Raw genomic sequence first — 60,948 nt, 5'->3', positions numbered from 1 at the left:
CCCTAATTCAGTTCCTGGTTATAGCACATACCCAGGGTCCAGTGATCAAAGGAGAAACTGGGTCCTTTTGAGGAAGGACACTGCAACATTGTCACAAATGTATACCATAAGTCTTTCTCTAAGACTTTCCCCAAAGGACCTGTGGCTTTTAAAAGAATGAGCATGCACTGAGGGCAGGGACATATCCAAACTTTGAAGGATTATTAGACACTGATCTGAATTTATGCTAATCCTTTGGGACCCCTGGATAGATTGAGGGTTTCAGGTAACCAGATAATAAGCTTATATCCAAGTCAATCACACAGAGGGCTCAGAGAGTTCTGTAAACCCATGCTGAGTTAATTTTCCCTGTCCTAAATGCATATTTAGACTAGATAGGCTTGGCAACTGGCAGATTTCCTGCACCAGCTTCCTCACTCATGCAGAAAGAACTGTTACGGTAGGCAGAGCCAAGTGGCCCCTGGAACTGCCCTTATCCCTAACAAAATGGTAAAGTGAAACTAAAAGTGTAAGTCACTCGGTCATTTCCAACTCTTTGCGACCCCATAGACTGTACTGTCCATTGAATTCTCCATGCCAAATGCAGTATCACAGCCCTCTGGGAATTGCAGGGATTGGTGCCACCATCAAAGAGTTGATAGATGCAAAAGTGATGAGTCTCATCTCACCTCCGTTTAATTCCTGCTTTTGACAGTGGCAAAACTAGACAGAAATTCAGATTATCCAAGCATCTACTCAGGAGATTTTGAAACATTATTTATATGTACCACATCTTCTTTATCTGTTCCTTTGTCAATGGACATTTGGGTTGCTTCCATGTCCTGGAGAAGGAAATGGCAACCCATTCCAGTGTTCTTGCCTAGAGAATCCCATGGACAGGGGAGCCTGGTCAGCTGCTGTCCATGGGGTCGCACAGAGTTGGACATGACTGAAGCGACTTAGCAGCAGCAGCAGGTTTTGGCTATTGTAAACAGTGTTGCAATGGACATTGGGGTTCAGGTATCCTTTGGATCATGTTTTTCTCTAGATGTATGACCAGGAGTGAGATTGCAGGGTTATATAGTAGCTCTATTTTTAGCTTTTTAAGGAACTTCCATACTGTTCTCTCATGGTTGTACCAAGTTACATTCCTGCCAACAGTGTAAGAAGGTTCCCTTCTCCTCCACACCCTCTCCAGCATTTGTTGTTTGTGAGTTTTTTGATGATACTCATTCCGGTTGGTGTGAGGTGATATCTCACTGTAGTTTTATTTACATCAAACTATTATGGCAGAAAGTGAAGAGGAACTAAAAAGCCTCTTGATGAAAGTGAAAGAGGAGAGTGAAAAGGTTGGCTTGAAGCTCAACATTCAGAACACTAAGATCATGGCATCTGGTCCCATCACTTCATGGGAAATAGATGGGGAAACAGTGGAAACAATGTCAGACTTTATTTTTGGGGGCTCCAAAATCACTGCAGATGCTAATTGCAGCCAGGAAATTAAAAGACGCTTACTCCTTGGAAGGAAAGTTATGACCAACCTAGATAGCATATTAAAAAGCAGAGACATTACTTTGCCAACCAAGGTCCATCTAGTCAAGGCTATGGTTTTTCCCGTGGTCATGTATGGATGTGAAAGTTGGGCTGTGAAGAAAGCTGATCGCCAAAGAATTGATGCTTTTGAACTGTGGTGTTGGAGAAGACTCTTGAGAGTCCCTTGGACTGCAAGGAGATCCAACCAGTCCATTCTAAAGGAGATCAATCCTGGGTGTTCATTGGAAGGACTGATGCTAAACCTGAAACTCCAATACTTTGGCCACCTCATGCGATGAGTTGACTCACTGGAAAAGAGTCTGATGCTAGGAGGGATTGGGGGTGGGAGGAGATGGGGACTACAGAGAATGAGATGGCTGGATGGCATCACCGACTCGATGGACATGAGTTTGAGTGAACTCCAGGAGTTGGTGATGGACAGGGAGGCCTGGCATGCTGTGATTCATGGGGTCGCAAAGAGTCGGACACGACTGAGCGACTGAACTGAACTGATTGTTAATAGATAAACATAAATCATGATTCCTTTTTTCACAGATACATTCTTAGTACCTAAAACAGTGTTGAATGTGTGATAAGTGCTTAATAAATATTTGTCAAGTCAAAAAAAGACAAAACAAAACTAGGCAGCAACTCCACTTTCACCTTTTGATCCAGATATGGCATCTCTGCTGAGACACATCAACCTAGTCCTGCCCATGTAGTATTGTAGTATGCAGGTGTTCCTGCCCTTGTAGTATGCAGCTGTTGATCTGGCAAATCATTTCCCCCTCAAATCAATTAGCAAAGAAAATCAAAGCAACACATTTTCATATGTCAGGAACAGTAACTAACTTTTACAGTTTTATTTCAGGTCCATGTCAATTCTCAAATACTGTCAGAGTGTATCCCACATGGACCTTGACCATCTGGACATCCCATAGAACATTCATCTGATCCAGACACTAATAGCATCTGTTGACTGACTCAGTGAACAGTTCAGTTCAGTTCAGTCGCTCAGTCGTGTCCGACTCTCCGCGACCCCATGAATCACAGAACGCCAGGCCTCCCTTTCCATCACCAACTCCCGGAGCTCACTCAAACTCATGTCCACAGAGTCGGTGATGCCATCCAGCCATCTCATTCTCGCTTGTCCCCTTCTTTCCCAGCATCAGAGTCTTTTCCAGTGAGTCAACTCGTCGCATGAGGTGGCCAAAGTATTGCAGTTTCAGCTTCAGCATCAGTCCCTCCAATGAACACCCAGGATCGATCTCCCTTAGAATGGACTGGTTGGATCTCCTTGCGGTACAAGGAACTCTCAAGAGTCTTCTCCAGCACCACAGTTCAAAAGTATCAATTCTTTGGCGATCAGCTTTCTTCACAGTCCAACTCTCACATCCGTACATGACCACGGGAAAAACCATAGCCTTGACTAGACGGACCTTGGTTGGCAAAGTAATGTCTCTGCTTTTTAATATATTATCAAGGTTGGACAGGAAGTAGCAAATATTCTCAGTAAGATACATGAATGCCAGAGACACACAACTTCTTTGAAGGGAGTATTGCACTACTCCTGTACAGCAGTGGTTCTCAACCAGAGACAATTTTGTCCCCTACTGAACATTGAGCAGGCAATATCTGGAGACATTTTTGGTTGTCACAGCTGTAGGGAAAGGAGTTAGTGGCTATTGGCATTTTGTGGGCAGAGACCCAAGATGCTGCTAAATATCCTGAAATGTACAGGGCACCTCCTCACAATCAAGAACTATCAAGTTCAAAATGTCAAGATGAAAAAGTCAAGAATCACTATGTTAAAGCTAAAGACAGGTTTCTGTACCTTGTGCCTCCGAACACTAAGAAAGAGGCACAATCATGGTGGGCCCATTTGGATTTTGGAGGCAACATACACCACATCTGGATGTATTTCTCTGAGCCATTTACTGAGAAACTTGTGTTCCCAGAAAATAAAAAGGCTCTGCAGCATGTCCAGGCTCTGCCAATCAAGTCTAATAATCCAGAAGTGTCTGTGACAAGTGAGGATGCTGTATGGACCCTTGCACAAATCCCGATAAGGGATTCAAAGCACAGGACCTCAAGTTTTTACATTATACCATACTCTCTTATGCTAAAAGAGCACTAGATTCTGACAGACTGCATCGTGATGACATAAAGACTGATGTTCTCTGATCTGCCAATCTTGAAGTGCCATGACATGAGACGTGCATGTGTGCTAAGTCACTTCAGTCATATCCAACTCTTTGTGACACATGGACCATAACCCGCCAGGTTCCTCTGTCCATTAGATTCTCCAGGCAAGAACACTGGAGTGGGTTGCTGTGCCTCCACCAGGAGATCTTCCCAACCCAGGGGTCGAACCCAAGTCTCCTAAATCTCCTGCAATAGCAGATGGGTTCTTTAACACTAACACCACCTGGGGAGCCCAATATTAGACATACCTACCAACAAACCATCATCAATTAAAAATAGCATAGAAAGATTACCCTTGATTGGGTCAGGAGGACATAAGTAAGTGGCCCAGGCAGATGGCATGGACTCTAGGGCCTCATGAGGAGTTCCCTATGACCATCACTTAGAGGAAAACAAAGCAGAATAAAATAAAACTTGGGCCTAGTTTAAAGATGGGCCTGCACAATATGTTGGCATCAGCTGGAAGTGGATTGTTATTATATTACCCAGGAGCAGCTTTGAAAGAAAGTGTGAAAATCAGCTCTCCCTGTGGGGAGAGTTTTGGGCAGTATATGTGGATGCCCACTTAGCCTGTAAGGATCATGGTCTGAGGTACGGATCTACTCTGGCTCACAGGTAGTAACTAACATTTGCCTATTGCTCAGAGACTTGGAAAGAATAATAGTGGAATATTGGTAACAAGGAAATCTATGGAAGAGGAATATGAATACCATGAGTAACCATGTGTGCATGCTCAGTTGTGTCTGACTCTTAGCAGTCCCATGGACTGTAACCCACCAGGCTCCTCTACCCAAGGCATTTTTTAGGCAAGGATACTGGAGCAGGTCGCCATTTCCTTCTCCAGGGGTTCTTCCTGGCCCGAGGATCAAACCATTGTCTCTTGTGTCTCCTGTGTCTCCTACATTGGCAGGCATGTTCTTCACCAACTGAGTTACTAATGGATCTCTCAAAATTGGCCAACAGTATTTTTGGGCTTTTCTAGTGGCTCAGAGGGAGAAGGCAATGGCAAGCCACTCCAGTACTCTTGCTTGGAGAATCCCATGGATGGAGGAGCCTGGTGGGCTGCAGACCATGGGGTCGCTAGGGGTCGGACACGACTGAGCGACTTCACTTTCACTTTTCACTTTCACACATTGGAGAAGGAAATGGCAACCCACTCCAGTGTTCTTGCCTGGAGAATCCCAGGGATGGGGGAGCCTGGTGGGCTTCCATCTATGGGGTCACACAGAGTCTAACACGACTGAAGTGACTTAGCAGCAGCAGCAGCAGTAGCAGTGGCTCAGAGGGCTTCCCTGGTGGCTCAGTCAGTAAGGAATCTGCTTGCAATGCAGGAGACCCAGGTTCAATCCCGGGGTTGAGAAGATCCCCTGAAGAAGGAAATGGCAACCCACTCCAGTATTCCTGCCCATAGAATCCCATGGACAGAGGAATCTGGTGGACTACAGTCCATGGGATTGCAAAGACTCAGGCTGAAGTGACTTAGCATCCATGCATGAAGATTTTTGCTTCTCATTTGAGAGCTTACCCAAAGGCATCCACTGAAGAGAAAGTTCTTCTACCGTATGATTCAGCAAGCCCACTCTTGGTCAAATATCCAGAAAAGATGAAAACTCTAATTAGAAAAGATGAACATACATCCCAATGTTCAAAGCAGCACTATTTATAGAAGCCAAGACACGGAGGCAAACTAAATGTCCATCAACAGATGAACAGATAAAGAAGATGTGTGTGTATACAATGAAATATTACTCAGTCATAAAAAGAATGAAATATTGACATTTGCAGAAACATAGATGAACCTAGAGATTATCATACTCAATGAAGTAAGTCAGGAAGAGAAAGTCAAATATCATATGACATCACTTAAATGTGGGATCTAAAAAATAATACAAATGAATTTATTTACAAAACAGAAATAGACCCACAGACATAGAAAACAAAGTTATGGTTACCAAAGGGGAAACGGAAGTTGTTGTTCAGCCACTCAGTCATGTCTGACTCTTTGTGACCCCCTGAATGGCAGTATGCCAGGCTTCCCTGTCCTTCACCATCTCCTGGAGTTTGCTCAAACTCATGTCCATTGAGTTGGTGATGCCATCCAACCATCTCATCCTCTGTCGTCCCCTTCTCCTCCTTCTCTCAATCTTTCCCAGTATCAGGGTGTTTTCCAATGAGTCAGCTCTTTGCATCAGGTGGCCAAAGTATTGAAGCTTCAGCTTCAGCACTGGTCCTTCCAATGTATATTCAGGACTGGTTTCCTATAGGATTGACTGGTTGGATCTCCTGTAGTCCAAGGGACTCTAAAGAGTCTTCTTCAACACCACAGTTTGAAAGCATCGATTTTTCGGTGCTCAGCCTCACCCATCAGCAGAAAATGGAAACAGAATAAGGAAGGATAAATTAGGAGCTTGGGATTAGCAGATACTAACTACCATTTATACAATTGATGAAAGAAAGAAGAAAAACAAGGATTTACTGTCATGTAATAATATATAATGGAAAAGAACCTGAAAAATAAGGAAAATATACATAACTGAATCACTTTGCTGTACACCTGAAACTAACACATGATTGTACATCAACTATACTTCTGTCGGTTAATTAATGTTTAAAAATAGAGAAAGCTCTTAATAATCAGGGAGAAGACCCATTATGTGAGTGTTTGTTGGGTCCATTATTCAGCCTCCCAGTCTTTGTTCACCAGGCTTGTGTACTAGTAACCACGGCAATAGGGACAAGGGCTCCACACTGTGGCCTTTCCTCCCCAAGGCAGAGAGCTCAGACTGCAAGAGCAGAAGTCAATATTGAAACCTTGTTATGGCACTATTCCTCAGGGCGCTGAGGACATGCTGATTATATTAGACCGTTTCCATCAAAATGGGCCAGAGATTTAGTCTCACTTAAATAGACACTTCTTTCTTCTTTCCTTATCCAAATTGGTTCTACCAGCAACAAGATCTGTGGAGTTATGGAATGTGATGATTCCATGACTCATTATCATGATATCTGTATAAGATTGCTTCTGAAAAAGGATCTCCTTTGAAAGCAAGAGAAATTGGATCAGACTCTTCTTTTTCACTAATATTACCACGTACCCCATCATCTGAGAACTTCTAATCCAACAGATTGATGGAATGACCTACTGAAGTCATAATTACAGCACTGTGTTTGTGCTAAGTAGCTTTATCATGTCCAACCTTGTCACCCTATGGACTGTAGTGCACCAGGCTCCTCTGTCCATGGGATTTTCCATGCAAGAATACTGGAGTGGGTTGCCATGCCCTCCTCCAGGGGATCTTCCTGACCCAGAGATTGAACCTGTGTCTCTTACATCTACCTGCATTGGCAGGCAGGTTCTTTAACACTAGCACCACTTCAGTTCAGTTCAGTCGCCCAGTCGTGTCCGACTCTTTGCGACCCCATGAATCACAGCATGCCAGGCCTCCCTGTCCATCACCAACTCCCGGAGTTCACTCAAACTCATATCCATCGAGTGGGTGATGCCATCCAGCCATCTCATTCTCTGTCGTCCCCGTCTCCTCCCACCCCCAATCCCTCCTAGCATCAGAGTCTTTTCCAGTGAGTCAACTCATCGCATGAGGTGGCCAAAGTATTGGAGTTTCAGCTTTAGCATCAATCCTTCCAATGAACACCCAGGATTGATCTCCTTTAGAATGGACTGGTTGGATCTCCTTGCAGTCCAAGGGACTCTCAAGAGTCTTCTCCAACACCACATTTCAAAAGCATCAATTTTTCGGCGATCAGCTTTCTTCACAGCCCAACTCTCACATCCATACATGACCACGGGAAAAACCATAGCCTTGACTAGACGGACCTTGGTTGGCAAAGTAACGTCTCTGCTTTTTAATATGCTATCTAGGTTGGTCATAACTTTCCTTCCAAGGAGTAAGCGTCTTTTAATTTCCTGGCTGCAATCAGCATCTGCAATGATTTTGGAGCCCCAAAAAATAAAGTCTGACACTGTTTCCACTGTTTCCCCATCTATTTCCCATGAAGTGATGGGGCCAGATGCCATGATCTTCGTTTTATGAATGTTGAGCTTTAAGCCAACTTTTTCACTCTCCTCTTTCACTTTCATCAAGAGGCTTTTTAGTTCCTCTTCACTTTCTGCCATAAGGGTGGTGTCATCTGCATATCTGAGGTTATTGATATTTCTCCCGGCAATCTTGATTCCAGCTTGTGCTTCTTCCAGCCCAGCGTTCCTCATGATGTACTCTGCATATAAGTTAAATAAGCAGGGTGACAATATACAACCTTGACATACTCCTTTTCCTATTTGGAACCAGTCTGTTGTTCCATGTCCAGTTCTAACTGTTGCTTCCTGACCAGCATACAGATTTCTCAAGAGGCAGGTCAGGTGGTCTGGGATTCCCATCTCTTTCAGAATTTTCCACAGTTTATTGTGATCCACACAGTCAAAGGCTTTGGCATAGTCAGTGAAGCAGAAATAGATGTTTTTCTGGAACTCTGTTGCTTTCTCCATGATCCAGCGGATGTTGGCAATTTGATCTCTGGTGCCTCTGCCTTTTCTAAAACCTGCTTGAACATCTCAAAGTTCACAGTTCACATATTGCTGAAGCCTGACTTGGAGAATTCTGAGCATGACTTTACTAGCATGTGAGATGAGTGCGATTGTGCTGTAGTTTGAGCATTCTTTGGCATTCCCTTTCTTTGGGATTGGAATGAAGACTGACCTTTTCCAGTCCTGTGGCCATTGCTGAGTGCAGTATTGAGTGCAGCACTTTCACAGCATCATCTTTCAGGATTTGAAATAGCTCAATTGGAATTCCATCACCTCCACTAGCTTTGTTCGTAGTGATGCTCTCTAAGGCCCACTTGACTTCACATTCCAAGATGTCTGGTTCCAGGTGAGTGATCACTCCATCGTGATTATCTTCGTCGTGAAGATCTTTTTTGTACAGTTCTTCTGTGTATTCTTGCCACCTCTTCTTAATATCTTCTGCTTCTGTTAGGTCCACACCATTTCTGTCCTTTATCGAGCCCATCTTTGCATGAAATGTTCCCTTGATATCTCTAATTTTCTTGGAAAGATCTCTTGTTTTTCCTCTTCTGTTGTTTTCCTCTATTTCTTTGCATTGATCGCTGAGGAAGGCTTTCTTATCTCTCCTTGCTATTCTTTGGAACTCTGCATTCAGATGCTTATATCTTTCCTTTTCTCCTTTGCTTTTTGCTTCTCTTCTTTTCACAGCTATTTGTAAGGCTTCCTCAGACAGCCATTTTGCTTTTTTGCATTTCTTTTCCATGGGGATAGTCTTGGTCCCTGTCTCCTGTACAATGTCACGAACCTCCGTGCAGAGTTCATCAGGCACTGTATCTATCAGATCTAGTCCCTTAAATCTATTTCTTACTTCCACTGTATAATCATAAGGGATTTTATTTAGGTCATATCTGAATGGTCTAATGGTTTGCCCTACTTTCTTCAATTTAAGTCTGAATTTGGCAATGAGGAGTTCATGATCTAAGCCACAGTCAGCTCCTGGTCTTGTTTTTGCTAACTGTATAGAGCTTCTCCATCTTTGGCTGCAAAGAATATAATCAATCTGATTTAGGTGTTGACCATCTGGTGATGTCCATGTGTAGAGTCTTCTCTTGTGTTGTTGGAAGAGGGTGTTTGCTATGACCAGTGCGTTCTCTTGGCAAAACTCTATTAGCCTTTGCCCTGCTTCATTCCGTGCTCCAAGGCCAAATTTGCCTGTTACTCCAGGTGTTTCTTGACTTCCTACTTTTGCATTCCAGTCCCCTATAATGAAAAGGACATCTTTTTTGGGTGTTAGTTCTAAAAGGTCTTGTAGGTCTTCACAGAACCATTCAACTTCGGCTTCTTCAGCATTACTGGTTGGGGCATAGGCTTGGATTACTGTAATATTGAATGGTTTGCCTTGGAAACAAACAGAAATCATTCTGTCATTTTTAATATTGCATCCAAGTACTGCATTTCAGACTCTTCTGTTGACCATGATGGCTACTCCATTTCTTCTAAGGGATTCCTGCCCACAGTAGTAGATATAATGGTCGTCTGAGTTAAATTCACCCATTCCAGTCCATTTTAGTTCACTGATTCCTAGAATGTCGACGTTCACTCTTGTCATCTCCTGTTTGACCACTTCCAATTTGCCTTGATTCATGGACCTAACATTCCAGGTTCCTATGCAATATTGCTCTTTACAGCATCGGACCTTGCTTCTATCACCAGTCACATCCACAACTGGGTATTTGTTTCACTTTGGCTCCATCCCTTCATTCTTTCTGGAGTTATTTCTCCACTGATCTCCAGTAGCATACTGGGCACCTACCGACCTGGGGAATTCCTCATTCAGTATCCTATCATTTTGCCTGAACCCCATGAACAGCACCACTTGGAAAGCGCCAATTACAGCATTACTCACGGGACAAATCTGTGAGATCCAGTGCTACCAGGATACAGTTTATGCTGTGAGCCAGTGACCAACAGATGGTGCTGTTTCTCTTACAGTCACAATACCCAGGTTCTGGAAACTATTCTACCTAATAAGCCGCTGACAAAATTTAGTTTCCCTTCTCTCCAGTCATAAATTCCTCTTTTTTTATAGGTCTTGATTCCTGTCTTATTTTGTGTTCATCTCCTAAGACAGGACCTTGTGTCCAGGCAATTTATCTGGAAGATCACTCCAATGAGCACAAGTGATGAAGGGAGGAAAATGAGTCAGAGAAAGAAGAAAAGACAATAAGGTGTGTGAGGATGAGAAAGTAATCACTCATGGAAAACTGAAGCTCATTATCACCAAGAAACCTCTGAAAAACAGTGTGGAATAAGCTTCAGATTTGTCCTTTTGGAGGACAGGAAGGCAGGACATATACCTGCCAACTCCAGTTAAAGGACTCTGTCACATTTCTGGGCTCTCCTTTGGCAGAGTGTGAGAGAACCCGGCGGGAGAGACTAGAGAAGTTGGGAAAGCTTTCATTGTGCAGGTAGCCTCTGCTGCATTTGCAGGTGACTCAGATGGGCCAAAGGGGTATGAAGAGAAGCATCTACCTCATCTGCTATATCCCCAAGGGAGGCATGCTTTCATGACAGGACACAATGATGGTCCAATTGAACGAAAAATTGAAACTGCCACCTGACTATTTTGGGGTCCTCGTGCCACTAATCTAATAGCCAGAGGAGAGGCTACACTCCTGGATGGAGTGGTCTGTCCCAATTAACAATGAAGACAGAGAGGATTCTATCTGGTACCTAGGAGGAATCACTGGGGCATCCCTTGTTTTTCCATCTCTAGTAGAAAAGATTAAAGGAAGAACCCCAAAACGTCAAGACCACTAAAGATTTGAATCCTTCAGGAATGAAGGTTGGGGTCACTACCTAGCTAAAGGGCCACAACCAGCTAAAGCATAGACAAAGAACAATAGAAGCACAGAATAAATAGTGAAAGAAGGAAGTAATAAATGTCACCTCTAACCCTGTGACCAGTTATAGCGATGATTAACAGTTATGCATATTTTGTTAAGTAAAGTCTGATACTGTAAAGAACAATATTGCATAGGAACCTGGAATGTTAGGTCCATGAATCAGGGAAATTGGATGCGGTCAAGGAGGAGATGGCAAGTGAACATCGACTTCTTAAGAATCAGTGAACTAAAATGGACTGGGATGGGTGAATTTAATTCAGATGACCATTATATCTACTACTGTGGGGAAGAATTTCTTAGAAGAAATGGAGTAGCTCTCAAAGACAACAAAAAAGTTCGAAATGCAGTCCTACAGCATGATCTCAGTTCATTTCCGAGGCAAACCATTCAACATCACAGTAATCCAACGCTATGCCACAACCACTGATGTCAAAGAATGTGAACTTAAAGGGTTCTATGAAGACCCACAGCGTCTTTTAGAACTAACGCCAAAAAAAAGATGTCTTTGTCATCATAGGGGATTGGAATGCAAAAGTGAGAAGTCAAGAGATACCTGGAGTAACAGGCAAGTTTGGCCTTGGAGTACCAAATGAAGCAGGGCAAAGAGTTTTGTCAAGAGAACATGCTGGTCATAGCAAATACCCTCTTCCAATCACACAAGAGATGACTCTACACATGGACATCACTAGATGGTCAATACCAAAATCAGATTGATTATATTCTTTGCAGCCAAAGATGGAGAAGCTCTATATAGTCAGCAAAAACAAGACTTGGAGCTGACTGTGGCTCAGATCATGAGTTCCATATTGCAAAACTCAGCCTTAAATTGAAGAAAGTAGGGAAAACCACTAGGCCATTCAGATATGACCTAAGTCACATCCCTTATGAGTACACAGTGGAGGTGACAAATAGATTCAAAGGATTAGAACTGGTAGACAGAGTGCCTGAAGAACTATGGATGGAGGTTCATAACATTGTATAGGAGGCAGTAACCAAAGCCATTCCAAAGAAAAAGAAATGCATGAAGGCAAAGTGGCTGACTGAGGATGCTTTACAAATAGCCAAGGAAAGAAGAGAAGCAAAAGGTAAAGGAGAAAGGGAAAGATATACCCAACTGAATGCAGAGTTTCAGAGGAGCAAGGAGAGATCAGAAGGCATTCTTCAATGAACAATGCAAAGAAATAGAGGAAAACAATAGAATGGGAAAGTTTAGAGATCTCTTTGAGAAAATTGGAGATATCAAGGGAACATTTCATGCAAGGATGGGCATGACGAAGGACAGAAAAGGTAAGAACCTAACAGAAGCAGAAGATATTAAGAAGAGGTGGCAAGAAGACACAGAACAGTGTCTTACAAAAAAGATCTTAATGATCTGGATAACCACCAGATCATTGATGGTTATCAATGTGGTCACTCACCCTAGAGCTGGACATCCTGGAGTGTAAAGTTAAGTGGGTCTTAGGAAGCATTACTACAAACAAAGCTAGTGGAGGTGACGGAATTCTAGCTGAGCTATTTAAAATTCTAAAAGATGATGCTATGAAAATGCTGCAATCAATATGCCAGCAAATTTGGAAAACTCAACAGTGGCATAGGATTGGAAAAGGTCAGTTTTCATTCCAGTTCTAAAGATGAGCAATGCCAAAGAATGTTCAAACTACTGTACAATTGCACTCATTTCACTTGCTAGCAAGATTATGTTGAAAATCCTTCAAGTTAGGCTTCAGCAGTACATGAGCTGAGAAATTTCAAATGTACAAGATGGGTTTAGAAAAGGCAGAGGAACCAGAGATTGAATTGCCAACGTCTGTTGAAACATGGAAAAAGCGAGGGAGTTCTAGAAAAACATCTACTTCTGCTCCATTGACTACACTAAACCTTTGACTATGTGGATCACAACAAACTGTGGAAAATTCTTAAAGAGACAGGAGTACTAGACCACTTTACCTGTCTCCTGAGAAACCAGTTTTTGGGTCAAGAAGCAACAATTAGAACTGAACATAAAACGACTACTGGTTCAAAATTGGGAAAGGAGTACAGGGCTGAATATTGTCTCCCTGCTTATTTAACGTCTATGCAGAGTACATCATGTGAAATACCAGGCTGGATGAATTGCAAGCTGGATTCAAGATTGCTCGGGGAAATATCAATAACCTCTAGGAAATATCAGATGATACCACAGATATGTAAATGACACCACTCTAATGGCAGAAAGAGAAGAGGAACTATAAGAGTCTCTTGATGAGGTTAAAAGAGGAGAGTGAAAAAGCTGGCTTAAACCTCAATATTCAGAAAACTAAGATCATAGCATCTGGTCCTATCACTTCATGGCAAGTATAAGGGACAAAAGTGGAAGCAGTGACAGATTTTCCTTTCTGGGGCTTCAAAATCATTGCAGACTGTGACTGCAGCCATGACATTAAAAGATGCTTGCTCCTTGGAAGCAAAGTTATGACAAACCTATATAACATATTAAAAAGCAGAAACATCACTTTACTGACAAAGGTCCATTAGTCAAAGCTATGGTTTTTCCAGTAGTCATTCATGTATGGATGTGGGAGTTGGACCATAAAGAAGGCCGAGTGCAGAATAAGTGATGCTTTTGAATTGTGGTGCTAGAGAAGACTCTTGAGAGTCCCTTCGACAGCAAAGAGATGAAATCAGTCAATCCTATAGGAAATCAACCCTGAATATTCATTGGAAGGACTGATGCTGAAGCTGAAGCTCCTATACTTTGGCCATCTGATGTGAAGAGCTGATTCACTGGAAAAGACCCTGATGCTGGGAAAGACTGAAGGCAAAAGAAGAGGATGGCAGAGAATGAGATGGTTAGATAGCATCACCGACTCAATAGACATGAATTTGAGCAAATACCAGGATATAATAGAGGACAGGGAAGCCTGGAGTGCTGCAGTTCATGGGGTTGCAAAGAGTCAGGCACAACTCAATAATTGAACAACAACGAAATGCGATTTGTCTAGTGAGTCACCTAAATCCTCATCTCTGGGGATCCTGGGCTCCTGATTATCAGGCCATTATCAGGTCACGGTTGCTGAATTTTTCCACTTACATTTAAAACTGACCATGGAATATCAAGGGTTTCCTTACTGGATCACCCAAGTGCCAAACATTCCTGCTTGCTCCATACATAGTAACAGGCCCACCTCCTCATGATTATCAAAGTCATTTTCCCCCAAAAGGTAGTAGCTCCTTTTCACTGGCACAAAGACCCCCAGGTGGCAAGGTGGAAGTCATAGTATTAAGTTAAATAGGATTCTTTGTTCCCTGGTGGAAGTGTACTCTTTCTGGAATCTAAGATCTACAGAACAACATTGTGGGTCCAGGAAGAACAAATTCTTCAAATGAGTTTTTGGGAGTGATGGTGAGTTTGCCCTCCTGCTTCCACTCTTTGATCCTCAGACTCATGTATTGTACATTGTATGAATACAGTACCATACAATGACCAGATGATTTTCAAAGTTAAAATAGAATGTAACTCTCTGCTCAAGTAAAATTCTCTGCTACAGATATGGCTCTATTCTAGAACCCAAGTGTTCTTCACTATGACTCTCTTACCAGAATTGCTAGGATAAATTTGGGGTTAATTCTAAATAAATATGCATTTATGAAATCAATAAACAGAAATTTATGATTTCTAAAGGTCCTATAGTATTCTTCTTACCTTTTTATGAGATTAAGATATAATACTTAAATGAGAACATCTGTATCATCTTATCAAAAATGAAAAATTAAAGGAAATCAATCACCTTCAGATATTCTACAAATTTAAAGAGCACTATGTGCCTAAGAAAGATGAAATATTGAGCTTTTGACATTATGAAATGTTATCTTTACCTTTATTAAAGCCTTTCATCATCAAGACTACCTTATCTGATATTAGTATAACAACAGCGGGGTTCTTTTAATTACTGGTTGCAGATATATATTCTTCTATTCATTTATTTTCAGCATCATTGTGTTTTTATACTTAAGGTGTATTTATTGAAAGCAGCAAATATTTTAAGTTTTACATTCAGTCTTAAATTTCTTGCTTTTCTAATTGGCGTATTTCTTCCATTCATATTTGATACAGTGACTGAGAGAATTGGGCTTAAACCAACTATCTTACAGTTTCTTTTCAACCTGTCCAGTACATTCTGTTCCTTTTCCTTTCTTTTCTTGCCCTTTTAAAATTAAAATATTTCTTTTTATTTTTTCCTCTATTAGCTTGCTTGCTAGTTATGCATTCCCTTACTGATTCTTAGTGTTATAAACAGATTATAATATGCATCCTTGACTTATGGAAACTTCTCTAATATAAATTAGGACTTTCACCACCTCTTGAACAATGCAAGGATTTTAGAAACCTTTAGTCACAGTTACTGCCTACCACGTACCTTACTGCTGCTGTTGTCATATATTACAATTCTTTCCATATGTTAAGTTCTATATTGGACATGAGTTACGATATTGCTTTATTATTATTTCATAAATCAATATTCCTGAAATGGAATGTGGATACTTGCTGAGGATTTTTAAGGGGTCTCTAGACCTTGTAGGTCATTCTGGGCTATGCTCCTTGGCTTTCTTGAGCTATTTTATTGATAGTAGCAGATTCCTTTTTGATCCTGTTTTTGCATAAGAGGTATCTGCCTTTAAAAGTGTATATAATGCATACAGAAAAACCTCTGTAAAGTTCAGCACCAATGTTTATAGTAGTCATTTATAAGAATGGGATTTCTGGGCCTTCATGGTGATCCAATGGTTAAGAACCTGCCTTGTAATGCAGGGGACACAGTTTGATCTCTGGTGTGGGAAGACCCCACATGCTGCAAAACAGCTAAGCCTGCGTGCTACAGCTACTGAGCCCAAGCTCTAGAGTCTGAGAGACGCAACTAATGAACCCATGTGCCGCAAATACTGAAGCCCGTGTACCCTAGAGCCTGTGCTCCATGAAGACAAAAGCCACCGCAATGAGAAGCCCGAACAGCTCAACTAGAGAGTAGCCCCTGCTCAGTGTAACCAGAGAAAACCCGTGTATAACAACAAAGACCCAGCACAACTAAAAACAAAAAATATATTTTTAAAAAAGAATGGGATTTCTGATCATTTTTTCTCTTTGTTTGTATATACTGATTTTCCTAAAATAAGTACGCATGCCATACTTGTGTAACTCCTTTGTTTCTGTACGACACTGTAGGACAAATCTTTTTTTTTTTTTTTAATAGCAATCAACATCAGAAGTGTCCAGATAATGAACCAAGAAAAAAAAAAGAGCCAAAAATTTCTCACAAGCACCCGAACAGCATCTTGTATGGAGTTGCAATCGTAGGAACATTTTTCTCTTTGTCAGCAGATCTGACAACACATAAGTCTTGAATGCCTGATTTGCTTACAAAGCAATCCTGTGTTTTGTTCCCATAAACACTCCAAAACTTACAGGTTCGGGAAGTGGCGTCTTTCAAAGAAGTCCACTCTGCTTTCAAAGAAGTCACTCTGTTTGGGGTTTCCTCTTACAAAACCGTCTTCAAAGCTAGTTTCGTAATACCAAAAGAAAATCAATTTCATGATAATTTGTAAGAAAATCTTAGTACACAATCTTCCTCCTCTTTTTACTCCTTCTTTCACTGCCTTCTTGAACCAACTTTCATCCCTTCCTGCTTTGCATTCTTGATGTTTACTGCTGATGTGTTTGACTAACACCTCAAGGACTAATTGATGAGAACTTGAGGGAACAAGTGTGGGAAAGGATTCTGAGGCTTAATAAAGCATGGGATGTGGGGAGAAGGGGGCTGAGAGAGGACTGGACAGTTTGTGTGTGAGGCCCAAAGGTAAGGTGACATAATTTGTCAACTCATTTTGGGATATTTTTGAGTGTGAAAGTGGACACGATTAATAATTATGCCAGGTCAACCAGGAGGTATGGTCACCCTATGTGTGCAGGGAGTAAGTCAGGGAAGGCACTCTACTATCTGTCCACTTAGGCTGCCTTTAGGGCCAGAGATGGGTGTAACTGCTGTCGGGCCATAAATGTGAATTGCCGGATGTAGAGGATGGCTTCAATTTGAGGATGGAGCTATCATTACATTTGATCATTGGGACAGATCCTTGTTTAACTGAGAGAAATCGCATTCAATAAGAATCAGTTCAATTGCATTTGTTGCAATTATGTCTAATTTTATGACTACTTAAACCCTGATCCTGGGAAATATTGAAGGCAAAAGGAGAAGGGGATGGCAGAGGATGAGATGGTTAGATGGCATCGCCGACTCAATGGACATGAGTTTGAGCAAACTCCAGGAGATAGTGGAGGACAGAGGGGCCTGGTGCGCTACAGTCCAAGAGGTCGCAAAGATTCAGGTGTAACTTAGCAACTGAACAACAACACACACTTTAGATACTCCTTAGAAATGAAAGCATGTTCTAGGTATACTTAACATAACACCCACCCACCTACATATTTTCTGTCATCTTCTAAGATTCCAACCCTGGAATTTCCACGTCTTCTCTTCTCAAAAGACTAAGAAAAGATTAAACAACCAACAAAATACCTCTAATTGTGTGACCATTCAGTATAAGTTGCTCCTTCATTCACTGCCCTGTAGTCTATTCCTTTGTCTTGTGTTTTCCAACTTTGGAAAAGCTACAAACTCCTTCCATTTGTTAGCCTATCCATGTAAGTTGTTTATTGTGCCAAATCGCACTTATTTTCATGGAAATGCGCCTGTAACGCAGTGTCTGTACCATGTATATTAAGTATTGCTTTGGAGAAGTCAATGGCAAGCCACTCCAGTACTCTTGCCTAGGAAATCCCATGGATGGAGGAGCCTGGTAGGCTGCAGTCCGTGGGGTCGCTAAGGGTTGGACACGACTGAGCGACTTCACTTTTCTTTCACTTTGTATTTTAAGCCACTATTCATTGAAACACACATTTTAACAAATTCAAAATCTACACATTCTTTCTCTTAATAGTTTCAAAGTTAATTCTGCCATTTATAGTACATACTTCTAAAAGAATGCCAGTAGAGCAGAATTCATTTATTCCACAAAAAAATTTATTGAATTTTTCTTATTACTAAGGGCACTGGTGAAATACAGGTGAAATTACATAGTTCCTGACCTCAAATTCTTGTAGTAATACCAACAAATAGCTACAGTTGTTGTTTTTGTTTAGTCATGTCTGACAGTAGACTGTGCTAAATGCTATAGCAGAGGAACATACAAAGCACAATAATGAAATAAAGAGACCCGAGAGAATAGCAATTTTGCTTGGTAGGAAGTTAGAAAAGGCCTCCTTTAGGAAGCACTCCTAGACCCAGGATCTAGAAGGTGGAATAGAAATTTTCTAGGGAGAAGGAAAGGAAAATTAAACAAACTTGAGCCCCTTCAGTGAGACAGACACCTTACATAAAGTATTTAATAAGCTACTCTCATAAGACTTACCGGAGAAGGCAATGGCACCCCACTCCAGTACTCTTGCCTGGAAAATCCCATGGACGGAGGAGCCAGGTGAGCTGCAGTCTGTGGGGTCACTGAGAGTTGGACACGACTGAGTGACTTCACTTTCACTTTTCCCTTTCACGCATTGGAGAAGGAAATGGCAACCCACTCCAGTGTTCTTGCCTGGAGAATCCCAGGGATGGGGGAGCCTGGTAGGCTGCCGTCCACAGGGTCCCGCAGAGTTGGACACGACTAAAGCAACTTAGCAGCAGGAGCAGCATAAGACTTACCAGACAGGTTTTTATTACTACATTTTTTTTTACAGAATTTTAAAAAGATTAAGTCATTTGTTCAAGATAACAAAGTGGGTGAGCTATGGAGGCGGATTCAAGCACTGTGCTTCTGATTCCAAAATTGTCTGTCCTCTTTCCTTGGCACCATACTGCTTCCCAACAGAGCAGAGGGTATATGACTAGTAGTTTTACATCCTGTATGATGCCATCTACATAAAGTTCAAGAACAGGCAAAACTTACCTATGATGACAGAGGTCAGAATGGTAACTATGTTTGGCAGAGGTGATGTTTGGGGAATAGGAGGGAGACTTACGGGGTGCTCAGCAGGTTTTGCAGGTTTGCATATGTATAGATTCATTGAGCTGTACATGTAAGATTTGTGCACTTTGTTGTATGTAAATTATACTTCAAAAATACAAATAAAAACATATGTGCAGGACTTTCCTGGTAGTCCAGTGGTTAAGGATCCACCTTGTACAGCAGAGGACTCGGGTTTGTTCCCTGATCAGGGAACTAAAATCCCACATGCAGCAGGGCAACTAAGCCCACGAGCCAAGACTTCTGAGCCCACACACTGCAATGAAAATATTTTGCCTGACACAATAAAGCTCCCGTGTGCCATGACTAAGACCCAACACAGCTAAATAAGTAAATTAAAAAACAAACATATTTGCTATGTACTATGGCTTTTATAGGGCAAGAAAGTTGACCTCTGGATTCTCATAATGCCTTTTTTATTGACAGTCTGCTTATTTTAGATATTTATTTTTCACTGAATAAAATGGATTAATTACAAGTAATGAAAATGGGTCAGTCTTGCCTCTCTTAAACGTAGGTCTTTAATCTGCTTCCTAACAATCCTAACTACCAAGATCATAAAATTATTTGTTTTAAGAGATGAAGAGCTGCTTTGAGACTTCTACAAGGGCTGCCACCTGGATTTTTTTGAGACTCTGATGAAAGCAAAACTATAGCCCTCCTCTTCAGAAATCTACTGTGCACAACATTTTGTGATTATCATATCACTTAGGATCCACCTAACAGGCAAAGATCTCATATTAAGATTCTCTGAGCTAACCTAATCATTTTCCTACAGATGAAAAAATAAGGGCCAAAGAAGGAAAGGGATCTGTTTAGGGGCTGAAGGAGGATAAAACCCAGACCTTCTGATGCTGTTCACATTTATGCAGTTCAGTCTATCTCCTCTTTAGATATCATTAGATTTCTTTTGCCTCAAAGCCTCCATCTGGGGAGACCTTGGGTTGAGAACTTCCATAACATCTTGTATCCTGCATTTTGTAATTCGAATCACATCAGGAGCTGGCCAAATTTTACCTTGTACTTATTGGAGAACAATATGTGCAAAGCCAAGTTGAGGACATTGGTCTTTTTTTTTTTTTTCATGTACTGCCTCAAAGCCCAGAACTAAAGCTAAAATTAAAATGTAATAAAAGTTTTTTTTTTCTTTTTTCAAAATTGTTTTAGAGAAATCAATCCTGAGGTGTTCCCTCTATTCACATTCTGAAACTTAAAACTTTATTCTATGTTGAACTTCATAACAATGGAAAGATCCCACTGAACTCTTCATTCTGTACACTTTCCAGAAGTTTCTGATTAAAGACAATTCAATTCCAACCTGACTCAAGAAACGTGTCTGATTTGTGCCCATTCAGTTTGGAACAGAATTCTTGGCACCCAATCCACATAGAGACTGTGAGAAGTGAAAGAGGACCCAGAAAGCCTTTTCTTCTATGTGAAAAGGCCTGATCCTAAGTGGAACAATTGATTAAAGAAAGCTCAAGCTGCAGCCTACGAATTTCTTTTTAGTTTAGTGTACTTAGGATAAGGGGCAGAAACCACAGAGCCTTGTAGGTAGGCATAGAATAAAAACCACCTCCACATGCATTCTGTCTGCAAAGAATTTCCTAGGTACTTACTAAACTGTTCTTTCTGCACAACCATCTTTTGCTTTTCTCCCCACATAATGTAAGCTTACATTTATCGAACACTTTACCATACATGCCAGCTACTGTTCTAAATGCATATTATTTAATTTAATCTTCATAATAAACTTCTATAGTAGTCTTATTATTTTGCCCATATTATAAATGAGTCAAGAGAATTTTAGAGGCCAAGTAACAAAAAATTTATTACGGTGTCATTATTTGAGAGCTTCCCAGGTGGCGCTAGTGGTAAATAACCCACCTGCCAATGCAGGAGACTGAAGAGATGCGGTTTACATCCCTGCGACAGGAAGATCCCCTGAAGGAGGACATGGCAACCCACTCCAGTATTCTTGCCTGGAGAATCCCATAGACAGAGGAGTCTGACCGGCTACCTATAGGGTTGCAAAGAGTTGGACACCACTGAAGTGACTTAGCAGGCAAGCAGGTCATTATTTACTATTGTTCAGCTTTTCTCGTGACACGATTATAAATCCTCAGTTTAGGCAGATTTTGACTGTCCTAAGAATTCTAGAATTCTATTGTAAATTTAGAATATGTTAAATTTGAAATTTCTAATTTACTAAAAAAAAGTTTAATTTTTAGTTGAGTATTATAATGCAAATCAAGACAAGAGTTAGCTAAAATATCTTTTTACTCTAATTGCCTCATGAATTTGTTTAAACTGGATATTCTGAGCACTCCTCAAAATAATTTTCTTGTTTTTTATATGTGCTTCTCCACTGGTCAAGTACAGAAAAATTATTCTTTCCTTTATTATGCATTTCTATAAATAAATCATAATATTAACCTTCCAACAAATATTTGAATAATAAACCACTTTCACACAGAAATGATGTTAAGTAGGCTTTCTTTCCCTGTTGAAAGTCTCAAAAATAAATTATAGCTAATATTTTAAGAAAAAGTTATAACTTTGGTTCCTAAAATCGTGAACGTGAACCATAAGCCTTAAAACAGACACCCATGTGCATGTACTTTGACTGTATAAAGTTCAGTTCAATTCAGTCCCTCAGTCGTGTCTGACTCTTTGCAACCCCATGGACTGCAGCATGCCAGACCTCCCTGTCCATCACCAACTCATGGAGTTTATTCAAACTCATGTCCTTTGAGTCAGTGACGCCATCCAACCATCTCATCCTCTGTCATCCCCTTCTCCTCCCACCTTCAATCTTTCCCAGAATCAGGGTCTTTTTAAATGAGTCAGTTCTTTGCATCAGGAGGCCAAAGTATTGGAGTTTCAGCTTCAGCATCGGTCCTTCCAATGAATATTCAGGACTGATTTCCTTTAGGATGAACCTGTTGGATCTCCCTGCAATCCACATGACTCTCAAGAGTCTTCTCCAACACCACAGTTCAAAATCATCAATTCTTAGGTGCTCAGCTTTCTTAATAGTCCAACTCTCACATCCATACATGACTACTGGAAAAACCATAGCTTTGACTAGATGGACCTTTGTTGGCAAAGTAATGTCTCTGTTTTTTAATATGCTGTCTGGTTGGTCATAACTTTTCTTCCAAGAAGCAAGCATCTTTTAATTTTGTGGCTGCAGTCACCATCTGCAGTGACTTTGGAGCCCAAAAAAATAAAGTGTGTCACTGTTTCCACTGTTTCCCCATCTATTTCCCATGAAGTGATGGGACCAGATGCCATGATCTTCGTTTTCTGAATGTTGAGTTTTAAGCCAACTTTTTCACTCTCCTCTTTCACTTTCAACAAGAGGCTCTTTAGTTCTTCACTTTCTGCCATAAGGGTGGTGTCATCTGCATATCTGAGGTTATTGATATTTCTCCCTGCAATCTTGATTCCCGCTTGTGCTTCATCCAGCCCAGGGTTTCTCATGATGTACTCTGCATATAAGTTAAATAAGCAGGGTGACAATATACAGCCTTGACAAACTCCTTTCTCTATTTGGAACCGGTCTGTTGTTCCACGTCCAGTTATAATTATATAAAAGGTGTCAATATTTCTTAAATGCCTGGATGGTAAGTCTCATCGTGTGCCAGCTCTCCAGGCAGGTGGCAGGCAATGTTTGGGACTCCATTGTGAGAAGGAGCATCAGGTCTCCTGCAGAGCAATATTAAGTAGGTCAAGTATATACTAGTCTTAAAGAATAATTTATGTCTTAAACATAATTTACTGAATTATACATTTCACTTAGGGACTGTGGTAAAGAATACGCATGCCAAAGCAGGAGACGCGGGTTCCAACCCTGGGTGGGGATGACCCCATGGAAAACGGCACGGCAACCCACTCCAGTATTCTTGCCTGGAAAAATCCCATGGACAGAGGAGCCTGGCAGGCTACACAGTCCATGGGGTCGCAAAGAGTAGGAAGCGACTTAGTGACTAAACATCAAACTTGGCGAAGGTCACAGAATTTGTAAATCGCGAAATTGAGCATCAGATACAAAACATCTGACTTCAGTACCTAGGTTCATTCGTTCTGCTCTGGTCAAATAAGTAAGTAGAGATACATTAAGGACTTGGAAATACAAAGATTTCCCTACGTTCTGTATTATTTTCATCCAAATCTCCAGCCTTTCTCATTGATGGAAGCAGGGTCGGTTACATGGAGTAGACAGGGAGCTTCCAGCAGGAATGAGGCTGACTGACAGAGACGGCGAGGGTGGAGTGAGGGCGTGTCTTCTGGAGGGTGTCGTGGCGCAAGGAAAGGCTCCTCCGGGGGCTCCCCTCCCGGCCGCGACCGCCAGCCTCCGGGAACCTCTGGGCCCGCGGCAGATCGCCACATCGCCGCGGCCCGCCCCCAGCGCCGTGCGACCCAATCAGCGGCGCGGCATGGCGCCCCGCCCCCCACCCGGGGCTATATAGGCCTCGGCCTGGCCAGTTTCACCAGCGCAGTTGTGGCTCGGGCTTCGGCGTTACGGCGCGCTGGTAACCGAGGCCAAGGACCTCTCCGCATTCCGTTCCCACCTCCGTACGTACGCCGCGCCGCCTCTCTGCAGCGCCCATCAGAGCGCCGCCGCTGGCGTGGGCCCCGCCCGCTTCCCTCCTCGCCTCTCTGTGTCCGCGGCTGGCCGGCGCGATGCAGCTGGGCCCGAGGCCCGCCACGCTAGGGCTGCTGCTGCTGTGCGCCGCGGCAGCCGGCGCCGGGGACGCCGAGGAGCTGCACTACCGGCAGGGCGAGCACCGCGCCGACTACGACCGCGAGGCGCTGCTGGGCGGCCAGGTGAGGCGGCCTGACCGGGGGCTGGGAGGGCCGGGCCTCGCAGCGCGGCTGCCGCGGGCTTTGTCCCCGCGGGACAAAGGGGGCGGCCGGGCGAGGCCTGGTCGGGGCAGCCTGACAATGGGGGCCGGGCGGGGCGACGCTCACTCTCCGGTGGACCCCGGGGTCTGTAAGCTCGTGAAAATAGTGCGGCCCAAGAGCCGGATCCCTTCTACTCTCCCTACAAGGGGCAGGATCACTGAGGGGATCACTGTGGGCAGGGCCCTTGGAGAGCAGATATGGGTCACCCCAAAAGCCCTCGGCAAGGGAGGTCTCTAAGAGCTCTGTTTTTCTCCACCATTTTGCCCTCCTGATAGTAATGCTTGATCCCCCCTCTATATCGCTTACCTCCCAAAGGAAGAAGTCGATGAATATGTTAAACTCTCCCCCGAAGAGCAGCACAAAAGACTGAAGTCAATCATAAAGAAAATTGACTTGGACTCAGATGGCTTTCTCACCGAAAGTAAGGACGTCCTACACAACTAACAATGGAGACATCCCTTTGTAGGAGACAAGTACAAACATTTAAGCAGGGTGTCTGTTGAGTGTAGATGGCTAGTGTTGCAGTCAATTAGAGATGCTATGTGAGAGGGGAAAAAAGACATGGTGAGTAGGTTTTATACCTCGAAATCTTTAGACATAGGATACAAGTAAAGCTCAGTGCTTTCTCCAGTAATACATAAGCACCATTGACCCTACATGGTGTGTTCAGGTCATATTAGAGCAATTGCCCGACTCCTCACATGAGTTTTTATCCATGTCAACAATGTGATTCATTTTGGAGAAACATACTAAAACCTTATAAAACCTTAAGGCATTAAGTTTATTGCTCTTTTGAATAAAGCTTCATTAGAATCTTAAGAACTTGCTTCTTTTTATAAGCAAGTAGAAAAGAACCTGTTGCGTGTGAATTGTGTTTATGACAGATTATTATAACTCAATAGGAACCATAGAATCATTATATCCACCTCTTTTTGTAGGGGTGAAGAAACTGAAACCCTGAGGCTTAAGTACCTTGCTCAAATGAGTGGCAAAACCAGGATTCGAATCCATATCTCCTGCCCTTAATTCAGTCTTTAATATCCTTCACTTAAAAAAAAAAATCTGAGTGCTCTTAGATAGGTTCTAGAGTCAGGAATGAAATGCACAGATTATTAAAAGAATATTCTACATAAATAGCTGAACACCTGCCGCTCCCCATTGCTTAATTCATTTGAAGAACTCTATCAACTTTTCCAAATTGATTCTCAACAAAAATTCAGGAGCGGTTTTGCTATAACTCTCATTTAAATGCTGCTCAACATCTGAAGAATGAAGTTGCTTGAGCGAATTACAAGATGATTGGTAAATTCAAGACGTGTTGTCAATGAAGTGCCCTCAGGTGTGGTCACCAGTATTAAGGTTTTATTTCTTCTACGTGAACAACAGAGCCTCTGGACTAATTGAGCGATAAGAATAGGTCCATCTTTGGATACATTACAGAGTGCACAAAATGATTTGGAAAACTTGGTGGCATTTATCTGAAAGGGTCTATATATGTTCAAATATTAAATAGTAACCTTTTAAAAAATTAAAATTAAAATCTTCATTTACTAGATGAGAAAACAAAACCTTGAGAGGGTAAACTTACCTCTGTTAGCAGAGCTGAAGTGTGAAGCCCTGTTTCTGGCCTCTGTTCCATTCTGTATCCTCTTATGCCTGGATGATCATTCCTCTTGAGGACTCTTTCTGGAAGTTTTGCTTATTTGCACATTAAAGGCTAGGACTGGACTCGGGTTCTTGAGAGATAGCAAAGTTCAGTGGAAGGAGTTTGGGCTTTGAAGCCAAACATGGGGTTTGAATCTGGATTCTGCTGCTTATCAGTTATGAATCCTCAATTTCTAATGTCAATTTCCTGAACTGTAAAGCAATGATTATAATTGCCTTGTTTTGAGGATTAGAGACAGCATCTGTAGAGGACTTGGTATAAAGTAATTGTTCCATGGTTGCCATTATTATTTTATCCCAATTTAAAGTTTCAGGAGAGACAAAAAGTATCTTTACTTTTCTCTAGTCACCTGACTTACCCCAAACTAACAGAGGAGTACCATTCTTTAAACTAAATGGTGTATTATCTTTAAACCAAATGGGTACTCTTGCTATTCTTACAAATATGCATGTTTTTCTCCCCTCATCCCCTTTTATCTATGATGCATATACTAAATATCTCTATAGATATTTAAAAGTATTTTAAGATAGATTTTTAAAAGTTGATTTGAAAGTGGACATTTGAGATTTAGACACTTTTCCTCTATGTTTTCAGATACCCAGTTAAAACAAAGCTATTACAAGACAGGCATAAATCATAATTGCTACCCATAAGTTTGTTAAAATTTCCTCCAGATGATTTGACATAGTTAATGGAAATATATTGTAACAATGTTTCTCAAACTTCAGTCACTTGAGTGCATTTTTCAGAATTTAGATCATACTTATCTATTATTTCCTTAATATAGTCTTGATTCAACTCAATGTAAAATGTATTTTAAACTTTATATTACTTTTGTAAATGAAGACCACTTTTTTCTAATACGTATTAAAATAAGTGGGTAGCTATTCAAATATTTGTGCTTCCTGAGAGATCTGTGATAATTAGCAAAGTAAAAGTTGCTCAGTCGTGTCCAACTCTTTGTGATCCCATGGACTATACAGTCCATGGAACTCTCCAGGCCAGAATACTGGAGTGGATAACCTTTTCCCTCTCCAGGGGATCTTCCCAACCCAGGGATCAAACCCAGGTCTCCTGCATTGCAGGCGGATTCTTTACCAGCTGAGCCACAAGAGAAGCCCAAGAATACTGGAGTGGGTAGCCTATCCCTTCTCTAGTAGATCTTCCCAACCCTGGAATCAAACCAGGGTCTCCTACATTGCAGACAGATTCTTTACCAACTGAGCTATCAGGAAAGCCCAGTTAGCAAAAGTTATCTGCAACTTTTTGTATAATACGTTTTAAAAGTCAAGTGCTTTCTCGGCCAATTGGTAGTTTATTTAATAAATACTTGTTGAGCCTGGTGCTTTCTAGTCATTTGGAGTACCTCAGGGAACAAAATATACCAATACTCTCTGTACTCAAAAGGGCTTACGTCCTGGGTAGATAACACGTAACATTCTTAGATTCCAAACAGCCCTCCTCGCCTCCTACTCATATTTCTATGAACGCAGCTAAACCAGTCCTCACTCAAATATTTATAAACACTATAAAGTTTTTTTTTTTCTTTTAAAGAATGTTTAGAAATCCTCACTTAAGTATCAGAATTACTGTCACATTCATTGTGTTCTGGGAAATTCTCATAGGTGAACTCAGTTCATGGATTCAAATGTCTTTTAAACATTATGCTATGCAAGAAGCGAAACAACAGTTTATTGAGTATGATAAAAACAGTGATGGTAGTGTGTCATGGGATGAATACAACATTCAGATGTATGATCGGGTGATCGACTTTGATGAGAACACTGCTCTCGATGATGCAGAAGAGGAGTCTTTTAGGCAGGTGAGTATGTATGCACAAGCTTTTTCTTTTGATCGTATCAGTTCAGTTTCCGGCATGAGTGAGCACAAGAAGCCTGAGGTCATCGACTGGATTGCCTTGTTCTCTGGGCAATCACCTGTTCCACCTCAGTGGTCATTTTGATGTTTCCTTTCTAGCCAGATTTAGGACTCTTATTCTGGACTACCTCTATTATCCCTGCATCTTTTTCTTAGCTGCATCATTTGTTCTCATTTCCTGGGTTGCTTTTTTAGTGTATTTTGAATGTGTTTCACAATATTTTATTTTATTGTGTTATTAAACGGTTGGTTTTGTATCATATTTGTTAGGAAGATTATAGAGTCCTATTCCCATTTTTAAGTACCTAGGTTTATATAAAATAACTAAACATTTTTTAAATTGTGGTAAGATACACATAAAATTTACCATTTTACTATTTTTAAGTGTGCAGTTCCATATTTTTTTATTATATTCACACTGTTAGGCAACCAATCTCCAGAATTTATTTCATCTTGCAAAACTGAAACTCTAAACCCATTAAAGTGTTAGTCACTTAGTCGTGTCTGACTCTTTGCAACCCCATGGACTGTAGGCTGCTAACCTCCTCTGTCCATGGAATTCTCCAGGCAAGAATACTGGAGTGGGTTGCCATTCCCTTCTCCAGGGGAATCTTTTCCCCCAGGGATCAAATCCAGGTCCCCCGCATTGCAGGCAGATTCTCTACCATCTGAGCCACCAGAGAAGCCTCAGATAACTCCCTGTTTCCATTTCCCCCAGCCCCTGGCAATCACCACTTATACTTTGTGTCTCTGAATTCAACTACAGTAATTCCCCGACATATAAACGAGTTCCGTTCCAAAAGTGCATTCCTAAGTTGAACAAAGTTAGCCTGTACCCAACAAACACAATCAGCTATACAGTATTATAATAGGTTTATAATACTTTTTGCACAAATAATACACACAAAATACAAAAAAATAAAACAACTTTAATCTTACAGTATAGTACCTTGAAAAGTACAGTAATACCAGCTATATTACTGCTGCTTTTATGCTTGCCTCTGGATACCTTGGGCTTGAAATAAGGTGACTGTACTACTGTATTGTATATAGTGCCTGCATGCATGCTAAGTTGCTTCAGTCATGTCTGACTTTGCAGTGCCAGGCTCCTCTGTCCATGGGATTCTCCAGGCAAGAATACTGGAATAGGTTGCTATTTCCTTTTCTGGGGCATCTTCTGACCCAGAGATCGAACCTGCGTCTCTTACATCTTCTGCATTGGCAGGCTGGTTCTTTACTTCTAAATGCCACCTTCAAAGCCCATACTCTGTACTGTACTGTACAGTAAGGTACACAAAAGCATAAGCACTTGGAGAGGATGCATGCATGTGACAGTGGATGCCAGATATGTGAATTAAGTGATTGGACATGAAAACGCACATCCACATCTTTGAAAGTTTGCAACTTGAAAGTTCATATGAATGAGACTTACTGTATTCTTGGTACCTCATATAAGTGGAATCATACAGTATATTTTTTGTGATTAGTTTATTTCACTTAGCAGTCTCAAGATTTGCCCAGGTCATAGTATGTGTCAAAATTTCCTTTTAAAGACAATAATATTCCATTATATGTATAGATCACATTTTGTTATCCATCCATCAATCAATGGTGAGTTGAGTTGCTTCATCTTTTTGGCTATTGTGAGTAATGTTGCTTTGAACACGGATGTACAAATATCTCTTTGAGATCCTGCCTTTAATTCTTTTGGGTGTACATCCAGAAGTGGAATTGCTAGTTCATATATAGTAATTCTATTTTTAAATTTCTGAGGAACTGCAACACTGTCTTCCATAGTGGCTGCACCATTTAAAATAACTTATTTTTAAAGATTCAGTATCACTGTGAGTTGTGTTGTGTCTCATGGTTTAATTTGTTGAAATATACTTCTTAAGCAGAATTGAGGAAGACATATTTAGGAATTAATAGGAATTTTTAAAGACTTTACTTAGTAATTAGGAACTCTTTAAGACAAATTACAATAAGCCTTAGAAATTGATATTGTGAATACTTTGTATTTCAGAGGTAATTTTAAAGACTTTTTTTAAAAAGAGGTTTTCGTGCATAGAAAAAATAAACTCAAACAACTTTTTGCAAAGGTTGTGTCCCAAAATATTAGTCAAGGGTACTTTGAAAACTTTCTGAGCTTCCTCTGTTGGTATCTACAGTTTAGTTTTTACTGTGGCCATATTGTAGTATTGTATACGCTATTTATTTTAGAACCATATTGGCCACTTGAACTCTGTAGGTCATCACTAACTCAAAATTGGTTGTTTACTAAGGATTGTCGACTAAAAAAATGCACAACTCGAGAGTTGCGTGTTAAGTTTTATTTGAGTCAATGTGAGGACTGCACCCTGGGAGACAACACCTCAGATAGCTCTGAGAAACTGTTCCAAAGATGTAGGGGCGAAGAAAAGGACAGTATATATGTGATTTTGGTAAAGGGGGAGTAACTACAGTCAAGCACATTTATTTTTTAGAAAGTTTCTGCTGGTCTTATGAAGCTTCTGCTAGTCATGAGAAACAGTTGTCAACCATGAAGGATTTTAGTGCTTTTCTAGAGAAGAGGAGATATAAGAATTAGGCTCATAAAATTATCTCCTGAGAATATCTAACTTATCTGAAGACCTGTCCTGCCAGTTTTCCCAGAACTCAGAGTGCCTGGTTTTTGCTGTCCATCATGAACTGCTTCAGAGGGTGTTGGAGGGCCAGCAGCTGCAGCAGCACATGATTTAATTCTTATAAAGGTAGATGGAAAGCACCCATGGCAAGTGCCAATTTGTGGTTGACATGATTATGCATATACTATGCCTATACCACCAGTGTGGAGGTTAAGGACTCCAGCTTTGGGGCCAGTCAACTTGGCTTTACATTCAGCAAGGGCTTCCCCAGTGGCTCATCAGCTAAAGAATCCACTTGCAATTCAGAAGCTGGAGGAGATGCGAGTTCAATCCCTGGGTTGGGAAAATCCCCTGGAGGAGAAAATGGAAACCCACTCCAGTATTCTTGCCAGGAAAATCCCATGGACTGGCAGGCTACAGTCCAAAGGGTCACAAAGCATCAAATAGGACTGAGCATGCATGCAATACCACATGACAGTGGTGTACCTTTAGGTTAAATTAAACTTCCTATGCCTCAGTTTCCTCATATCTAAAAATGGGGATGATAATAGTATGGAGAAATACTAATAAATAGTAGCAGTTGAACTGGTAAATCCTTCTATGTTAATTTGAAAGAAAATTGTTGATGAAAACATGTGAGTCACACGTTTATTACTTGCATACAATCAGCTTTTGGAAGTTGTTTAAACATTTGTTAACTGTATCAGCTTTAGAATAGATAAGATTTAATATATAGGGGGGAAGTATCCTCTTTTTCTTCTTATTTGGGTCTTCATCTTACAGCAGACTGAAAAGAGTGTAAATCAGTCTTTTTACTACTTAGTGCTAAAAAGGAAACAAATGATGTTAATGAGATCTAGAATTTGTCTGTCTGCTAGTTATTCTTCTTTACTGTAGGAATTAACTCATCTTAAAAGCATCATCCACATTCCAAGATTTTTTCTAAAACCAAACCATGGTATGACATGACTTCTTTGCCAGGGAATAATACAAACGTTAAATAGACTATATCGGGGTCCTGCCCCGATATGACCCAGGGTATCCTCGGGATGAACGGCGTCGGCGTTAGAGAGAGAGAGAGAGAGACAGGGGCTGATGATTCCTTGGTTTACGCTGGAAACCAATAAAACCCCAGCACGGGGCTTGCTCTGTTTACGTAGGCCGCAGGCGCCCTCTCGAATCGCTGGAGGCACCCCACCAGGGCACCCCCTCGAGTGGGTCTTAGAAGCCCAGGCAGATAAGTAAACTCAGAGGGCCCAGCGCTCCAAGGATCTCAACCAGAAAAAGGAGAATAGAGAAAAGAATGGAAAAAGAGAAAGAACGACACGGGGAGACCAAGCTTCAGTGAGCAAGGCCCAAAACTTTATTTTCCAGTGCTGCTTTTATACCCTAAGTTATGCGCATAAGAAACAGAGAAAGGGAGGTATAGATTCACACCAAAATCACGTGGGGTCAGCAGTCTTGACCCTTATCAGGATCAGGGCTTATTTTTGTGTGTCTTGTGATAAAAGTTTTAGGTGGTTTACATCCTCTTCTGGCCAGGGGGCCTGCTAACAGTTTATGGCCCTCTCTCCTAACAATAGGTTAGTTAGCAAGTAAAAGGCTTATATTCTTTTAAGATGACTTTCCTAGAGTCAGGTGCTAGACACATAACAAAGTTACATTCCTATAAGGCACCGGTGTAGTGAGCTGCAAGAAAGGAATTTATTAACTTAAGATCTGATGTGGTTAAATCAAAGGTTACTACTTATATTCTCTATATGTGATTAATATATTTCCAAGGATACAATAGATAGAGGGAACTTTGCAGCAAGCATTGATTCAACAATGAAATCTTTTTTAGTACTACTCTAATGATTTTAACTTCTTCAACAGATTCCTGTATATTAGAATATTAGGCTTTCTGTCCTTGCATGGCTGGGAGGCTATAAACAGTCACATTCATAGTTGTCAGAGCCCGGACAAACTTGTCATGCAAGTTAGAAAGCTATCAGAGGGGCTTGGATTGGAACACTCCTATTAAGCCGAGGAGAACTTTTAAACTACAGCTCTGAATTAATGTTTTCAGAGAAAGGTGGTTGGGGGGAAGCCCCTGTAAGTATTAGAGGACTTGGTAAGAGGCGTAAGATAGTAAAGCAGTCAGACTCCAGTTTTCTTTGGGGTAGATGCTCAGGTAAGTCCAGGGGGTTCCTCGAGCCCTGATTAGCCTTTGCCCGTCAGGCCTCTTCCCCAATTGACCTTTGCCATGGGTAGGATTTCCCTCGCTGGCTCCCGGCAAGACTATTTTAAAATCTTACCAAAAGTAGATTCTGTGTTTGCTTGTTTGTTTTTCACGCAAAAGATTTAATTATTATCCCATCAAAAAGTAGGAAAATTGTGTAGTTTTTTAAAATCTATATTCTTTGGAGAGTGGAGGGTGGAATGTAATAATACATGATGGTATTGAGAAGAAAATCTTCACTTCGAGGAAACACGTGACTTGTTACATAAACTGTTTATGAGCAGTGTTTTGTTTTTAAAGATGTCTCATTTTAATGCTGTGTTTCCCACCCAGGTAGTCAGGACATGTTGATTATAAGACTGTACTTTTAAAGAATGAATTAGATGGACCTTATAGCCTAAAGGAATTAGTGGGTCCCTGAAATGAACACTTCTCAATGGGATTCCTATTGGTCCTATTGCTTATTCTTCAACAACGTAGGAATATGGCTCTACATGAAATTCTATTTATAATACTTTGTTAGAATTACATATATATATATTTACCTATATAACCCACTAAAAGTGGATGTGGGATGTAAATACAAACCCACACACAACTGCATGGTTCTGCAAAATAATAAAAGGATGAAGAATGCATTGATCTTGATCAAAGTTACAGCCTAAACATTGTACCATAAAATAATCATAAAAAGTAATTGGATATCCAAATGTTTCTGTATGGAAGCCTATTAAAAAACAAAAATCAATTTGATAGATGAATTATATGTTACTTTTAATGTTTTCATATAGAGAATAGAGATAAGCTGGAATAATGACTTGCAGGCTGTGAGACGCCGGAAAAAAGTATTTCTTTATGACTTGATGAACAAGTCTAGTCAGCACTTTTAAACAGGATAATTAAAGTTTGAGGACCTACCTGGCAAAAGCTCAATTCCTATAACTTCTAAAGCCAGCTGCTGAATGTGCATGTGTAAGCAGGATTTATTTGTGTAAGATATAATCATGCATGTGGCTAATCAGAATTTTAAGACCTAGACTTTTGTTATCACACGTTATATATTTCCTCATGTAAAATCTTTAGTCTACCAAAAGATGGCAGTTTTGTTCTTCACAAGTCTGTTACAATGTAAAAAGAAATGACTATGGCAGTTTCTATCTTTTTGCTACTGTGCATAGTACTTTTATGCACTAGAACACAAGAGTTTTATACAGAAAAAAAAAGTGTCGAGGTTTTATGAAACTGACAGTCCTTTGTGGTCATCTTTTAGAAATTTGCCCTTTGGAAAAAGTCTTTAGGTGTATTAGCTTCTTTAATATGAGTCTCTAATAAAGTGTGTTCTTTAAATGACCATGAATAAAACTTTTAAAAATCACATTATTTTTTAAAAACCTGAGAAATGTAAATTAGAAAAGTACTTTTTTTTTTTTTTTTTTTTAAAGAAATCTCAGTTGTTGAAAGAGATCCTTTCTTTCCACAGGCAAATTTGGCCAAATTCAGCTCCCTCTGCTGAAACATGGACCTTTTTGCTCCAGATTGAAGGGTTCTTTCATAAGGAAATCTAAGCACTTTAGTATTTTGAATAGTGATTTATTGAAAAAACTTGATTGACTCAGCTAAGTACCTCAAATTCGTGTTTTTCTACTTTTCCCCATGTTAAACCTGAACATAACATGTACAGTGTTTAGTCTAGTTATTTAAAATTATGAAACATTAAGTTAAAAGCAGCTATTTGGAAACATTTTTTTTTCTCTGTCGTGATTGGGTGAATATAACTGGCTAGTGGAATCTGGGTGTTTAAAAGACAAATTCCTTGGGGAAAGAAGTGAGCCTCTCCACTGTAAATCAGTCATCATAAAAGAACTAGTGTTTCAGTAAATGAGTGCTGCCTAACCTCTAGTGTTCTAAAAAATTGAAAAGAACATTTCGACAGTAAAACACATAAATTAAAATCTTCTAAAATATTTGAAATTGTACTTTTTAAAAAATGTGCGGTTTAATACACATCAGTTTATAAAAAGGAAAATTATTCCTAGAAATTTCTCAAAATGTATGCAGGATTAGCAATATGCCACTATTGGCTTCCAATACTCTTAATTACAGAATTACCTTTGAGAAAATTGATTAAAATCAGCATTTTCCTAATAGTCGCTACTGCTTGATTTCCTACCAGAATGTACGTGAGGGGAAAGGAAAGGAAGATGGGCATGACAAAGTAGAAAATGGTATGATTATTTAACTCAACCCCAAGATAGGGGCTTTTCAGCTTTTGATGTATTTATCTGGACATACAGAATTAGCACTATAAAGAGCCTACAAAGAGTAGACTTCCAAATATTTACCAAAAGTATTCTCATAAGAGGACTATTTTTTGAAACCTGTTACAGTGTTTTTGAAAAGTCATTTTGAAGACCAGAAACAGAAATAGGCATACCGAGAACTAATACATAGTCTAAATTCCTTGCTTTTGGGGCATTCAAAAAATTACTGCGATTGTTCAAGATAGTGTGTAGTATTGTAGAAAGAACAGGAAGGATCCAAGTTCAATATATTTTAGATGTTTTCCTGACCTCCCTTTCAATAAATCATTTTAATCTCACTTTTTCTATCAATAATAGTTACATGTAACATTTATTGAATGCCGTCTATGGGGTCGCACAGAGTCGGACACGACTGAAGTGACTTAGCAGCAGCAATATGTTTTCTAATTGCTTGATAGGAATTCTCGTCCAGTTGCTTAATAGAGATTTTTTATTATGAATTGTTCAGTTTATTTAAACTAAAAAAAAAACAACCGAAAAACAGCTCACTGATTTCTCTCACCTCCCTACCAGCCACTTCTGGCAGCTACCAGTCTGTTCTCTCTGTTGTGAACTTGGTTTTAGAGGGGTTTTTATGTTTTTAGATTCTGCATATGAGAGGTCATACAGTGTTTGTCTTTCTCTGACTTATTTCACATAGCATAATGCCCTTGAGGTATATCCATGTTGTCTCAAATGGCAAGGTTTTATTCTTTATGGCTGAGTAATATTCTACTATATATATAGTGGAATATATTATATAATTTCTATATATAATTTCTTTAGCCATTTATCCCATCAGTGGATATAGATTGTTCCCATGTGTTCCCATGCTATTGTAAGTAATGCTGCAGTGAACATAGAGGCTTGTATGTCTTTTTTAGTTAGTATTTTCATTTTCTTTAGATAATTACACAGAAATGGAATTGCTGGATTATCTTGTTGTATAGCATCCAGGTGTCAGGTGTACCTCACTGTGGTTTTGATTTGCGTTCCCCTGATGATTTGTGATGCCGAGCATCTTTTCATGTGCCTGTTGGCCATCTGTATGTATTCGGAAAACATCTATTCAGACCTGCCCATTTTTTTTAGTTGGACTGTTTATTTTTCTATTGAGTTGTACGAGTTCTCTATATATTTTGGATATTAGCTCCTTATCAGATAGATGATTTGCAAATATTTTCTCCTGTTCAGTAGCTTTCATTTTGTTGATGATTTCTTTGGCTGTGCAGAAGCCTTTTAGTTTGATGTAGTCCCACTTGTTTATTTTTGTTTCTATTGTTTATGGTGTCAAATTATCCCAATTGTATAGTTGAGGAGCCCAAAGAAGTTAAGTAGTTTGCCCTAAGTAACAATAAGTGGCGTTGCTGGAATTCAGATCTGAGTCTCCCTGTGTCGTTGTACTGCTTCTAGTAAATGCTTGTTATTTGCCCAACTTACCATCAAAGGGATGATGTGAAGATAAAATGTGATAATGGATGTAAATGTGCTTTAGAGTTCACATAGCTTGTGTTTTTCAAAGTATTTTTAATGACGTTATGGGATGAATGAGAAAACCTTTAAATGTTCAATATTTAATTTTCAAAGCTTCATTTAAAGGACAAGAAGCGATTTGAAAAAGCTAACCAGGATTCGGGCCCTGGTTTGAACCTTGAAGAGTTTATTGCTTTTGAGCATCCTGAAGAAGTTGATTATATGACGGTAAGGAAGAAAAAATTTCAAGATAACTATTGAATAGCCAAAACTTTACAACTTACTTTTACACAGTAATGAAAATGAATTATATAGAAAACAGAATTTTAGGAGACGATCTAAACTTTTCCTTGCTTCAGAAAAGGAGTGGGAAGAAGGTTTTCTGGTGGAGTGGGGGTGTGTACAGGGCAGGAGAAGGTAAGGAATGAGGTTTTCTTTAATCTCTGAAATATATATGTGTATCCTACTTTCCCTGGCTAGTTTCTTTTCCATAACTGGGTTATCTTCAGTGCCTTCCTTGTCCTTTTGTAGCTTTCAGACTTTTCTCAGGTGTTTCAATATCAGTAACACTAGAACTTCCTGTTTAGTTTACAAGGTTGCTTGTTACTTGTGTTACTTTTGGTCTGGGAACACTATCACATTTAGATCCCTTTTCATAGGGTATGGGGGTGGGATGAGGTAGGGGGATGCAACTGCTAATGACTAATAATATTTTTGCAACTTTAGGCATAATGAGTCCTCTTATCCCTTTAATACTTAAAAGAAGTACCAGCTCTTCAAAATTTTGTTAAACTCTGGGTATAATTCAACACTGATTAAGTCCCTCCTATGATGTGGTAAACTTCTTGAGAGCAGAAACTATCATACTGGAGAGTAAACAGTAACAGAAATGGCTTTTAAAAAATAGACTAAACATTTACATTGAGGTCTGTTGCCTGGCATCAGCCCCTACCCAGCAGTGTGGCTTGGTTCCCTGGACATTTCAGGGAGGGAAGATGTAGCTTTTTGCTTAAAGGGTCATGGTTGGATGCTGCTGCCTTGATAGCAGGACTGCAGATACATTTTTCTCTCTAGCTCAGTGGCAAGACACCACCATCAGTGCCATTTCTCTTGCCATTGTGAGGCTTTGGATTTCTTACTTTCCACGAAGTACATGACCTAGTTTGAGAACATTGCTGGGCACAGTTTGTTTAAGTGCCAGAATTCAGTGGAGATAAGCTAACTGAGCCCCTAGCATGATAGGCAGAGGATGTTGGATCGTGACTATCTGGGGAATAAGGAACAGTTGGAGACTGAGGAGGGAAATGACCAGTGATAGCAATGAAATGATTTAGGCGTTATGCGTATGGCCCTGGAGTGTAAAGTGGCAATGGAATGAATTGATGAATGACCAACATTTTGAAGAAAGCATAGACAGGAATGTTGACTGATGGAGCATGGGAGGGGAAGAGGACAAGAATCAGAAATGACTGAGGTTGGAAGCTTGAGTGACAAAGATAGAAAAGCAGCACATTGCAGAATGGGATACGTCAGGATGGGGAAGGATGGCGTTTGTGCTGAGTTGGAGTTGATGGCAGCACACAAGATGGGTGACCCTAAGATGGTGTCTCTTTCAGGGCAGCTTCATTCATTTCTGTTTACCTTAATTGTCTTTGTGGATCCCTTTTTCCCCTTCAAAGGTATATAGGATAAGAAAGGGCAGGATATAAGATCAACTAAGTGATTCTACTTTGAATTAAAAGTTGGAATTTAAAAATATTTTCATTCACATAATTTTAAAAATTATTTTAACCAGGGCAACATTTTTGAAATAAGTCTATTGTTTCCCAAGAGGATTACTTGAATGGAAGAATAATCATTTTGATCAGTGATTCTTTAATTGGATCACAGACTCCTTTAAAAAAATATATGATGCAAGCTGTGTACCCTGCCCCAGAAAAGTCCTGAACATGTCCATGTTCATACACATAAAATACTGTGAATCAAGAGATTCTCAGATCCTCTCTCCAAAACTAATCTTTGGGTCTCCAGGTTAACATCCCCTGGTTTCTGTGTTGAAAATCTGTTATATTTGATTAAAAAAAAAACAAACCCACAAGTTCTACTTAAGTGTTGTTTCATACAGATATAGATAAAGCCCCTGGATTTGACTACAATAAGAGACTTTTGAGAAAATATTTCACTGTAGTTGTGGTGCTAGAATCCAGGCTGGAAAAGTATTCAGGCAGCAGCAGGTAATGAGGAAATGCGAAGGGTAGCTGTAACCTCTGAGAGGAAAAGAAAGACCAGGAAGGTGGTTAAAGTGTGCAGCAGAGTCATGGAAACTTGAATGTTTTTAAAGGCATAGAAGAAGGAGCTAATGGAAAGGGTTGGAGAGGCTGGAGTTAAGAGTAAAAGAAAGCACTCAGGAAGTGGGGAAGTATGGGACCTAGGAAGACAGTTGAGGGCTTCGTCCTAGAGAAGAGGGGCAGAGCTTTAACTGCTGAGATCAAAGAGAAGGATGAGGACAGGCATCGAAATAGAGGTGGTTAAAGGTGAGAATGCAGTGCTGGGAGACAAGGAAGGGTTTCACAAGACCTCGACCGTACCTAGAAAAACAGGAAGTCTTTCCCAAGAGCATGTTGGAGAGAGTTGGGGTAAGGCTTAGAGAAAATAGAGATGTCAAAAAACAGCCATAGAGTGTTAGGGAAGCTGAGGCAGAGATAGACTTCCAAGCTGCAGTGAGAGCCCACAGAAGTGGCAAAAAATAAATTTATAAGGATTAGGTTTCTATTTTTGTATCTTCCTCTGATTCTGGAATAAAGGAGAAAGTGATGTGGGTCTCATGTATAGCATGAGGACTGGCATAATAAGGAAAGGGTCCAAGGGGATACAGGAATGTAGCAAGGGAAGCACTGAAGCAGGTCATCTTGGGAAAGTATAACTAGAAAGGGTGTGATCTTTGGGTCAGAAGGGATTAGTTGGTAAGGAGCGTTAGAAAGAGTCTGGGACCGATTTGGGGGCAGTCTAGGGTGGATGAGGGTAGATGGGTGGAAGAGGAAGCAAGGAAGTTGAAGTTTTATAGGGTACTGACGAGTTGACTCACTGGAAAAGACTCTGATGCTGGGAAAGGTTGGGGGCGGGAGGAGAAGGGGACGACGGAGAATGAGATGGCTGGATGGCATCACCGACTCGATGGACATGAGTTTGAGTGAACTCCGGGAGTTGGTGATGGACAGGGAGGCCTGGCGTGCTGTGATTCATGGGGTCGCGGAGAGTCGGACACGACTGAGCGACTGAACTGAACTGAACTGAACTGACCCATTTCAGGCAACAGTTCTATGCAGAGACATCTGAGATGAGGGTTCTTTTGGCGTGTTAATGGATTGGCAGGAAAGTGAAATTAAAGAAGACAAAGGTAGTATCAGATATATCATTCTTCAGAAGGAGGTAATGTGCAGAAAATAGAAGTGTGAGTTTATTGCCAAGGTTATTCAGGAGGGTGAGGTAGAGTGCTCGATAATAGAAGCTTAAGGATGTTAAATTCTAAGCTATTAATATTTGGGGTTTTATTCCTGCTTCTAAATTCCAGTGTTTAGAAAGATTGTGTGGCACGTATAGACAAAATAATTATTCCTAAAGAATAATTCGGTTAATTATTTCTATAGTAGGATTGATTCAGATGGTGATGGGATTGAAACTTTTGTGACGGATTTTTTTTTTTTTTTTTTTGTGAACATACATGCAATAGGAATTTGTCATTCAAGAGGCTTTAGAAGAACATGACAAAAATGGTGATGGATTTGTTAGTTTGGAAGAATTTCTTGGTGACTACAGGCGGGACCCAAGTAAGTAGACTGGGGATATGTGGAAGGAAGGGGGAAAAAAGGAAGAAATTGAAAGATAATCTTGCTCATTTTAACAGAGGAAAATGGAAGAACTGGGCCTGATACCTCCTTGTTCAGTTCAAAAATACTAGCGAAACAAAGGGACTTAAAGCTTATCTGAGAATGCTGTTTTGCTCACTTTTAGTTCCACATGTACAGCCAAGCATTTTTCTTCCTTTTCAAACAAATACAATGTAATTATCAATTCAGATGGCTGAGGAAGTAAAGGATGATATTTTAAAACAGACTTCTGTACCTTTGCATGTAGATCTTAGAAGAAAAAAATAAACTCCTATAAAGACTAGAGTAAGACTGTAAAAAGTGGCTTGCTGAGTGTTTAAAATTTAAGGAGGTTTTATATGCAGCTTTTAGTATAAGCAGCTGTCTTTTCAGAATTTTTGCTTAGCGTCACTTACTGTGAATGTCACTTTAAAATTACCTATGGCATTACTTTGTAAGAACACACAGAAAGATTTAGTCACATGATGTTCATAAAACCATTACCCAGTTCAAACTTGGGCAAACAATATCAGAACAAGTAGCAGCAGTTAGCAAAATTACTAGTTTGTGATAATATGCAATACTTTAAAAAAATTTTTTCTCCATAAGATTTTTACATAGACTTTCATGTTTGTTTTGTTTTTCACTTTTTCAGTTGAGTTTTATCCCAGAACAGTTTTATAACAAAGCTGAATTTTTTTTCTTCTTTTTGGCCACGCCACACAGCATGTGGGATCCTAGCTCCCCCACCAGGTCATTGACTCCACGATGCCTGCAGTGGAAGCAGAGACCCAAGCCCTGGTCTGCCAGGGAGGTCCCTATGCAACAGTTTTACATATGTCCCCTCCCTTTTGAAACTCCCTCTCATCTCCCTCCCTATCCCACCCCTCTGTGCAACAATTTTAAAACTCTGAGTATCACTTTTGAAAATTACTGCAGAGTTTGCCCTTATTTCAGCCCTTTTCAGTTACGTGCTTTGTTTCTTTGGGCCTCCTTTTATGTGGTAAGCTTTAAATTCATTTACTCTATCTGGGGCTATATCAGACTTCTTTTTGGATACGTGTGATATTCTTGTGTATGCATGTTTATGTTCTTTTTTAATATTAATATATTAATAGCCGCAAATGAAGATCCAGAGTGGATACTTGTTGAGAAAGATAGATTCATGAATGATTATGACAGAGATGCTGATGGCAGACTTGATCCGCAGGAACTGTTGTCCTGGGTTGTACCCAATAACCAGGGCATTGCACAGGAAGAGGTAAGTATTACAGAATGATTCTCTCATCCCCAAATTTGTGCTATTGTAGTAAAGGAAATTCAGAATCTTAAGCCAAAGAAGGAAGTAGTGGAGTTATTTAGGGTCAATGCATTGCTATTTCTTGATTTAAATCTATGATCTGTTTAGAGACAAGGAAGTTAAGATGGTATTATATATAAATTCAATAGTACAATAGAATAATAAAAGTTTGTATTTACCTCTGCGGCTCAAAATGGGTTATACTAATTTTCCTTGACTTTGAAATATCCTGAATTGGATTTGAGTTGGGAGGAGACAGAACCCAGCAGAAATTAAGAAAGGAGGTAATGAGAAATGCTGTAGGCTGACTCAGTCATGATAGTTAATACTTTTAGGTACTTAGACAATAATGAGTACTTGGTATACCTGAATGATTTTGACAAATCAGATCCCATTAAAATGTGAACATCTTGCTGAAAAATACTTATTATGCTTGACACCTTTTTGTTTTATTTTAAAGGCTCTTCATCTAATTGATGAAATGGATTTGAATAGTGACCGAAAGCTCTCTGAAGAAGAGATTCTGGAGAACCAGGACTTGTTTCTTACAAGTGAAGCCACAGATTATGGCAGACAGCTTCATGATGAATATTTTTATCATGATGAGCTTTGATCCCCGGGTGTATCTGAGTAGAGCACTGGCTCCTTTTATAGTTTGTTACCAGCTTTACTTTTGTGATAAAATGTTGATGTTATATTTTACACTCTTAAGTCTTACCAGAGTCAAAATTATCTTAATGTACATTATAGTTTTGGCCTTTTAGGAGAAAAGTAAAACAAAAGCCTGATATTTATTTCCAAATGCATTGAAGAAATGAAACAATGTTGTGCCATATGACAAAAAGTCTTTCCTAAATAGTCCATCTGTTTAGTACTGTATCGTGAAATATTTGAGTTCTGTTTCCATACTTGAAAAAAAAAAAAAAAACAGGACTTCAGAGATGCCTGAACAATATTATTTAAGTAGTATGTGACTAAGCTATCAATTTTTGTTTTAAGTAGGTTTAACTTGGGAACTGACAGAAGGACATTGTTTTTAGATTTAGCATTTTGTTTTAAAACCTTTAAAGGAACCTTAGAAGGACTTATACCTCACATATTAATGTTGAGAAGTTCTGCTTAATTTTAAAATGGTTTCTATAAAAGGTTTTATTGTATGAAATAGAACTTTATATTTTTGCATATGTATAGATAGTAATTATATTTAATGTGTAACTATAGCATTACAGTGTGTTGAATTTGACTTTGTCCAGAACTCTTTTCTTTTTTTTTGACTGATTAAAAATGAAATGTCCTATCTTTTTATATGTTTGTTTGATTTTCTTTGATCTTTCAGGTAAACCTTGAATTCAGCAAAAGTTTTGTTGTATTATACATTACCTCATCTCATTCATTCTTGTATTTGAGAAGTAAATGTTCTCAAAACTTTGTTAAGTTATATTCTTGCTGCATATTCTTATTTTGGTTTTTTTGGATAAAAGAATCATATTGTAATTGAATATACACCTGACACATTTCAGTTGCTAGTATAGCAAATGTCCTTCTCTTTCGGGCTGGAAACAATCTTAAGGATTGCCCGGGTTGAAATTACCAATAGAGCATGAGATCAGTCATACTGAAATTAAAATCTCACTTGATAAGCATTTGTCCATACCTATGTGGTCAGTTTTAACCTTATTCAGGAAGTTAGCTTATTACCTTTGTGGGGAGTAAGAAAAGTGAGAAGGTGAGAAATTTATTTTTTTCCTATTTTTAACTCACAGTTTGTCTTTCTGCTTTCTTAAATTACCTGTATTTGTGGGTGAAGAGGTCAGCTATGCATTCTGTTATTCTTTTTCCAATCTGAAATTGTCTCTTTTCTAGCACGCACCGCATTGTGAGGCTCAGCTAGTCTTTATGAGTATTAGAGAAAACCCGAAACTCTTTTCTGGTCGAATTAACTATGTCTGCTTACCTCTCTATTGCTCCTGTTTTTGCTGATGTGAGTTGTGAATGCAGATTATAAACTCCTACACTTTAATGATAGCTTGCTTACCCTGGTGGCTAAAGTACATGGTTTTCATTTTAACTTATGATACTTGTCTGGTACTTTAAGAATTAAAAGATACACAATTATGGCTCATCTGCCATTTATCAACCTTACTGAAATCAGGGATATTTGGAATAACTAGTTTGGTTAGCACACTAATCATTTGTTTTTCTTACTAGATTCTCCAAAATCTATACCAGAATCGTTAGAGGGTCAGATACAGCTTTTATTTTAATCTGATGAGTTAAGAGTTAGCATTCTACATTCAGCCTTGATTTCACATGGATATAAGAATTTTGGTGACATTATTAGTGGTCATCCATATCTGTATTTTAATCCCTGGCATTAAGAAATTATACTTTCCAGCCTCCATGTGGGTGAACAAGGGCTGGTGCTAACCGGTTAAATGTGAGTGGAAGTAGTACACATCCCCAGAGCAGACCAGTGACAAACCTTTATCATTCCTTTGCCCTGGTGTTGTAAAGGATCCCTTACTTGAAATGGTGAAACCACAAGATCAAAGTAGTCTTTTTAAAGGTTTCTTGCTTTTTGGCTGCGCTCGGTCTTCATTGCTGTGCATAGGCTTTCTCTAGTTGCGGCAAGCTGGGGGCTACTCATCCTTGCCGTGTGTGGGCTTCTCTTGCAGTTGCTTCTCTTGTTGCAGAGCATGGGCTCTGGAGTGCAGGCTCAGTAGTTATGTCACACGTCTTAGTTGCATGTGAAATCTTCCCAAACCAGGAATTGAACTCATGTCCCCTGCACTGGCAGGTGGATTCTTTATGGAAAGTCCCGAAGTAGTCTTGATTACTGAGTGACCCCAGGAAGGTCAGGTGGACCCTCAGTGGACTTTGCATGATCAAAAAATAAGACTTCTATTATGTTAAGCTGCTAAGATTTTGGTAAGAGCACAGCCTGTCCTTACTAAGCGAAGATTTAGTATTAAATAATTGGCTTTTATAAGCATACAAAGAAAAAGAATCTGCTTTGAACAGAGTTTCTATAATTCAGAATAGAAAAGTTTATTTCTTTTGCTAATTCAAAATAGAAAAGTTTATTTTTAATGCTTTCATTTGGATTTAAATGTTAAAAAAAAGCCTCTAACTTTTTATTTTAATAGAATTAGGATAACTTGAATTTATTCTTATAGAATGAGACTTTTTGAATTATTATCTGATTCTGGCTGAAGGACTTAATAGCTTCCTTTGTTTGACTCCAGGTACTACTTCAAAATGGAAAAACTGACAGTATACACACAAATCAGTTCGTACATGCTTCTGATTGGGCAAATATACAGGACAGAAAATGACTTTATAGTTTGTGATGTGAACTTAAACGAAGCTAGGACATTCATGTTAGCCTTACTTAGTTCTTTCCTTTGCAGTTTTTTTAAAAATCAACTTTATTTTAAAGTCTTAGCAGTCTTAAATTGAACCGTCAAAATTGAGCAAGAGGTAGTGATTCCCATAAACTCTGCTCTTCACAGGTACACAGCCACCTCTACTATCAAAATCCCTTACAGGAGTGGTGTATTTGTTACAACTGATGAACCTACATTGACACATTATTATCACCCAAAGACCACAATTTAGGATTTGCTCTTGACATTGTACATTCTGTGGGTTTGGACAAATGTATAATGACGTATCTACCTTTCTACAGAGTAGTTTCACTGCCCTAAAATCCTCTCTACTCTGCCTTTATTCATTCGTCCTCCACCCCAACCCCTGGCAAACACGAAACTTACTGTCTCCTTAGTTTTGCCTTTTCCAGAACATCACATAGTTAGAATTATTACAGAATATGTCCTTTCTAGGTTCCTTTGCAGTTTTAAATTTATGCATTAAATTATGCATTTATCTCTCAGGTTTTTGTGTTACTGTATTTCCTTTTAAGTGAGAAATTTCTTCTTTAAAAAACTTCTATAAGATCTTTTCAAGTTTAAAAAATTATTTGGGAAAGCAAATTAGAGTCAAGTTTTTGAAACAAGTGTGACAGCCAATGTGCTTCATTTCAACATTGAGTTTTTGTCAAGTAAATATTTGGCCAGATTTTCTGGCTGCTATGAAATTTTTTATAACTGATACCAGTGAGTAGCTCAGCTACTTAAGGGCATCCAGAACAGCTACTAAAATGTCTCAGTTTTATTTGGAAGGAAAAAAAAAGGACTCAATTCAAGTACAAAGGAAAATGCACTTTCACAGTGCGTGTTCACCATATCTTAATTGCAAATTAACCAAAGACGGTTCATGAGTTATAGAAAGTAAACCACTTGAATTCTTAAAACTTTAAAATGGTTAAAGGGATTTAAAAAATTCATAAAGCCTTTTATCTTGGTTTTGTGGAAAAACAAGATTAAACAAGGGGAAAAAAGCACCCTAGTTTTGTTTTCTGTTGTACTAAGTTATTTTTCTTCTCTTCTGAGGCCAGTTTCCAAAGAACAGAAGACATCACTCTTCTGCTCTGTGGTCCCATTAATAATTGTTGGTAACACAGGTAAAGAGACCATCCCATTACAAGAACACACTCAAGCAAAGGTGGGTTTCCTTTGTGCCATCTTCTGGCCTGTCTGAACTGATGCTTTGTTCTTCCATCTAACAAAAAATTACCTCATGCAAGTGACTGATTTTGTTAACGTACTCTGTAAAAAAAAATTTTGATTACCTTTAATTGTGATAAGAAACATATTTAGTTTCAAAGCATCTTCCCACAGATTATTTTTCTCATTATAAGGAGAAAAATAGTTTTATAGCTGAGAAACCTGACAAACTGTAACCAAGTAGTCTAAGTTAATATCACCAATACAGGAACTAACCAACATTGTGTGTTTCTAATATGGTCATTGAGAAGGACCCATCATCAGTTCTGTGGTATTCCTGAAAAACTCCAGCTGATCCTTGAGTAACATGGGCTTGAATTATGGGGTCCACTTATACATGGAGTTGTTTTTCAATAGTAAACACTACAGCATTACGTGATCCACTGTTGGTTGAATCTGTAGATGTAGGGGAACAGTGGATCGAGAACATGTGAAAATTATTCTCAGATTTTCCACTGTGCAGAGAGTGGGCACCCTCACTCCCCAGTGTTGTTCAAGGGTCAACCCCACATAGTCTGAGTTTAAGCACAAAGAAACCTCACAGACACACAGTGAGGGACATCCTACAAAACATCTGACCTATATTCTTCAAAAGTGGCAATGTCAAGAAAAGCGAAAAAAGGCCAAGGAGCTCTTCTAGTTTAAAAGAGACTAAGAAACTGTGACATCTAGATATAGCGTGTGATCCTCGATTGGGTCCTAGAGAAAGGAAAAATAGGTATAAAGGATGTTAATGGAGTAATCCTGACATTTGAAAATGCACTGTACTTAATATTATTGTATCAATGATAAATGTCATTACTTTTGACAACTGAACAGTGGTTATGAGAATGTCCTTGTTCTTACATGCTGAAGTATTTTTAGAAGAGAAAGGAGTACGATGGCCGCAACTTACTTTCACATAGTTCAGGAGAAACAAAAAGGTCTGTGTTTGTGCACTGGATGTGGAGGGAGGGAAAGACAGGCTAATATGCAAATGGGGCAAAATATAAGCAGCTGATTAAGTCGAAGTTATAGTTTCAGACTTAAGTTTCAAAAATACATGAAAATTTAAGAATTAGCCCTCCCCCCAAAATACATTGTAACAGCAGGATTGATTATATACCATTCAGCAAGGTGTTTCTGCAGATGGATTTAATTGGGCTGGAGGAAGCAAAAGCTGGAATCAAAATTGCAGGGAGAAATATCAATAACCTCAGATATGCCTATGACACCACCCTTAGGGCAGAAAGTGAAGAAGAACTAAAGAGCCTCTTGATGAATGTGAAACAAGAGTGAAAAAGTTGGCTCAACTTCAGAAACATTCAGAAAACTAAGATCATGGCATCCAGTCCCACCACTTCATGGCAAACATATGGGGAAACAGTGGAAACGGTGGCTAACTTTAATTTTGGGGGCTCCAAAGTCACTGCAGATGGTGACTGTAGCCATGAAATTAGAAGACGCTTACTCCTTGGAAGGAAAGTTATGACCAACCTAGATAGCATATTAAAAAGCAGAAACATTACTTTGTCAGCCAAGATCCATCTAGTCAAGGCTATGGTTTTTCTAGTGGTCATGTATGGATGTGAGAGTTGGACTATAAAGAAAGCTGAGCACTGAAGAATTGATGTTTTTGAACTGTGGTGTCGGAGAAGACTCTTGAGAGTCCCTTGGACTAAAAGGAGATCCAACCAATCCATCCTAAAGGAGATCAGTCCTGGGTGTTCATTGGAAGGACTGAGGGTGAAGCTGAAACTCCAGTACTTTGGCCACCTGATGCGGAGAACTGACTCATTTGAAAGACCCTGATGCTGGGAAAGATTGAGGGCAGGAGGAGAAGGGGACGACAGAGGATGAAATGGTTGGATGGCATCACCGACTCGATGGACATGGGTTGGGTAGACTCCGGTAGCTGGTGATGAACAGGGAGGCCTGGCATGCTGCGGTTCATGGGGTCGCAAAGAGTAGGACACGACTGAGCAACTGAACTGAACTGAATGACAGGAAATATGTAGGTTATTTCAGAGTTTACTGGGTAACACCATGAAGTGTATAAGCTTGTCAGGTTGACTTTGAGACCATCATTTTGGTTCCAGGGATAAGACGATATGGAATAAGTGTGTGTAGCCAAAGTGCCGAGCCACCAAAGTTTGTCTCTGCTTTTCTGAGTCCTAACCCCCATCCAATCCTGCTCCAGATGTTCAGTATTCTGCTGACCTCTCATGCTCTCAGTCTCTTGTTTCCTACTACTTACCTTCTTTATAAATTTCCATACCCAACAATACTAACGTACCTGTTGGTTTCTGTCCCTACCATCTTAAGAGCTTTTAAAATAGAAAAAAAATTTTTTTTTCTCATTTAATTGTATTTGTATCCCATGAAGTTACATTATAACTGACTAGGCTGGCAAAAGAGAAAGGGTCCAGGAAGACTTTGGCATATGGTGACTCTATTCAAAACCACACTAGAGAGTAGAGTTCACCAGTGACAGGAAAGGGACTTTCCTGGTGGCTCCAATGGTTAAGAATCTGCCTGCAATGCAGGAAACCTGAGTTTGATCCGTGGGTTGGGGAAGATGGCGTGGCAACCCACTCCAGTACCCTTGCCTGGAGAATCCCATGGACAGAGGAGCCTGGTGGGCTACAGTCCATGGGGTCACAAAGAGTTGGACATGACTGAGTGACTAAGCACAGCACAGGGATGGAGGCAGAACAGTATCCCAGGCAAACAGGGTATAGGAGAGGAAACGTCTATTTCTGATGACAGAAATCTTGAATCCCAAACCACTGCTGGCTCCTACCAGAGAAACCAGGTCCCTATCCCTGCTTGCTCACCTGGGCTGGCATTCCTATGGCAGTGTATGGATGTGAGAGTTGGACTATAAAAAAAGTTGAGCGCTGAAGAATTGATGCTTTTGAACTGTGGTGTTGGAGAAGACTCTTGAGAGTCCCTTGGACTGCAAGGAGATCCAGCCAGTCCATCCTAAAGGAGATCAGTCCTGAGTGTTCATTGGAAGGACTGATGTTGAAGCTGAAACTCCAGTACTTTGAGTCAGCGAAGAGCTGACTCATTTGAAAAGACCCTGATTCTGGGAAAGATTGAGGGCAGGAGGAGAAGGGGACGACAGAGGATGACATGGTTGGATGCCATTACCAACTCGATGGACATGGGTTTGGGTAGACTCTGGGAGTTGGTGATGGACAGGGAGGCCTGGTGTGCTGTGGTTCATGGGGTCGCAGAGTCAGACACAACTGAGTGACAGACCTGAACTGAACAGTCCAAACAGAAGCCCAACTATGGAATTCACATAAAGTTTCTTGAGCACATGTCTTCTGACTCAAGCCTCCTGAAAAATGCTTTTTTTTTTCTTTTGGTTTTCATGAGGCCATGCTTTTCTAATTTTTCTCCTTCCCATTTGATCACTGTTTCTCAGATTCTTTTATCGGCTTTTCTTCCACTGTCTAGGGTTTTATCCATGGCTTTTTCTCTTTCCACACTTTATCTAAATTATTTCCAGTACCGCCATAGCTTGGAGAATTTCTCTAAGATGAGACTCCAAAGTCCACAGCTCAGTGTTGAAGGAGCGTGCACATCAACTTTTGATATATATGAATACTTGAGCTTTTCATGAGAAGTCCCTGAAAATGGGCACATTTTCTCATCCAAGAGAACTGTTTGCTTTGTGGGCCAGCAGTAAGAGGCCATGGGTTGAAGCCTGTGATGTTTGCAATGGAGAGAATGAAAGAAGGTGAACAGGAGCTGGTCTCCCGTATGAAGGGAAGCATGAAATGGGGGTGGCCCTTGGAACGTCCATTTAAGAACCTGTATGGGTACAGCAGTCAAGTGGTGTAGCACTGACATAAGAGAAAAGAATTTAGAGTCCAGAAATAAAACTGTGGTGATAGACAAGGGTGCCAAGGCAATTCGGTGGGGAAAGAATAGTCTCTTCAACAAATGGTGCAGGGACAACTGGATTGCTAAATGCAAAAGGATGAAATTGAAACCCTTCCTCAAACCATATACAAAAATCAACTCAAAATGGAACATAGGCCTAAGTATGAGCTGAAACTAGAAAACTTGAAGAAATTGTATAAATAAATCTTTGTGACCATGGTCAAAAGAAAAAAATAAACTGAATTTCATCAAAATTTAAAACTTTTGTGCTTCAAAGATAACATTAAGAAAGTGAAAAGATAATTCACAGAATAAGAGAAAATATTTGCAAATCATACCTGATAAACAACTTACATCTAAGATATATAAAGGACTCTTACCACTCAATTTTAAAAATAAAAAATAAGATAACAAATTATCCAATTGAAATATGGACAAATTATCTGAATAAACATTTATTCCAGGTATATATACAAATGACCAATAGGCACATGAAAAGATGCTCAACATCACTCATCATGTGTGCTTAGTCACTCAGTCTGACTCTTTGCAACCCCATGGACTTTAGCCCTCCAGGCTCTTCTGTCCTTGGGATTCTCCAGGCAAGAACACTGGAGTGGGTTGCCAGGCCCTCCTCCAATGGATCTTCCCAACCCAGGGATTGAACCCAGGTCTACTGCATTGCAGGCAGATTCTTTATCATCTGAGCCACCAGGGAAGTCCTCACTAATCATTCAGTTCAGTTCAGTCGCTCAGTCGTGTCCGACTCTCTGCGACCCCAGGAATCACAGCACGCCAGGCTTCCCTGTCCATCACCAACTCCCGGAGTTCACTCAAACTCATGTCCACAGAGTCGGTGATGCCATCCAGCCATCTCATTCTCTGTCGTCCCCTTCTCCTCCCACCCCCAACCTTTCCCAGCATCAGAGTCTTTTCCAGTGAGTCAACTCGTCGCATGAGGTGGCCAAAGTATTGGGAAATGCAAATCACAACCACAGTGAAATAACACATCATACCTACTTGGTATGTATATAATCAAAAAGGCAGATAATAACAAGCATTCATGCAGAAGTGGAGAAATTAGACCCTTTATATGTTGCCAGTGGGAATGTAAAATTATGGAGCTGTATTGGAAAACATCCTGGCAGTTCCTTAAAAAGTTAAACAGAGAATTACCACATGACCCAGCAATTCCACTCCTAAATATTGGGTCGGCCAAAAAGTGTGTTTGGGCTTTTCTGAACATCTTACAGAAAAACTGGAACATGCTTTTGGGCCAACCCACTATATGCCCAGAGGGGATGAAAACATACACACAAAAAAACTGTACAAAAATGTTCATAGCAGCACTGTCCATAATAGTCAAAAGCATGAAACCAACCCAAATGTGCACCAACTGACGCATAGATAAATTAAAGGTGGTGTATCCATATAAAGGAGTGTTATCCGGCTATGGAAGGAATGACATACTGATGCAAACTACAACATGGATGGCCCCCTGTATCATCTGCTAAGTGAAAGAAGCCAGTCACAGAAACCACATGATCTGTATGACTCCAAAACCCTGAGAGACAGAAAACAGGTTAGTGGTCACCTAGGTCTGGATGTAGGGGTATGAACAGTGACTGCTAATGAGTCCCTGGTGGTCCAGTGGCTAAGACTCCATGCTCCCAGTGCAGGGGGCCTGGGTTCAATCCCTGGTCAGGGAACTAGATCCCACATGCTGGAACTAAGAGTTCTCATGCCACAGCTAAAGATCCTGAGTGCCATAACTAAGAGCCAGTGAAGCCAAATAAATAAATTAAAATGTTTTAAAAAGGAAAAATCAAACTCATATATGGGTTCACACCAGAAGTCCCACAGAAGACCTCCCTGATGGGTCAGTGTGAGCCACAGAATCACGATGATCACCTGAGCGAGGAGACACTCCTCACGACAGACCATGATCTTTCCCCACTGCCTGCTGCCCACCCCTCCTCCCAGACTCCAGCACCAGAAAGGAGCAGAGGACTGCAGAGGCCACAATTACTCCACCCCACTGAAATCCTCTGAACTCAGTGCTGGTGGGGGAACACCCTGGGGGCACTTTGTGAGCATTTGAAGTGCAAGGTCGGGGGCCCAGGCGCCCTGCCATTTGTGGGGCAATCCTGCACAAGAAATAATTGTACTTTATCCTACCTGGTTTCAGACTGTCCCAGTGGACATTCATGTAGGTGAAACTCCTGCTTATGATCAACTGAGCCTAGAATCAAACTCCACTTTAAACAAACTATTTTTCACATATTTTTAATGTATATTACATTTCCAGAAATTCAATACTATGTAAATCAAAGGAAGCTAGGCTTCCTTTTATTTAGAACTTTTCTAAGAGTTGTTCACCATTGTAGAAAAACAGGTCCCAAATGACATTGCCACTAGTGGTATGTGCGTGCGTGCATGCGTTGTCACCTGAGTCGTGTCCAACTCTCTGCGACCCCATGGACTGTAGCCTGCCAGGCTCCTCTGTCCATGGGATTCTCCAGGCAGGAATACTGGAGTGGGTTGCCATACTCTCCTTCAGTGAGTCTTCCCGACCCAGGGATCGAACCCACATCTCTTATGTCTCCTGTGTTGGCAGGCGGGTTCTTTACTACTAGCACCACCTGAGTCCCTGATAAAAACCTTGGTATCCTGGTTTTGTATCTAAGTTCATTCATGGTGCAAACATCTGACAGCAGTCCTTCCAGATGTCTTCTGGAATAGTCATTCCCAAGTATTTACATGTTAAGATAATACCCTTTTCAAATTCATACACTGAAGTCCTAACCCCCCAGCACCTCAGGATGTGACTGTATTTAGAGAGGTCATTATCATTAAATGAGGTCACAAGGGTGGGGCGCTAATCCAATAGGATTGGCATCCATATGCAAAGAAAAAGAGACCCCAGGGTGCAAGTGCACAGAGGAAAGGCCGTGTGAGAACAAAGAGAGAAGGCAGCTGTCTGTAAGCCAAGGAGAGAAGCCTCACCAGAAATAAACCGCGTAGACACCGTGACCTTAACTTCCAGCCTCCAGAAGTGTGAAAAAGGAAATGTCTGTTGTTGAAGCCACACAGTCTGTGGTTATGGCAGTGTTAGCAAGCTAGTATACAGTCTCCCAAGCTTCCTAGGTGGCACTAGTGGTAAAGAACCTGTCTGCCAATGCGGGAGACTTAGAGATGTGGGTTTGATTCCAGGGTTGGGCAGATCCCAGGGTAGGGAAGATCCCCTGGAGGAGGACATGGCAATCCAGTTGAGGATCCTTGCCTGGAGAATCCCACAGACAGAGGAGGCTGGCGGGCTGCAGTCCATCGGGTCGCTAAGAGTCAGACACGACTGAAGTGACTTAGCACACATGCACTCACATACCCCTCACCACACACATATGAGCTGTGACTGCATGTACAGAGACGTGTCAACACCGTTGGCAGCTCGGTGAGGCAGGGAATAAGTATACTCGTCTCTCTCCTTTTGCTGTGGCCTTTATATCAGTGCCTCCCACGGGCTTAATGCCGCAGGAAGCCCGGGTGACGCCGTCTGTGGAGGTTGCCTCCCTGGGCCCAGAGCAGGCCATTAGGGGCATGGAGAATACATGGGTGGGGGGACAATCAGTATATAATGATTTTAAAAATTTTTACATGTAGGTAAGTCATATGACATGAGTTTTATTTCAAGATGGTAAAGCAGCTGTTAACATTATTATTACAGGGAGCATGGGGTCTGTTTAGGATTGAAAACCACTGCCAACAGCCACCAGTGCCTCTAGGGAAGCAGGGAAACAGGCTTTGACTGCTGCTGCTGCTAAGTCGCTTCAGTCGTGTCCGACTCTGTGCGACCCCATAGACGGCAGCCCACCAGGCTGCCCCGTCCCTGGGATTCTCCAGGCAAGAACACTGGAGTGGGTTGCCATTTCCTTCTCCAACACTAGTTTAAAAATGAAAAAGACCATGTCTTAAATATTGTGTCCTATACTGTGAAGTGGGGGAGTTGTAACCACGAAAATGACAGGCAAGTTTAGGAATCTGACCAAGATATCCTTGCATGCATGCTCTGTCACTTCAGTCATTTCTAACTCTTTACAACACTATGGACTGTCGCCTACCAGGCTCCTCTGTCCATGGGTTTCTCCAAGCAAGAATACTGGAGTTGAAGGAGGAAACAGAGCTGGACTCCATCTTAGGCCAGGCTGCGAACATTAGGCTACACGCGTGGTCACCCTCCCAATGGACTCTGAACTTTGTGCCCAGTGTCTATAGAAATGGCACACCAATGCAAAACCAGACCCCCGGATGAAAGAGCCTCAGGGCTTGTACTTGGACTCTCTGTTGCCTCAAAGAAGATGCTAATGATCTCTAACAGAACACAGTGGTAAATCCCTTTATGTTTATCGGGATATGACCACAGGCCTATTGATAAATATCCACTGTTTATCTAGTCTTGTGACACATGAATCATGGGTTAACTTTGATCATATCTCTCTTTTACCTTGTCCAGACTAGTTTCAAGGAATTTGGGGAGGTGGGTTTGAGCAAGTACACTTAGGGTACATAAGGTTTTCACAAAAACTGGTCGGGGTCCTTGGCTAAGAGGAGACTCTGCCTTGGACCCACCAGTATAATAAACTGCACTCCACTATCTGCATTGTCCTTCTGAGTGAGTTTGTTTCCCGGAACGCATGGCTACAGCAGAGTGGGTTGTCATGCCCTCCTCTAGGGGATCTTCCTGACCCAGGGATGAAACCCACATCTCCTGTGTCTCCTGCATTGCAGGTGGATTCTTTATTCCCAACAAGGGAAGCCCCAAGATATCTTTAAGGAATCCAGTGTCCAATGGGAAAGGTGGGTATAATTAACCCAAACACAGTTGAGGGACAATTATTTTCTTAATATATAAATTATATCAAATTGCTTGTATAATTTTTTAAAAAGCAATAAAACAGTCTCTCTGGACTCAGTAACATTATATTTAATATCATTAAATCATGTATAATTACAGTTTGGAGGATGAGATAATGTACCTTATCTAACCCGATTTTAGCAGACTGAAAAAATGAGACTTCTTCTGATCATAGAAGTAAATACAAAGATGCAAAATGGATGAAGTAGTCCTACCAATGAACTTCCCTCTGGTTACAAACCAGGAGCCAGCCCTCTGACTTCTCAATGCTCAATGTCGCCTTCTGTTTGCTAAAGCCCTTCCTCCGCATGCTCTTCATTCGTCACCTAAATAACCCACAACAAATGATAGTGTGTCCTGGTCTGTTCCTCATCCAAACTGCTAGCTCCCTGAGGCAGGGACTTTGATGTGAACTGCTTTATATGTCTTTCAGTTTCTGGTGGACACACAGTCAGGGCTAACTACATTCTTCGGTTGGTTGTTTGATTCATTTTCCAATTGGTAGGGGTTGAACCAGTAATTGTCAAACTTTCACCTGGAGAGTTTTTCAGAAACAGCACTGTTTGACCTCCTCCCCTAGAGATTCTGACCCAACTGGTCTGCAGACACCCAGGTGACTCTTAATATGTAGCTGGGTCTAGTTCAGGGTTTCTGCACCTTGGCACTGTTGACCTTGGGGACTGAATTATTCTTTGTTGGGGGCAGGGAAGAGCTGTGCAGAGCAGGATGTTTAACAGCATCGTCAGCTTCTACTCATCAGATGCCAGTAACACCCTCCCTTCAGATGTAACAGATAAGAAACAGCATCTCCAGACATTGCCAAAAGTCCCCCGAGGGCAAACTCACTCCATGTAGAAACACTGGTCTAGTTGTTCTGGATATCACTTTAAGAGTCTAGTTTTGAAAGCCCATCATTTTGTTTTCTCTGGTCTGTTCTGACAGGAAGCTGCCTCACTGTGTCTGGGAAAAGCACTAGGCTGGTGTCCGAAGGAGGACCTGAGTTTCAGCCACTTAACCTCAGTGCAATCTGGGCAGCTCTCTTTGTTCCCGATCTGGTTCCTCATCAGAGGATGACTGAAGAGTTCAGAAGAGTGGGTCTTTATATTTCCTTCCAGCTCTGAGTCTTTGTCCTTGACTGCTTTACCTAGCAACCAGTTGGAACTGGAGTGTGTTTTCTATTTAATACATTCATTGAAAAGAATTTTATATTTCCCATTTAATTAAGAAAAAGTAGATGAAATTGCCTTATGGTTATTACTCTACTGATTTCCCACTCCAGCTCCTGTAGCCACCTCCCAGGAGACAGATGAAAAGTAAGGCATGACATTGTTTTCATTCCTAAGTTACATAACCAATTTCAGGGTGGAATATGATTTAAACAGACAGGAAGAAACACTGCCTTTTTATGAGAGGAATTTAAAAGTGGAGATGATGGATTTAACAATTTAACTTTCAAAGACAAAAAATGTCTGTAGGAAATTTGAAAGGTGGATCCTATTTCTTTTTAATGTAATGCTTGTATTAAATGAATTTAAATGAAGTATTTCCAGTTTGGGGTGTGTGATTTCAAATGAATCTGTGATAATTTAAGGAGATCCCTGCATAACTACCTGTAAAGGAGGCAGAGTAGACTGGAGGAAGGTGGAGTAAAGCAGGCTCCATGGAGCCTTCCCCATGCTCTAAAGTCAAAAACTTTAGAGTCCAATCCAGCCGCTTCTCACCCCTTCATTACTACTGCCTGAATTAGTGTAATTGCCTCTTATTCTTTGCACCCATCTTTTGACTTCCCCTTCCCCCAACCACCACCCCCTTCTCCATCATCTCTTCTCTACGAGGTGACCGTAGAATACAATTGGCCCCACTGCCCACTGCCACTTGGAAAAATGTGTTGTCTACCAGTGGTCTTAGTTGCCACATGCAGGGTCTTCGATCTTTGTTGCAGCCTGTGGGATCTTTAACTGCAGCATGTGGGATCTAGTTCTCTAATCAGCGATGGAACCCAGGCCCCCTGCATTGGGAGTGCAGAGTCTTCATTGCTGGACCACCAGGGAAGTCCCTGCTTTGCCATCTTACTCAGAATGAAAACCGAATAGCTACAGGATTCTGCCCCTGCTCTTTTCCCTTATTCACTCCTCTCCCTCCACATTGGACACCATTATAATTCCTAAACAGAGCAGGCACTTGGCATGTTCCTGCCTCAGGACTCTTGCACTTGCTCTTCCTTCTCCCAAGGATGCTCTTCCCCCAGAGAGCCATAGGGCGTCTCCCTTACTTCCTTCAGGTCTTGGTAAAAGGTCACCTGGGTAATGCAGCCATCATGACCACCTTATTTAATACTGCCACCTGCCACCTACATTCTGACTCCTCATTCCTTCAGCTCTGCTCTTCTTTTGTCCCCATAGTACTACTCATCACCTTCAAACACACTAGATAATTCACTTATGACATCTATTCTCTTGTCCATTTCCCTCCACCAAAATGCAAGCTCCACACGGGCAGCGTTCTTTGTTCCCTTCTCTCATGTTTTCCAAGTACCTAAGTATGCATGAACATAATAGTTACTCCAGAGACCATTTGAATGAGTAAATGAGTGACAAACTGTGAAGCCTGAACTTGGGCAAACTGCTGAGCTTTTCCGCGTCTCTGTCTCCTTACTTTTATATGGAGGTGATGAGTTGCTATATTTACCTGATAGAGGCACTGTGTGAATGAAATGAGTTCTTACTTGAAGGGACTTAGCACAGTGCCTGGCATACAGAAAGGTCTCAGTTAGCTGTTTTTATTGTCATTATTAAACTGTTTCCCAGGACCGAATTCGGGGTACAGCATCTGCTACTAAGTGAATGACTGTGCTCCTTGCTGCATGAGTAAAAAGCAGTGCATCTGAGGCAGGAGCTCGACTGTGAGCCTGGGCAAGGTGGAGCTGGAAAGGCAGGTCAGGTGCGGGAAACCCACCTTGAAGATAGCCCAGTGTGCTGCCCTGGTATCCCCTCCCCTAAGAGGTGTGTGACCCTGATGTGTGGGTCCTAGGCAAAGATCTGTGTTAGGGAAGTGTGTAGAGAATGATCATAAGTAAGATGAGAAGGGAAGGAGTGCAGAAGTGGGGAGATCAGGTGGGAGGGAGTTGACTCATCTCAGAAGGAGTAATGAGCCCTTGGGTAAGACAACTGTGGTTGGAACAGATGGTAGAGACATTTTGGAGACAGAATTGACTCCTTCAAAGCAGGCTCAGAAAGGCAATCTACTTTTTACACTCTGTCAGGTAGCAGAAATACGATGAACATGAATGATGTGATTCTTACCTACCATTAATTCCTAAATGGACGTTGATTTTTTTATTAACAGGCTTTGGGGCCTATTATTCAACAGAGAAGCAGACTGTTTTTCTCATGGGGAATGTTTAGACTAGAAAAAAAGGAAATTCTTTCCTTGCTAAGTAATAATAGAGATGAAGCAGGCATAGCCAAAACTCAATGTGAAGGAAAGCTCTGGAACCCGCTGTCATGAAACAGTTCTTGTCAAGCCTCAGTGAGTACTGTAGCAGTTTCTCTTAGAACTTAAAACAGGAAATACCTTGTGATTAAAGCTCCTTTAATTTTTGATAGCTGCTGCTGGTTTGAGAACTTTGACATTTCAAAATCTCAATAAAGTGATTTTTTTCTTTTTTTTGAAGCAACAGAAGGGCAAACCTTTGATAAGGCTGCAAGGTGAGATGAATTCCACAGCTGAAGTTAAGATGCCAGAGATGAAGGCTCCTTTTATACATATATTGGCCGCCAATTGACAGCTCCTGCCCTTTAAACTTAATTGCCAGGGCTCTCCCTGGGACTAGGAGGTTTCACAGTCTGTTGTCAGTCTTTGATGCTCAGGTGGTGGTAAATATTTTAGAAACCAACAACAACCCCCACCCCCACCCCCCAGACTCTAACACCTCTTTGCCTGAATGACACCCCAGCCTCCTACTTTGTTCCCACCACCCCCACCCCGCTCAGCTTCTCTTCCTTCCTAGCATCCTCTAGGATTGCAGTCAGGTTGCCACTGTTGTTATTTAAGCGTTTCTCATCTCTTAGGAGCCACGTCTCCTGGCGTGGAACTGCACCCTGTCATCTGTGTACTGACTCCTCGTTCCCTAAGCTCCAATATTCTTTTGTTCCCATAGCTCATTGCCGGAATAGGCCCAAAAGTCTTCTCAGCATTTTGAAATTGCCCTTGTTCAGATCCCTAGGACAGTCTGCAGGGCCTTTAGGCATACACAGGAGTGTTGTTCAAACGCTTGTTGAAGGTCGTTCTCTTGATCACTGCCACCTCCAAGACGAAATGTCTGTTTTCTTGCCAATTTTTCCTCAAGGGCCAAATCTGGGTCCAGAGGAGCAGTTTCCTTTGGTTTCTGAGATGAAGTGGTCCGTAAAACAAGGCTAATGTGTCTGCTCCCAGCCCTGCAAGACTCCCTGTGGGGGCGATGCCGTGGGCGGGAAAGGCGGCGCCTGAGGAAGGAACCGGGGTGAACTCAGGCACCTGTGGAGTGTGGGTCTCACTGCACCCTTTTCTGGGCACTTAGAAACACTTCCATTCCTTGAAACCTTGGTGTCTGTCTCCATTGCATCCAGCGGTTCCCAGAGAGTAGTTCTGAAACCAGTAGCATCAGCATCACCTGGGAACAGGTTGCTGCTGCTGCTAAGTCACTTCAGTTGTGTCCGACTCTGTGCGACCCCATGGACGGCAGCCCACTAGGCTCTGCCATCCCTGGGATTCTCCAGGCAAGAACACTGGAGTGGGTTGCCATTTCCTTCTCCAACGTGTGAAAGTGAAAAATGAAAGTGAAGTTGCTCAGTCTTGTCCGACTAGTAGCGACCCCATGGACTGTAGCCCACCAGGCTCCTCTGTCCATGGGATTTTCTAGGCAAGAGTACTGGAGTGGCTTGCCATTGCCTTCTCCGGGAACAGGTTAGACATGCAGATTCTCAGACCCCACCCCGATCTTCTGATTCAGAAACTCAGGAGTCTGTGTTTTACCAAGCCCTCCAGGTAATTCTAGAGGTCAAGTGGGAGAACCATCTATCTGGCCTGCTATCCTATGGGTGTGGGTCCTCAGATTGCTTTGCTTATAGTTTAGAAAGTCTGCTGTGTATTTCTTCACATCTGAAGTCACCTCATGGACCCTGACAGCAACAACCTCCATGGCAGGAGGGAAGGAGGGCAGTGAGTGTGGCGAAATGCCTGGGGAGGAAATCTCAGACATGTTCCGGTCTGCTTGGAATCTCCACACCTTTAAAAACGGAGAGCATTCAACAACTGGGAAGGGGAAAAATATCCATTAAAGAGAAAAACAACTGCTATTTTGAATCAGTAACAGAGCCAATTGAAGTGATAGCCATAAAACATTTTACTTCTGACCAGAGAATCCCTTTAGGGCAGGTAATGATCTGTTAAATATCAAAGGAACAGACCAAGGACCCGAGAACATTTAAAAGGGAGAAGAGGTGATGTGGGGGTGGCGGGGAGGAGGCTGTGGGCTCTGCCTTCAACAGACCACAGCCCAGACCATGGGGAAGAAGACCAGGATCAGGACCAACGCAGCAAACCACAGAGAAGCATGCGTGTGTGTGGAGGGGAGCGGCGAGGGGAGAAGTGCCTCCTTCGGATCATTAGAGCTGCCCAACAACGGCGCAGCATCTTACAGGTAAAAGGGAGCCCCCTGACTCTAGGACCATGTAAGTCTGGGTGGCACTGTGGCAGAAACACCATAATAAAGGGTATTCTTGTATCATATAAGAAGCTGCTCTAGGGTCAACGTTCTGCAGATTTAAAAAAAAAAATCCAGAACTCTTTCTTTAAGCGAGATAGTCCACCACAATACTTATAAAACAGATCAAAGAGGGGCCTGTTTGGTGATCCTGGGGACACGTCCTCTTTGGAAAATCCTAGGTGAGTACCAAGGGCTTCCCAGGTGGCGCTAGCGGTAAAGAACCTTCTGCGAATGCAGGAGACGTAAGAGATGCGGATCGGATCCCTGGGTCAGAAAGATCTCCTAGAGAAGGGAATGGCAATCTACTCCAGTATTCTTGCCTGGAGAATCCTATGGACAGAAGAGCCTGGGGG

The 60,948-nt window shown here is 41.0% G+C and overlaps 1 protein-coding gene across 2 annotated transcripts; it reads left to right on the top strand.

Moving 5' to 3' along the window:
- The first annotated feature begins 23,687 nt into the window (after positions 1-23,687).
- On the top strand, positions 23,688-42,757 carry RCN2 (reticulocalbin 2). 2 transcript variants are annotated; one of them, XM_055418063.2, is made up of 7 exons: positions 23,688-24,030; positions 24,424-24,529; positions 27,400-27,596; positions 36,397-36,498; positions 40,001-40,097; positions 41,255-41,397; positions 41,897-42,757. In XM_055418063.2, the coding sequence occupies exons 1-7, from the start codon at positions 23,887-23,889 to the stop codon at positions 42,047-42,049; spliced, it is 942 nt and encodes a 313-aa protein (XP_055274038.1). In that variant the 5' UTR covers positions 23,688-23,886; the 3' UTR covers positions 42,050-42,757. The 2 variants fall into 2 exon arrangements, with proteins under 2 accessions (XP_055274038.1, XP_055274037.1); XM_055418062.2 differs by having other exon boundaries at positions 36,385-36,498; positions 41,897-42,756.
- Positions 42,758-60,948: the final 18,191 nt, after the last annotated feature.

This window comes from Moschus berezovskii, chromosome 21 (assembly GCF_049115385.1).
Source record: "Moschus berezovskii isolate FMDL1 chromosome 21, NW_MosBer_1.0, whole genome shotgun sequence".
Classification (NCBI taxonomy): domain Eukaryota; kingdom Metazoa; phylum Chordata; class Mammalia; order Artiodactyla; family Moschidae; genus Moschus; species Moschus berezovskii.
The sequence above is the reverse complement of the archived record's forward strand: the minus strand, read 5'-3'. Positions and strand labels throughout refer to the sequence as shown.

Bases quoted from the DNA above. Each gene is read 5' to 3' on its own strand.
- RCN2 (XM_055418062.2), top strand. From the start codon at position 23,887: ATGCAGCTGGGCCCGAGGCCCGCCACGCTAGGGCTGCTGCTGCTGTGC. The intron at 24,031-24,423 runs GTGAGGCGGCCT...TACCTCCCAAAG, and splicing joins AGGCGCTGCTGGGCGGCCAG to GAAGAAGTCGATGAATATGT. The intron at 41,398-41,896 runs GTAAGTATTACA...TTTATTTTAAAG, and splicing joins AGGGCATTGCACAGGAAGAG to GCTCTTCATCTAATTGATGA.